A 71,771-nucleotide genomic window follows, 5' to 3' on the forward strand; every position below is an offset into this window, starting at 1 on the left:
GATCCATGGTGTGCGGGGGCAGAGCTGTGTCAGGGCTGAGAAGAGCCCATCTGCCTGCCCTGGCTCTGCCATAGCACCAGGCCTGCTTCATGGAGAGCATTTAAAGTGCAGAGCATCTCATTCTTCAAAAAAAGGCTCAGATCCCTTGGAATAGGAATCCAGGAGATGCTTTTATTGATATATGCCAAAATAACAGCATTTGATTTCACAGAAGCATTTGAAGACCAATCTACAACTATAAAGTAGCTAACACATAAAAGATGTGCTTGTGAATCCTTGAAATTAGCAAGAGAAGCAAAAGCCCTTAAGGGCTGCAGTTGTCAAGGGGATGTTATTTCACTGAGGCTGTGTGCTCCTGTGCAGGTGGAGGTGTTCCTTCAGAGGAGTGTTTCTCTTTGGGGAGGATAGCAAAGATTTGAGCGTGGGGTGTAGCTCAAAGCATCTGCCCACCAGGCAGTACTGCGTCCTGCCACCAGTGGGTTCTGCCCTATTTCTTTGTCTTGGCCTCCTAAGACAGAATACTGTCAACGTAACTTCCCGAATTGCCAGTTAATTACTGCCCCAAATTGTGAGTTGGAGGCTGCACAGCCTGCATTGGCTCCCTGGCTGACAGCCTTCCTGCAGGTGGGGAGTGGAATGCGGTGTGAGTCCTTCCTGCCCTGCAGACAGCCCCCTCCTCACAGGCACCTGTGCGTCCAGCTGTGCATCCAGCTGTGCGTCCAGCTGTGCATCCAGCTGTGCGTCTAGCTGTGCATCCAGCTGTGCATCCTCCCTGTTCTCCCGGGCAGTGCATCCCAGCGCTGCTCTCTGCCCAGCCGCAGGGTAAGGTGACGACTGAGCTGCTGCTGTTCCCGTCAGCATGTAATACGTGCTGCCAGCCAGCCCAGATTAAGACCTTATAATAAGATTTCTGCATATATGCACACCTAGCTCACTCTGCCTGATTTATTGTTAATATGATATGATGGTTTCTGACCGCATGCTACTATTTTTAGTCATTTTCTTCCTCTGAAAGCCAGTAATGCAGGAAGCTCAGCCATCTCCAGTGTACCGCTGCTTTGCAGAGGAATACTCGTTCTTTCACTTAAGATGATTTTGTGCTCGTTGTTTTCCATTTAACGATGAGCGTGTGAACCATGGTGCTGGTTGTAACCTTATCCTGAGATGTTAGAGACCAGCGATCCTGCTTGAAATCCAGGGAGAGGCTCCAGCAAGACTAATTTGTATGTGTACAGCAGCATCATGTTCCATCATTACTAACTGTTTAAAATATATCTGGCTCCTATAACTGCTGGAAAATTATCCTTTGAAAGCAAGTATGAAGGGATTGGAAAAAATAGTAATGCTGTGCTCGGCTTTGCTCTCCCAGGACAAGTGGGAGTGGGCTCTTTGTTCTTCCAGTTCACCCATTGATTTCATTGTAGTGGGGTAGAAAAGAAAGGAAGATTTTCCCTTCAACATCATTTGAATTACCTGTTCCTGAGGCCTCACTTCTTGAGCCTGTCCAGGCTCCATGGCATCCCTTCCTTCTGTTCTGGTGCAGTTTGTAAACATATGTGTGGAAAATAGATAGCTGTGTGTTACTGTCAGTTAACATCTGCAATGTTGAAGTCACCCATAAGGACCAGGGCAGCTGGGTTTCAGGTCTCTCTCAGTTCCTTAGAGAACAGTGCCTCCATGTCCCCATGCTTGCTGGGTGGCCACTCCCACGGCACCCACTTTATTTGCTTGTCTTGACTTTCTGATGCAGGGGGAGACACTGGCTGGGAGATTCTGATGGAGGAACAGCCAAGAAGCGTTTTGGAGCCAGACAGAGTGAGGAGCCGTTGGGTCCCTGTGCCCAGAGCTGGTGTTCGATCTCCGTAGGAGATGGAGCAGGATATTGCTGCAGTGCACTCACCTGAGATGCTCTTCTTCCCTGAGAACACTTAGAGTGGCATTAATTTTTAATGCTGCTGTCTCTGTTTCTTCTCCACGTGGTCGGCTCATTGCTAGTTTGCAGTTTGTTTGAGTACTTTGAGGCTGCAAGACAGACAGGACTAAGAAGAGCCTTAGTGTGGAATGTTTAATCTTCCAATCGGTTTCACTAAACTAAACCAAAGCAACGGTAGCAAATCCAGGAATCCTATTAAAGTTGACCTACATAGTGGGAATAAAATTGGTCTCCTGCTTTCTTTTGCTTCCTGTTTTACTGTTGAGAGTTCTGTGAATGTTTTCCTTAGAGTCAGTTAAAGTTTATTGCTACTCCAAGCACAATTCCTGCCTGGCTGGGTGGCACACGCCTGGGTGGGGAGCTGGGAAGAGATGGGCACCTTGTGCCAGGAGAGCTGCACAAGAGTGAAAGCCAAGCAAGTGAGAACGGAGAGGGATTTAGTGCTGGGCTGTAATTGGAAGTTTGTCAACAGAGCATTAGCATGGAGTGCTTCCAGCAAACCCTGAGAGGGGGCAGAGGGAAATACTGCTTTTCTTAGCATAGCTTCAACCAGTCCAAACCAAGTGAAATGGCTTCTTTAGGCCTGTTGCTCAGTGTGGCTGTCTTGGTTAGAACTTTTTCTTTTTTACTGATGCCCAGAGAAGACTGGCCGGGATTTTCTTGCTGTGAGGTCTCATCACTCACTGCTTCCATTCTGCACCAATTGAGGCATAACTCAACTTACAGAACTGAAAAAGTAAGACTCAAGTTTTTCTTAGCAGCTCTGGAGCTGAATGTGCCATCCTTATAGAATCACCTGTCAAAGTTGCTCTGGTTTTTACCATGTAACTCTCTACCCCTTCTCTGATGTGTGCCTGAAAAAACCTCTGGTCTGAGATCTGGGAAGTGGATTGCAAAGGAGACTGTGAGGTGTGACGGTTGTGGGTTGGTTTTCCACAAGGCTTTTATGTTTCCTGCAAAATTTAGATGCAACATCATTAATAGTGGGAACTTTCTGATGTCTGAAGGAGATTTCTGACGTAGGCACTTCTAAATGCGTGACCGTAGACACAGAATTTGGCTTTTCTGACATAAAACTAACAGGAATCCAAATTCAGCCTAGCATGATAAAGGTGTTGTTGAAGATGATGGAACCGTGTTGGTTTACATAACTTGCATTGGCCAGCAGATTATATCTTAATGATACACAAAGTACATCTTTTACTTTATTTTAGAAGATAAGTATTTCTAGCTTGAGTAAATGCTGTTTTAACTTAAAGCACATAGAAATTCTTATCTCTTGCTTTTTTTGTGTGTGTACATATATATATGTATATATACGCACACATAGTATAGGAGGAGAGAAGAGGAAAAGTCAAATACGTTTAGGTCTGTTCCTCATCCTTGCTTCCTTCTCTGGTTTTTCCCTGTACAGAAGTTCATAGAGTTTGAAGATGCACTGGAACAGCAGAAGAAAGAGCTACAAATCCAAGTGGAACACCTTGAATTTCAGACTCGACAGTTGGAGCTGAAGACCAAAAACTATGCAGATCAGAGTAAGCAAAGTTGTGCACCAGATACGATTATGTAGTTTGCTTTCCATGAGCATATACTTGCAGATATTCTTCATGTGCTGTTTTTTCTTGTTTGTTTTAATGTAGTTTGTGGAAAGCCTGAAATCTGTGGCTGTCCCTTTCTTTGGTATAAAAATCAGAGCAATCTACAGGGTGCGACATATCCACACTAGTGTAGTGCAGGTTTCATTGCTTCTCTTGCATGGAGCATGTCTAGATCTGTATGTTAGCTGATGGGTGGAATCTTTTCTTGGCAGTTTCACGGCTGGAGGAGCGTGAATCAGAAATGAAGAAAGAGTATAATGCTTTACATCAGCGTCACACAGAGGTAAGCTGTTGCCTGATTCCTTCCAAATAAACAAACTCTTAGCTTACCCATAAAACCACATCAGAGAATTGGGTTTTTCATCCTGACAGTGACTAGAGCTTCAGAAACTTGAGAGCATCAACATTATCTGAAGGGAGGGTGCAAGGAGGATGAAGCCATGCTCTTTTCAGTGGTGCCCAGTGCCAGAACAAGAATCAGAGGGTGCAAACCGGAACACGGGAGGTTCTGTCTGAACATCAGATAGCACTTTTTAAAAGAAATTTTAAGTAATTGGAAGTAAATGCTGGAAAACAATATTCAAAAAACAGAAATAACAGAATATCTCAAGTTGGAAGGGACCCATAATGATCATGGAGTCCAATGGAGTCTTTTGTTTTATTCTGTTTGCCTCACGTATTTTTTCCTCTTCTCAGATGATCCAGACCTATGTGGAACACATCGAACGATCCAAGATGCAGCAGGTTGTGGGAAATAATCAAACTGAGGGCAGTGTACCTGGGAGAAGGTAGGGCCATAACCTCTCCATATAATGTTTGCCATCCAGGAACTTATCAAATGAGTGCATATTTGCAAGAGAAAGAAACCAAAGGATCTTTCCCTGTGGGCATGGATTGTACCTGAAGCTTTTTGTAATGGGTTGAGGGTGAGTTGTGGATAAGTTCTCTAAGGTTTGACAGAGAGGAGTTTTTTGTGTTCTGTTACAAAGCTTAGACTTCATTGTGCTGCTGCAGATGGACGTCTTCTGGAAAGCAACGTTTGTGTTCTCAGGTATCATGTATAAGACTGATCCATAAAATGGATGGGGATGGAAGAGAGTGTTCATTTGTGTGTGTCTGTGTGCATGTGTGATAGCCAGCGAAACTGGAGTAGTTAAACGCATTAGCCTTTATGTAACTTCTTCCCCAGTTTCTTAAGGGAAGATTTATCTGAGTCAGTCACTCAATAGATCTACTTATGCCCATGAAAGTGCTTTGTTTTTTTCCCCTCTGTTTTCATAGCACCAAAGTGATCAGAGCCAGCCTCTGTTTAAAGGAATGGCAGTAGCAGGAAATGAAGTGCAGTATATAAAACCACTCTATTAAAACCACATATAAAAAGATAATTTCAAATGAAGAAAAGAAGAAATATTCTTCCTATTTTATAAAAATAAGGTTATTTTAGTACCTTCTGTTTAGATCCGTAACATTTAAATACTAGTGTGTCCATTAGGTTTGGGATAAAGAAAGTGGAAGGAAGTGTCAGGTCTTGAAATAAACAATATAAGCTCTCTGGAAGCTGTGGCTTCCTTTTGCTGGGTTGGAGTGCCTGGGAAGGAATTCAGATCATCAAGGTTTTGGTTGTGTATTGTAAAACAGCAGAGGAGAGAGCAAGAGAGACACAAACTGCTCCCCGATTCCTTGCAGACGTGATGTTCCTTCCCCAGCCAGTGCTTGGCCTCCTGCCCGAGCATCGTGCTGTGAGGGGAAGGTTTGGGGGTCAGCCTCTGGTTCTGTGCTGGTGCCTTACTGGTGTGAACACAGGGCTGCTGGGGGGAACGGGAGTTTTGTTCACAGCTGTTGGTAACGTAACATTGTGTTAGAAGGAAGGGAGGATGCTGAAGGAAAATGGGCTCTGTAACTGCAGAACATCCATGTTTGAGACTTCTGCTGGGCTGTGTGCCTCTGCTGTCAGATGTCTCTGTACAAGCTCTTAGGCACACCCATGGTGAAGGAGAAACAGGGTGGATTAGGTCTTTGTTCAGTCCAACTCACCTCTCCCACCTACCTGAAAGGTATGAATGTTTGTAGGAAGAACAGCTGTGCTGATGTGTGCGTTTCTGTCTTGTTGCCATCTCCATGTCTCAGCTGGGAACAGGGGGAGCTGGGAATTGCTGAGCTGGCAGGGTGCAGCATTGCAGGAAGCCAAGTGTCAGTGTGTGGTCCTGTTTCTTTTGTTCTGCAGAGAGCAGCTCAGCTCTCCTGCCATGGAGAATATCCAGCAGTGTTTCAGGGGCAGCAATATAGCAGTTTGAAGCAGTTATACCCTAAACTCCAGAGGCAGAGAGACTTATCTAGGCTTTCTCCTGCACAAACTCTGAAGGACAGCACAAATCTGTAGCGGATCTAAAAGGAACTGGAATAGGAACATTCTGATCTGGCTGAGTTCTTTCCATATAGTAAGTTCTCAGTGCTGTGTTTTCTGCAGAGCAGTAAATTGGTGTCATGTCAGAGAGTGGCTTAGAAAAATAAAACTGATTACAGAATACAGTGTAACCCTTTCCCATCTGAAGGTAATGCTTTTCTAGCAGACCAGTGGAAAAATATAGAAATCTATACAAGGAAAGAAGAGCAGAAGCTGGATGGTGGCCTCTGTAGGTGAATGGAGGCAGGCATGATGGGTATGGAAAGAGAAGATATGGGGTGAAAAGAACCAGTAGGTTGTTAGGATTGTGAGAGTGTGTGTTCCTGACAGCTCCCTCAATAGGTTGTTTCTGTTTTCCTCTGCCCCAAACCAATCCTGATCACAGCTGTAATGGTTGGAGTGTGTTAGGCTGGTTGCCCCCCCACACCCCGTTCTCTGGTATGAAGGACAAACCTTGCACTGAGGATTGTCTCTATGTTGGAGGGATGCTATTCCATGTAACGTGTTGCTAGTTCCTGGAAGAATGGGAAGAAAGAGCAGCTCGCTGTGTCTGTCACAGCCCTTGCCAGGCCTCCATCTGAATCTGTAGGAACAGCAGCTGGGAAGTGGGTCGTTTTCCTTCATTTCAAGCTTTGGGCTGTTCATGTGTGCTGTATTTGTGTATGTTTGTGCCTTTGAGGGTTGTGTGGTCCTGTGTCTGCACAGCTGCGTGTGGGTGAACACCAGCACTTGTGAGTTGGTACACTGATGTGTTTTGGGGGGGATATGGGTGTAATCTCTCAATGTCTTCCTACATGTTTGTGAGTGCATTTGGTTACCTTCACCTGTGGATGTGCTTGGGTGTGTTTTATATGGTAGACTGTGTAAATACATATTTGCATAAGGCTGTAAATGCACCAAGGGTGCTTCCTTGTCACTTGAGAGAAGATGGTGCAAGAACTGCTGGGGGGTGTGTGTGTCTGCTGCCATCTGAGGAGGGGAATGGGTACAGTGCACACCTCCAAGTAGTATGAATAAAAGTGCATGCATTCGCTGTCTCTGATAGGGCTGCATGTTTGCATGACCTTCATTCCCTAATAGTTGTTGTTGTGTTTTTTTGTTGTTTTTTTTTTGTCTTGCTTTTTGTGCAATTGCTGCTCTGTTTTGGCTGTTACGTTTGTCGCTGCAGTCATCGCCAGTCATGGAGGAAAAGGTAAATCCTACTGCTATTTGTTAATCATAGTTCTGGAGGTTGCTGTTGGGTGGTCGTGGTGTGATGCTGAAAGGTTCTGTGCTGGCCTATTTGCCCTCTTTGTGTACTGACATCTGCATTAGATTCACTCACATGGCACACTTCCCTTGGCTGGTGCAGAGGGAGCCAGCAAGCTGCTACATCAGGAAGGAGCTCATGCACCCAAAGCAGAAGGGGCAGAGGCTGGATTCCAAACTGGGATCATCCCTGTGTGATTGGACATTTGCACTTCACCTTCCAGATTACTTTAAAAAGTTGTCTTTTCTCCTTTAAATTAGAATCATCAAATCACCAAGGTTGGAAAAGATCCCCAATGATCCAAGTGTCCACCTACCACCAATATTTCCCTTCTAAACCATGCCCTGCCTACCGCATCTACACGTTTCTTGAGCACTTCCTATATGAGCACAAAATACACCTCTTTTCTAAGCAGGGCAGGAAATGCGTGTCACCAGTAACTGTCAGAATGCACATCTGACTTTGGCTGAGGCAGTGAGTTCTGCACCCTCAGCCTACAAAGAGGGCTGTTGCCACCTTGCAATGATGGCAAACCTAGTAGTTCTGTTACATTTTCTAAGCTTTAAGGTCTTACAGGAGGAGCATTCTGATCCAGGTTTTGGCTACTGCAAGCCCTTATAGAGGCTTTTGCTGTTTTCCTCACAACATGAGGTGGAACTAACCAAGTGCTCAGAGTCCCCCTGGACCAGAAGGACGTGGGTGTATGAAAGTCACTCCAAAGGGCTGTAGTCAGCACTGAAAATTTATAGCAACCCTGAGGATATTCTGAACTACTCTGGGGACTGGTAACACCAACGTCAGGACTGTGAAACTGAAGTTATCTTTCCTGCAGTTTTTCCTTGATGGGGCACAGAAAGCAGCCATTCCAAGCAGGAGCCATGCTGGCACAGCGGTGCAGTGCGCCGTGTCAGCTGGACAGTGCTCAGAATGGAAAGGCTGAGCATTGGTCTCTTCCGTTAGACATTTTGCTTTCACTTTGTAAATGAACTCTTTTCTGCCCCTGCCATGTCAGTGTGTTTGAGTCAGTCCTGGGGCAGCCTCAGATGCAGCTGCAGTTGTTTTTCACCCGTGGTCACAGATCACAGGATCACAGAACAGGTTGGGTTGAAGGGACTGCTGGAGGCTGCCGGTCCCACTGTGTGATGGTGGTAGCTGAGCTGAGTCTTGGTGAAATGATTGCTGTGTCCAGGAGCAGTGCTGTACTGGGCTGGCATGGAGCCTGATGGAGCAGGGAAGCAGATCGGTGTCTTGCAAGGAGGTGTTGACTGCTGCCCTGTTTCTGGAGTGTTCATGCTGACAAGCTACTTTCTTTTTTGAGTTTCCACCTCCACTGCTTGCTCTACATTTTCTCCCACTGGAACTTGGTCCCCAAATCTGTGCCAGCTTCCATATTGAGAATCAAATCCACAGCTTGCTGGTCACCTGCACTTGCCAGAAAGGAGAGTGATAAAGAAAAAGTAATACAGACATCTGGCTTTATGAGTGATGCATTTATTTATAAGTTTGTATAAATTCTGAATTTTGAGAAGACTGTAGTTGGATATGGAGGAGGAATCACAGAATGCAAGTATTACTTCTCTTGCTTAGTATTAGAAGTGATCCAAAACCCACTGATTTCTGCTGTTGGTGCAAACCAGGTTTGGGGTGGAATGTGCAGAAGTGGCGTGTAGGTGACTCACTTCAGCCTCTTTCTTCGTTCAATGATGCCCATTTTGTTGTGGGATTGTCTGCTGTGGCGTTTTCCCACGGTGCACCCATTTCTCAAAGGACACATTGGTTTGAATTTGCTCGGTTTCTTTGCACTTTTGCTTTTCCTTCAAACACTGCATGGGGGTGCTGATGTCAGTTGTGCCTGTCCTGGTCACTTGACCCCCTTTGACTTTCTAGGCAGATGGTTGGCTCTACCTGTAGACACTCTGGGTCTGAACAAACAGCACCATGGAGCTGTGGGTTTGGGAATCCACACAACTGCTAAGCTGGGGCAAGGAGTGCTGTTCAGTTTCTAATGACTAACATTTTGCATGAGCTAGTGTGCTGTTTCTTTTGTGTATGAAGCTCGTAAACAGCTAACAGATTGGCTTTCCCTCTCTCTCTGTTTCTCTGTTTAGCAGGAAGGAGCGTCCTAACTCTCTGAATGACGATTATGATTTTCAGCATTATTCAGTCCCGCCTTTAGGTTTTCATTGTCTTGAAGCAGTGCTTTGATGTGCTGACTTTTTTGTGAGGAAACATCAACAATACTTCTGCATACTTCCCAAATCCTTTCAAGACTATAGTTAAAGGAGAGGTCCTGCACAAGATCTGAGATGGAAGAAGTCTGTGACTGAATGCATCCAGAACTAATTTGAGATGTCCCTGGCTCATCTTTTTCACAGTCTGAGGAATCCTTTACACTGACAAAGTCAGTACCGATGGCGTGAAACTCTAAGTGACATTTGTATAATTCATCTAATTTGGTCCGCATTTCTTTTACTTGTGACACTTTATCAATTATATATTCTTTGGCAACTTCTATGTTGTTAGTTAGTTGGGCATTTTTGTTTTCAAGTGTCATATTTATAGATTTCTGTTCATCCAGTTCAGAAGCAATTTCCCGATAGTCAGCTTGACCCTGCAGAATTTGTTCACGGAGGGCATCAGCTGTTTCTTCAGAAAAAGAAAGCTGAATACGCAGGCTTGTTACCTGCTTACTGAAATCTTCTTTTTTATTTTTTTCTCTTCTGCATTGTTCTTCAAGCACAGCTAAATGATGTTCCAAGATTTCAGTTCTTTCCCTCAGTGCTAGTACTTCCTTTCGGTACGTGGAGCACTTTTGTTTCATGTGTTCAATTTTCTTTTGCTCTACAGTGTCCTTTTTCTTTCTCTCATTTACAACTACTGTAAAACAAACAAACAAACAAACAAAAAAAAGGGAAAAGGAATGTAGCTCAGATTGATTAAAATCATTATTACATAGCAGTTCACAACACCAAGTAGCAACTTCTAAGTGAAAAACTGTCATAATATGCAAGCCATGCCCTCACATCACATAGTATTTGATACTAGTGAAGGAATTAAAGTTCTCTGAACACGTAATCAGGTGCCTCAGACTTCTATACAGAATTAACAGCAAAAGGTTTTCAGTCTGGAAGAACACTTTTACCATGGCACTACTCAAACCTTCCACTCCACACCAGTAGAAAATCTAATTAGATTTAAGAAACATGGGAACGAGATAGATAATTCACAGCTATATTCTTTCTATCTTCCGTGCTTCAGCAATCCCTATAAGGCAGCCAGGAATCACTCCATCTACATCTAAATGGTAGATAAACAGTTCTCTAAGAAATTTCATTCCAACTCACAGTCCTCTTACTTTCAAAAGAAAGATAAAACCCTGGACAAGTTGATCACTTAAGTGTTGATATCTGTCTCTCTTATTCAGTTGATCTCTAAACAAAATATGAGGATTCCTACTTCTGTCCACACTTACTCTTTTGCATATAAAGTTCATTCATAAAGTTGTACAAATTTGCAGATTCAAGTTTCCATAAATATTCCATTAGCTTGGGGCTGTTTTTTTCTTTAACTGGTGAGCAATTAGCTAAAATCACATGCATTTTCTTTCTATCAAAAGCGACTTCTGCTGTAGCGCCCACGTGCAGCCTGCATTACATACAGATTCACATGTACTGCATGGAAACAGCTTCTTAACTCATCTAAGGAGTTTTATATACAGCCCTCAACTGATTTAAAAGTCATACTGAAGAAACAGCAGTGGCATATTCCACCCTAAACCAGGTTTGGGTTTTGATTGCTGCTCCCAGCATCACTAGTGAGGGGAATATGATTTATAAGTAATCTAAACACTTTATGCTGAAAACAACAAGCAAGCACTAAAGCAAGATAAATAAGACTAGGGAGAAGATGTGTAATGTTCAGTCTAGAAGCTCCTTACACAGGAAGTAGGGAAAAAGCATTATTACAGAGCATAGGAAACAAGACCTAAAAGCTCAGAGAATGGTGTAAATACCCTGAACTTGAAGCTGAGATAACCTAGCATCTCCTAAAACACTTTTGCTCGTGCTACTTATATAACTAATTCTACAAAAGAACCAGCACAACATACCTGTGCTCATTGTTCTACTGTGTATATTTAACATAGCTAAAGAATATATATTAAGCAGTTTTTGAAATTGGATGCTATTAATACTCACAAATAGAAGAAAATTTTAACATGATTGAATACTCAGTACTTCTTAACAGAAAACTTCATGCTGACATTGTGACTATCAGCTACCCATTTTAATTCCTATGTGGAGCATTGCTGGCATTAATTGTTAAATGAGAGCTTTGGTCATATGATTAGAACAAACCCACTACTATTTGGAGTATGGAGGAGTCCACATCCCTCCCTCAGTCTCTGGTAAGATGCTTATATGTGATGCCATTCAGTGGTCACATTAGGATTCAATATTTATGCCAAATAAAGGCAGCAGGGACAAATCATCCAAGAACAGCATCTCATCCAAAGAAGGCCTTGACTTTCTCCCTTGCACATATTTTGCAAGAGGAATACAAGAAAGGAAGGGACTACAGCTAAGTTTTAGATTTTCCCTTCTACATTGTATATGCCTTCCGTAATTCTAGGAACACTGATGCTCAGCTGTGCCCAGAAGTGAAGTTAAATGCATCAGAGCTTATCCAAACCATTTTGCTCAAATATTGCCCATGAGCGAGCAATTAGCAGGTCATCAACAATTTTGATAGTTGCTTCAGGAAAAACAAAACAAACAAACAAAAAAAAGCACTTGAACAGCTGATGCTACTCAGAAGATCAGCAACAGCAGTTGAAACAATCCTAAAGAAACTGCTTTAAAACTATTACCAAATCTGCAAGTGCATCAACAGATGAGGAAAAAGCAGCAAAAAGGAAAAAAATAGTGCAAAAAACTTTTATTCTTAAGCATTCAAAAATGAACAGCATAGGACCTTCTGAAAAAGGGATATTTACATAACAGTTACTTCTATTTACAGTTTAACACAGTGGCTTTTCTCCTTATACCATAAGGTACGCGCTTCACAGCCTTTTGCTTCCGATTCGGAATAGGAAGCAATTTATTGTTTTGGAAGACACCCTGTTCAACGATGGAAGAAACTGTACCTTTCTTTGGAGGTGGCTCTTCCACAGTAGGCTTATCCTCATCAGTACTGCGCTTTCTTCCCACTTCCAACTCAGTTTTCTCTTGTTTCAGTGCTTTAACTGAAAGCACTGAAAATTGGCTGCTTTCAGTTCCTTTATTAGTGTTCTCTTCTGCCGGTTCTGCTTTAATGGTAGTTAAATGGTAGGTAGTCTTTTCCTGTATTGATATAAGATCAGTTACATTGAAGCTTAACAAAAGGAGCACTTAAGTCTCAGTAATCTTCTGTAGGCAAATATTTACACAAAACCATACAGCTAAAATATTTACCCGGTGACTCTATAGACATCAGTTACAAATCTCAATAGAAGACAGAACAAGTACACCTTCAGATAATGACAAGTGCAATACTCGGTAGAGTATACAAGGGAAAGCAAGAGCCTAGCAGGTTACAAAGTAAAAGACTTGCACACAATCAAGAGTTTAGCAGTTTATCAAAGAATTTCCTGTTTCCAAGAAGTCAACAAAATTACAAACATGGTCAAAGAGCAAACGGTCAGCTCTCATACAAGTTCATCACATCACACTTCTGCTAAGCTGCTAAAATCACTTTCATCGTGACAGATATAATCCAACCTTAAAGCTTAGTCAGCTCTGTCACGCATATTTTAGATTGTGTCCTTGACCACAAGTGAAGCTTCCTTACTTACAAGATGACGATTGTTAAGCCATGCTGGCACTGCCAAGGACTGATTATTCATCTTTAGTAACTTATGAAAAGAAAAGCCTCAGAAGTGTTCAGGCCACACAATCTCACAGATAGAGTTGGAGCCTTGTTCTTGGAAGAAGTAATAGGTGAGGACATGACTACTCATCACAGTCAGCTTTAATACCATGGAAATACTAAGTTGCAGTGATGCAGACAGTCAAAGACTAAGAAGGGTCAAGTTGCTAAGCTTACAAGGTTAGAGATCTGAGTGACAGAATTAACTATAAATGTTTTCAGAGCTACTTCAGGCTACCAAACATCAAAAAATGAACAAAAACCACCAGAAGTGGTATGCACACATACTTAATCAAGCTAGTCTTCACATATTCAGTAGCTGGCAGTACATTAGTCAGGATAAAGTTTTATGGACTGCATAGAACGTGGAGATATCCTGACCATTCCTACTTGTACTTCCAACTCTACTCAACATACTTTTACTGTTGCTCTTCCTCTGATGTAGGAGTGTGAGGCAGGAGTTAGTGGAACACACTGATATTTTTGTTGTTTGTGTTAACAACAACTACCTTCAGATAAATTTGAATTGTTTACAATTTCAAGCGAGTACCAGCTACATACAGAAAATCACTTTTCCAAAAATGTGTTGATTACAAGCATAGAATTAGTGTTTTTCTTTTTTTGTATAAGGATACGGAGATGTGTAAAACTCACATAATCTTTTACTTTTTCTTCTAAATGAGATTTTAAGTCTTGTAGCTCTGTAATAATGTCATCTTTCTGCACCACGATGTCCATTAGCTCTCGAATCCTTTCATTTTGTGTATTCATTTTCTTGGAAATAAAAAATAAAAAAAAATCAGTCATCAGTTTCTAATGTAGTGTTAAGTAGCTGAATTACACAATGCATTAAAGGCAAATTCAGTTAATCTAAGCTCGGTAAGAAATCTATTAATGGAGCCTACTGGAATAGCATTTTAAGCTACCACAAGTTGGTATTAAAACAATTTTACACAACATCTTCTTGATAAAGTTACCTCAGTTGCTTCTTTAAGTTGCTCAACAGACTCATCCAATTTAATCACCTGCATTTCAAAGTCTGTAACACACAGAAAAGGTTGTATTACATAAGTAGCCAATAGATAGTTTATTAAGTAATCATTTTTTCCAGATATTCTAACGTTTAGGTAGCTTTTGAACAGATTAATTAATTTGCATGTGGTCTTCACTTATTGGGAGTGATTCAAAAGTTTTCTATATTTCTTGGAACGAAAACATTGCATCAACAAGACATAAAGAAGAGTAGAGATTACAATATAAAAGTAAAAATCAAGATATAGACATTTAACCCCATACTTACGAAAGCGTAAAGCTGCTCGTTGCAGTTTAAAGGAGGGGGAAAAAAGAAAAGAAATAACCAAAAACCGTGGAATTGCTGAACCTGAATATACACAAGGAACAAACTATCACTTATCTACAGGCTATGGTTCCAAAGGTAGAACATCTCCTCTAACTCCTACTCAAACTGGTTATTTCTATTTTAGATTAATGAACTATTTCTGTCTTCTACCTTTCACATCGCATAACTCACCTTTGTTCTTCTGCATCAGCTCTTCTTCAGTTTTAAGTAGTTTGGTGTTTCTCTCTGTTAGCTCTTCTTTGGTCTCCATCAGTTCAAAGTTAGTTTTCTCCAGCTGCTTTTCAAACCAGCCAGTATCTTCCTTCGGGTCCCCCAGGGATACAATGGAACTATGTGCTGCCTCAGCTTGCTCTTTAATTTCCATGACATCATAATGCACAGAATCAAGAATGCCCTCAGGATCAACACAGGTGTCAGGCACTATGCTATGTTCTCCACCCTGAAACGTAATTTATAATCAGTTAAAACTGGTGAATAGCTGACTACATAATAGCTGTTATTTCTACAGATAGTCTGGATAGCCACTATGAAGACAGCCATACAAGAAGTTTTTAATTTCAGCTTCAAAACCCACCTCACAAATTTACATACAACATGACAGTGATTCGTATGGGGGGAAGATAAGTGGCATTCTAGTAACAGCTAATATATTTTATAGTATTTGATGACCACACTCCCCCTTTTTTTTTTTTTTTTTTTTTTTTAAATATTACCCCAGATTGATCTCCTTCAAATTTAACGTACAAGTTTGGACTCCCCTTTTCTTTGTATACAGCGTAAATTTTCATTTTGTGTTGCAGAAACAAGGAAAACGCCCAAATTCCCAAAGCTTTCTGAAACTGTTCTTAAGGCTCAGCAACTATTCTAGCTAGATGAAGAATAGATGTATCTTGCTCATCATACAGCAACACAGCATGCACTTCTTTGTAAACAGCCTTGTGTTTCTACAAGATGTGCCCATAACATTTAAATAGTAAAAAGGAAAATATTTAAGAAAAAAAAAAGAAAAATACCAGGGTGTCATGGTTTAATAATTTCGTAATTTTGCTATCAGTATTCCACATCATAACGTCATATAAAGCATGAATACTTTTACTGCTCCTGAACACTTGCAGTATATTGTTGATATTGTCGTGTGGGGCCATACAGCAGCAGAGATTTTCAAGAAAAGAAAACAGATAATCCAAATTCTTTTGCAAGCTGGTTTTGCCATTAAGCGCAGCAAGGTGAAGGGGTCTGCACAGGAAATCCAGTTCTTAGGTGTAAAATGGCAAGATGGGCATCGACACATCCCAGCAGATGTGACTGACAAAATCACTGCTATGTCTCCTCCCACCAACAAGACAGAGACCCAATCTTTTCTGGAAGTAGTGGGCTTTTGGAGAATGCATGTCCCAAACTACAGCCACATAGTGAGCCCCCTCTATCAGGTAACACGGAAGAAGAATAATTTCTCATGGGGTCCTGAGCAGCAGCAGGCTTTTGAGCAGAGAAAACAAGAGATAGCCCGTGCCGTGGCCTTGGGGCCAGTACGGACGGGACAGGATGTAAAGAACATCCTCTACACTGCTGCTGGAGAGAAAGGTCCCACTTGGAGTTTGTGGCAAAGAGCTTTAGGAGAAACCCAAGGCCAACCCCCGGGACTTTGGAGTTGAGCATATAAAGGGTCAGAGGAGTGCTACACTCCAACTGAGAAGGAGATCTTAGCCGTGTATGAGGGGGTTTGGGCTGCTTCTGAAGTAGTTGGGACAGAGGTTCAGCTCCTTCTAGCACCTCGCTTGCCTGCGGCCCCCCTGTCACGGACACAGGTAGATTTTTGTCTAAACCGTGACAACTACCCAGAATGCAGCATAAGGGAATTTTTGCCTAGAACTCTGGAGGACTATTTGTAACTCAGAAAGGTCAGAGATAGAAAGTTCACACTGATTTCTGGGTCACCAGCCTCACCGTACATCAGCATTTTTGGTTTTTAAATGATACATAAAGTTCTCAATAGCACTGCTCTAGTCGGTAGTTCTTTCCCTTTCTGTGCAGCTTGCTCTGTGCATGGCTTGTGAACTGCTATTCAGGCCAGACAGCTGCAGCCCCAAAGACCTGCCATAAATGTACAAATTCTACCAGGATAATGTCTTGATAATATGACGAAGGATGCGGCTTTCTCGCTCTGACATGTAAAAAGTGCACTTCCACTTTCTTCAATTTTCACATCTGAAAGTTCCTTGATAAAGTAATTAGGTTTTTCTGGAAGGAAAAAAAAAAGGATGAGGGTGTAGGACAAAGGGATTTGTTACCCCAACAAGTCCCAAGCATACAGAGGTGTCCTGAATCTCCTTTGCCCTCATTTCAGAATATCACATAGAGATGCAAAGAGTCTAAGAAGACCACAGAGTCCACCCATTTACATAGGTTTGATAATTCCAGTAGATATCTGGAAAGTTCAATACCATTATACATGCGCTGGTAGGATCTCATCTGATAAACTGCATATAGTTTGGATTACACATATTCAATATAGACTAATTCAGATTGCCATCTTTTCTTGGCTCACTAACACCCAAGATCATAGAATCATAGAATGATCACAGAATCATAGAGTGGCCTGAGTAGAAAAGGACCTCAAAGATCATCTAGTTTCAAACCCCCTCCAAGGGGTCACCAACCACCAGACCAGGCTGCCCAGATCCACATCACACTGGAGAATCATTCAGTTTCCAGATTATTTTAAGGAAAAGATTTTAATCCATCATATTTTCTGAAAACTAAGAATTGATCCTGCTCAAGGAAACAGAAGAGAAAAACATCACCCACAGGCTGCAGATATTTACCTCGACTTCTCTACATGCCATCCCCAGTGTGCTTTTCAACTCACCTTGCACAGTGACCCTGGCTTTTGTTATGGAGTCCTCTGTCTCACAGGGGTACTCCCCACTGTCCTTGGCAGTAGAGTCATGGATGATCAGAATGGCCACACTTCCCTCCTGCTGCAAGTCGTACTTCTGGCTTTTTCTGATTGCTTTGCCATCCTTGTACCACCTGATGTTCAAATCCGGTTTTGACAGCTCACAGCTCAGGCTGATGTCCTGCCCTGCTGCTGCTGTCTTATCCTCCAGCTGTTTTGAAACCTCAGTAGGTTTTCCTGGAAGAAAACATTGCTTTTTGAGTAACATACACTTAGGGTAGGATGCCTCTCTCAAAATACACGCATCTACATGCTGGAGATAAGTTAGAGAGGCACTTGCAACAGAGGCCATCCTACAGCCAGCAGTAATCTGCAAAGTACAGACAATAGAATTCCAGGCAGCATTTATTTTCTCTTAAATCTACCCAATTGAGGATGATGAACCATGTCTGAAAACTGCCTCTCTCTTCTCTCCACTCATCACACTGGGAGCCTCAGATGATGCTCTCAGATGCACATGTTCTAGATAGGAATTTGTTGTACAGCTAGATGATGTGAAGGCCATCCCTTCAGCTTATACTTAGAGGATTTTTGCTCCCTCAGTTCCCTCAACAGATCATTCCTGATTTACTGTTAATGGAACAAGCTGTAGTGAGATGACCATTGCCAACACTACCCCAGTGCTTTGGGTAGTTCTCACATTTGTGTAAAATGTTTCCTCCTTTTACTTATTTTTAAGAGAAATTCTCAGTGCTTCAAGGTTCAAGTAGAAGGTTGCTATTCACTTTAACCATATTATGAGTTAGCTCTCACGACAATCTTATCAGAAGACAGTTGAAGGAATCAGACCCCAGAATCTCTCCCATCTCATTACCTTTCACAGACAGAGAGGCTTTGGAGGTTAGACCACGGGCAGTAAAAACGACTTCCTCAGTGTCAGTAGGAGTCACACTTTTGATAATGAGAGTATATTTCCGACTCACGTTAGAAGCTTTAAATCGCCCACCACTTTCCACTCTGCTTCCAGTCAGTGTCCAGTTGAACTCATCAATGCTTTCATGGGAGAGAATGCATTCAAAAGTACAATCTTCTCCCTCCTGGATTTCAGTGTTTTTCAGCCGTTTGGTAATGCCAATATTCAGCTCTGGAAGATAAGAGATAGGTTAGTATGAGGTTTATATGGAGAAAAGGCATTTGTGACATATGTGAGTAGCAGTACTGGTGTTTTAACTCAGGATTTGCAGAACATGGCTGTGTTCCTTACTGATGTATTCTCTAAGACATTCTCCACTCAGAATTACCAGAAAGCTATAAAAAAAAGAGACGTGAATCTCTTGTCTTTGCTCTGGAAGAACTACAAGGCGAGCAGCTCAGTCCATGGAGCAGAATGAAGATTCAATGAGCTACAGAGGGAAAAACCTAACAGAGAGGACAACTCTAAGATGCTGCGTGAGAAAAAGGGTTTTGCCTATGACAAGAAATTAACTGTTTCTATTAGCTCATTTGTTACCATCCTACCCCTACTGGTGTTCAAACCATTTCTCCATTTTAGGGATGTTTAGAAAGGAAATATTTCCAGGACATTCTTGATGTGTTTGGTGATTTCCATGGCAAAATGAGATACATTTACATCAAAAGCAATGGGAATTTTCCAGACATCACTGCACTAAATTGCAGTAATACACTTCTATTGTAGAAACTATTAAGGCTCAAGGGGGAATAGGTGTAAGACATAGTGACCACACTGAATGTGCTTTCAGCACTCCTTTACTTTCCACAGTACTTACCCTGAATGCCGACCTTTGACTTGGCAACATCAGTGCCAATATCACAGGTATAGAAACCTGCATCTGACATCTCGAGGTCATGGATAAGGGGACATAGGGTCTTCCCAGACTGTACCAGTTCATACTTGTTGCCAGAAGGGAGCACAACACCGTCCTTTTTCCACACTGGTTTGACCTTCTCTTTATAGAGACTTCGCATTCCAATTTAATCACACCCCGCTCCTCACCAAAAACATCATCCAAGGACTTCATGAAGACAGCAGGGTTCTCTGCAATTAAACAGGCAAAACAGAACAACATGATACAGAAGATCAGACATTTCCAGTTGCTTTCAGATTTTTAAAGAGGGATAAATAAATCTTCACCACTACTGACGACACCAAGATAGAACCTAAAGCGGTTTCATGTCTGTTGACTGAATACGCTTTATGGAATTCTGAACTAATCAGTAAGAGAATACAGGGAACAGGAGGGACAGCCTGCATTGCTTTGGGTGGGACTGATATCATATGAAGTAATTGGGATGCAGCTCTTCTAAAGCTGGAGAGCTGGCATTGCCCTCACATGGAGCAGAGCTCATACAGCAGGCCACAGGATTAAGAGGAACACTTTTGATTTTCCTGTATTATTGACTACTCTTATCTGTCTTCTATTTCACACATCAGATTTTTATACTGGGGAAAAAACTTCCACCAAATGCAAAAGTAAGGAGAAAGAGGAAATCCTTCAAACTCTGAGCGCATAGAGTAAAAGAGCTTAATTGCAGGGGAGAGCAGATTAGAATCACAGTATCCTTAGAATTGGAAGAGACCCTTAAAGGCCATCTAGCCCAGCTCCCCTGCAATAAAAAGGGACATTCACAGCTAGATCAGGTTGCTCACAGCCTGGTCATTAGTCATCCCAGAGGCAAAACACACACTGAATGATCTCTCCCTGCAGTCATAAATCCTTAATTCCATAAATCACTGGAAGAAAGCCCATCATGACTTTGGTGGCTATCTGAGCCCCAGAGAGGTGAGCTTTAGAAGCAGGACTGCTGCACAATAGAATGAACTGGAGCTCCTTAGCATCTCTTACATCCAGGAGGGGTGTGATCAGACCCACCTATCACCTTCAGGTGCGCTTTCTGACACCCTGTCTGACTTCACTGTCACTGTGCCAGCATCCTCAGGCTTAACCTGCTTCATTGTCATTGTGCAGCAATTGCCAGTGTTCTTGATGTCATTGTAATTGTTGGTGTAAAGGAGGTTGCCATTCAGGAACCATTCCACGTCCTCGTCATCATAAGACAGCTCGCAGGAGAAGACAGCAGAGCTTTCTTCTTCAATTTCCACATCCTGCAGGTGCTTCGTTACTTCTACATTGCAGGCTGTGGGGAAACAAGGTGAACTGTTACCACTGTTACTATAAATCATACTGGGATGTGGTAGAATGGTTGGACTAGATGATCTTTGTGTAATCTTCTCAGTGAAGACTATACATTTATAAAGTTAGCAGGAGAGAACGGCAGAAATCAACCTCAAGACGAGAAGTCTGAGGTGAAATAGGACATGGAAGAGGCCACCCTCCCTGCTCATATCTTCAGCTGTCAGCGTGGCCTCAGTCTCTGCAATTCCTGCCTTGCACTTGTACACACCAGCATCATCGGGCTTCAGCTTCAGAATCTTGAGCTCTGCTGAATGCTTATTCCTCTTGATCTTGTACTTCTCAGAGGGCTTGATGAGTGTGTGGCCCTTGAACCATTTCACAACCTTTGGAGAAGGCCTGAAGTCACAGGACAGGATGACAGAATGACATTCCAAAGCTGTCTTGTCCTCCAACTTCCTGGTGATTTGTATATGGTAATCTGCAAAGCAGGGGTGGAAGAGAAGAAAGGATGAGGACAATTGGAAGAAGAGGAAAGTCTCTTGCGTGTATTCCATTCCTAATAATGTCAAGTTCACAATGGTTTTTTGAACCACTCCAAAGATAAAACAAACGATTGTCTATAGGGAATGCCATTGACTACATTTCTATAAAGTAATACTGTATATTATCTACCAAATGCAAGGTCCAGCTCTTGTTCTGTGCTTATTAAATTGCTCCCAGTTGAGGCTTTTATTCAAATAAGAGTGAGTTGAAAATATAACAAGTACTTTAGGGTGTGAATGGAGACTCTTACGCTGGGGACAACAGCAGATAAAAAACCTGGAAGTTTCTTTCAGGTGAAATCAATGACAAACTGCATCAAATTTAGGTGCTACCAAACTTAACCTTGTCTAGTTCAGAAATACAATTAATTTCACCTGATTTGACTTCTTTGGTATAGCCAAGGACAAAACCTCAGCTCTGCAGATCTGAATAGTAAGCACATCACAGCTATTCAAACAGATCTTTTACTGAGATGCAGCTGTCTCATTTAGTGTCCAACGACTTTGAACTGGAAATGGAGCAGACCCTCCAGACACACACACAATATTTCAAAGACCCCAGTGAAGGAAGGCTGTACGTTAATTAATTCTTCATCTTCATGATATAAACCAAGCCAGGATATGTTACCTCTGACAAGCAGATTGGCTGTGGATTTTGATTTGCCAATTGAGAACTGAATGGTGCTTGTCATATCAGTGGTGGTTTTCGGTATGGTCAGATGGTGCCTTCTTGCTGCATAATCAAGTTTCTGCCAGCCTGTAAGACTTCCCCACGTAGATACCACTTGGGAGGTTTCACAGAAGGAATGGATATCTCGCATTCAAACTTGGCTTTTTCAGGCTCAGTCACATCCTCATCACACAGCTCCTTTATTAGACTAATGGATTGCTCTTTAAGAAGGATGGAACAAGAGAAAGCAGAGATGTAGAAGGAATGTAAAAAACCCTTACATTATCACCCTACTTACTCACATCAGCATAACTGCACATGAACACTACACCTATCAGCTCAAAATGCCTTTAAAACATCATTAAAAAATAATATGAAGAAAGGAATGTTGTTAAGAAGTCACATGAACACTACACCTATCAGCTCAAAATGCCTTAAAACATCATTAAATAATATTCTAAAGAAAGGAATGTTGTTAAGAAGTCAGACAATAAGACTGACAACCTGAAGAGAGTCCAGATCTTCTGATTCCCAGTCCAACATCCAAATCAAACCATGACCTTCCCATCCCAATATCAAACTCCTCGCATTACGAAATGGAAAAGAGGTTCAATGAAACACAGACATTGATAATTACTTTGGTTAAATACAGCAACTTAGCTCTGAACAACAAGTTTTCACCTAGTAAAGGTCTCTGTAGCTCAAATGTAATGACTCTACTTAGGAGAAATTCATTTTCCAGGATGTTCTTGCCCTTATAATGGTAACAGTGGCAAAGCTGGGGACTGAACTCTTGAGTAGTGTGCTAACTCAAATGTCTCCCTTTTCTTTATCACACTTAACATCATATATATACCCTAATATTGCATATATTAAAAAAACAAAACAAAACCAAAACCCTGTGTTCTTTTCAAACAGACAGAGAAAATGAAGAAAAAGTCAAGCTATGTTTTTTATCCCTCAACGTTCAAACACAAATCTGAAGTTTAAAAGTAGAAAATCAAACTCGTAAGAAAATAATCTGTTCTACTTAGCAAAAGTAAAACCCAAAAGACTAGCTGGATATTTTGTGGGCAGAAAGGTAGGTAGGTAGGAGTTTTTATTTCTGTCAAAGGTCCTGGTGGCGTTCAACTTTTTTGACATTCTTGCAAATGATGTTAGCTGGTCCATGCCACTTGTTCCACCCTAACCTCAGTCCCAAAAAAAAAGGGGAACTCCCTTCTGAACCTTCTTCACTTCATTTCAGATGTCCTTTCTGCTTCATCTCCAACCCACCCCCCACTCAGGAGAAAGATCTCCCTCTTACACCCTACCATCTAGCCGCATTCTGAAGTTGTCATCAGCCTTCAGCTTGTTGTCATCTTTGTACCACTGGGTCTGAACCTCATCGTGTGAAATCTCACAGACAAAAGATGCACTCCCATATTCATTCACTTCCACATCTTCCAGTGGTTTAACAATCTTGATATCTCCAGCTGTGAAATACTAGAGATATATTTGTCAGGGTATTTCCAGAACTGAGTGCAGCATCTTTTCCTTACACATATTTGCTTGGAAAATAAGTAGGATTATGTTTTATTCTAAACCATCATCCATTCCTGAGTCATTTCTCTCTTCAACACAGTCAATGCATTATTGCCCTTGAACTTAAAGATAGACTTACTAGCTACAATGGAGCTCCCTGCAAACAGTTTTCATGGAAACCAGAATCTCATTTATTCTAAAACCTTTCAAGCAAAATTAATTATAGAAAAACAATAGAACTGACTGAATCTTTAAGGTCATTTTGTTCCAGTCCCCCTGCTATAGGCAGGGACACCTCCCTCCACACCAACTCTTCTCCTCAGGGTCAAGGCTTCTCTCAAATCATTCTCCTCTAAGCCTGTGCCTGTGCTTGGGATTGCCCTGACCCAGGTGCAGGGCCTTGTACTTGGCCACACTCAAGTTCATGAGGCTGCCAAGGGCCCACCTCTCCAGCCTGTCCAGGTCCCTCTGAGTAGCATCCCTTCCCTCTAGCACATCAACAGCACCGCTCAGCTTGGTGTCATCTGCAAACTTGCTGAGGCTGCATTTGATTCCACTCTCCATGTTGCCTACAAAAATATTAAATAACACTGGTCCCAACACCACCCTCCACCTGGACACTGAGCTATTGACTGCTGCTCTCTGAGTGTGACCATCCAGACAGTTCCCTATCCTGCAACTGGTCCATCCATCAAAACCATTTTTCTCCAGTTTGGTGACCAGGATGTCATGCAGGACGGGATCAAATGCTCTGCACAAGTCCAAGTAGATGATGTCAGTTGCTCTCCCATTATCCACTGATGCTGTTACTCCATCATGAAAGGCCACCAAGTTTGTCAGGCATGGCTTGACCTTGAGGAAGCCATATTGGTTACCACCAATCTCCTCATCTTTATTTTCCAAACTATGCCAAGGAGAACTAGACAGAACTCTACAATGTCGTGTCACTACAAACCTGTCTGAACCATTGGCTTCTCTGCATGCTCATCACTAGTCTCTCCTTAGCTTGTGTGCCCACAATGTATGGGGAATGTCAGCCACAAATCTTACCTAGGGGACATCTTTGCTTCAAAGTCCCTTGAACATCACACAATCCCTTTTAACTCTCTAGGTCTGCACTTATTTATGTCAGAATCAGACCATATTTCTGTGCTGCTATTTCCCTTTCCTTCTGAAGGGCCTGGATACAACTTGGATTAACCTCAGGAGCAGAGTTCCTGCATAAAACAGCCAGTACTGAAACAGCAACCCAGCCTGGTTGCAGACTGAGAGAGAAAATGAGAGTTCACCGCCTGTGAATAATGAGACTTCTCTTATTTCCCTGGGAAGTAATGCACACTTTTTTACTTTGACAGAGCTCCTTCCCATCCTAGAAGGGAAAATATCAAGTCAAATCTACATTAGTCCTTCCATCTCTGCACTGGGCAAAGGCAGCCTTCAGATCAATGCTTAATTCACCCAATTCCCTAGAATTAATGGAACTGTACTTACTGGAACATATGCTGAAGCTTAAGCACAGTGCAGTGTTTTCAACATGTAGGAATGGCTATAGAACACGCATATATTCTGGCTGACATATGAGAGCTTAATGCACTGCAGAGGACTGTTAACAAGCCCGTTTGGACATCACCTTGAATAAATGACGTTATCCCCAAGTAAGGGAAGGAACAACTGAGCACCAGGGAGGTACACAAAGGGCCAGAGCAAATTCTCACACTGTCAGGTGCAAAGAAAACTCAGATTTCACCCTAAAACCCAGTTCACAACAAGGCTACAAAATCCTGGCTGAGAATTTCTGAATGCTCACCAGTTGTTTCCAGCTCGAAGGTCATCTTCTGGCCAGCAGCATGGCAGATGTATTCTCCAGCATCTTTCTTCTCCAGCTGCTCCACAACCAGACGCCGTGTTTTGCCCACAGATTCCATTCTGAACTTTCTGGAGGAGGCAAGCAGTCTTCCATCCTTGAACCATTTTACTCCAGTTGGATCCTGTGCTACTTCACAGCTGAGGGAGGCACTTGCTGCCAGGGCAGCACTCACCTCTTTCTGCACCTGCTCCTGGTTTATAAACACAGGTTTTGGCTCTGAGGGAAGAAAAGAAAAACAGAAGGACTGAAATGAGACCATCTTGCAGGTTTGTATGTACAGGTTGGAACAGGTTTAGGTTACCACTTGTGCCCAAACTAATAGCCTTCATAGAGAATATCAGCTCTTCTGTTGAAACAAAGTGTCAAATCTAGGCAAGAAAGAACCTAGGAACTGAAGGAACCAAGAGGGTCCTTGAACACCAGTCCCATGGTTGCAAGTCACTATGCAAACATATTTAACCCAAAAGAACATCTGACCTGCAGGCAACCAAAACCTGAGTTCCTTTTGCTTAAGACCCACTGTGAAACATCAAAACACATAAACATGTGATAGTCAAACCACTGGCTGCCTTTTCATGACCCAGAACAGTACTCCTGGCTTCCTGAACAGACTCCTCATGGCCTCTACCATTGCCACAACTGTGACTGTCAAAGGCACAAAGGAAATATGCTCACCAACGCAGTCCTTTCTTCTTTGTGTGTGATTTGCAGATATCTATCTTACTTTGAGCTCTGGCAATAGTCAGCTCTACCAGGTCTCTTACTGTGAGTAGCAGACTCACCTATCCAGATGCAGCCTCCAATATAAAGGCATAGTAAAAAGTCAGTGTACTACTAGGAGAAGTTCCTGCTTCTCCTGCCACGAAAGGCTGCACGTAGAACATGCACTCCAGCCTCACTGCATATACTTATCTTAGTCAAATGTTTCGGTGAACAAGAATTACAGTTTGGGATCTCAGGCACTGGAGAGATTTGAATAATATCTTGAATATTGCTTCCACTGTACATATATCAGTAATTATTATTCTACAGACAGACTGAAACAGGTCTTTGTGCCATACTAAATCCAAATACTTGCTACAAACCCAGGCAATCAAGTATAGGGGAAAAACCTCAGCACAGACTACTGCAACTGGATCACTGTATAATAGAAACTAGATTTTACTTTACTGTTCTCTGCTGTATTTCATACAACACCTGTCTTACCTGTGACACGAATCTTGAAGGTGAGTTTCTGGCCAGCAGCCTCGCAGCTGTACTCCCCTGCATCTTTCTTCTCCACCTGGCTCACCACCAGCCGACGCTGTTTGCCCTCTGACTCCACCTTGAACTTCTTGCTCGAGGTGATCAGTTTCCCCTCCTTGTACCACTTCACCTCCATCTTCTCCTGGGCCACCTCGCAGCTCAGCGTGGCATTTTCTGTTGGTGCAGCCTTCACCTCCTTCTGCACCTTCTCCTTGTTGATAAAAGCATCTTCTGCTTCTGGAATTGAAGGCAAATGGGCACATTTAAGACATGAATCTTTTCTACACAGCCTTCCCCAAATGCCCAAATTAGTCTTTGGACTGTACCGTTGAGGACAGCTTTCCCACTCACATTTCCTGACAGTGCTATGAACTGAATGCCAACATCTGAACTATATCAATTGCCAGTGAAGAACTTCCTCCCTGCCAGACCAAAACAGCTTAGATAGCCCTAAACTTGTTTTCATTTCCACCAGTATCATGTTCCAAAATCTTCAAAAATTAAAAAACACCCCTTTCCCCACTGTCCAGCAGCACACCAGCATACGCAGTCATTGAAAAGTCTGTTTCATACAAGGGGACAGGCATTAAATTGTCCAAACAAGCTGACAGTTGTAAGTTGCTTTGCCAGCAAAAGCCAGGTGAGGGGTCAAGGTTAAATTCTGTTTGTGATTAAGTCATAGTGAGGAAATGTATTTTTCTCACCTACTTATTTCTGAAAATAATTCTAATATCTCCTGAGTTTTCAGAGGCAGTAATAAAATGGTTTCCCCTATGGAATCATAGAACGGTTTGGGTATAGAAGGAAGCTTTAAAGATCATCCAGTCCAACCTCTTGCCGTGGTCAGGGACATCATTCACTAAATGAGGCTGCCCAGGGTCCCCATCCAGCCTGCCCTTGGACACTACAATGATGAGTCACCCACAACCTGCACTGGACAATCTGTTCCAGTGTATCACCACCCTCATCATAAAGAACTTTTCTCATGTCCAAACTGAGTCTACCCTCTTCACTTTTGAAACCATTGCCCCTTCTTATGTTGCTACAGACCCTGGTAAAAAGCCTTTTTCCACTTTCTTATCAGACTCTCTTCATAAATAGAACGCCTGTCTTCCTCCATTTTGGAATGAAAAGCACCAGCTTGAAGCCTTTCTATTTTTAAGCATTTCTTTTGTACCTGCTATAGAGAAGAAAACAAAAGACAATATGGGAAAACCTTTTTAGTTGCAGGTTTCTTTAATTTAATAGAAACCACCAATGCCGCCTTCTAGCACTGTGACCAAATGCTGTCTCTGAGACTATTTAGGAAGAAGCATTTGCAGGGGTGTGCTTGTGCCCTGAAGATATCTTTAATATTCTTTAATTTCCCCTGTAATTATTGACTTCTCATTTTGCTATCATTGCATCTACTTGAGATCCCCAGGGAAATTCCCAAATTATTTCCAGCCTGTCTTAAGCTGAGGCTACCCAAGTCCTCTGTGTTCATAGCTTCAGAAGGCAAACAGGAATGTACACAAATTAAACAGAATTTAAGCACCGTCTACATCACTGAATGCTGGGGTTAAATGTGTCAAACCACTTAACTTTCCCCTCCTTCTTTGTTGGGGGGTTCAATACAGTCGAAACAATTTCTCTCATCTGTGACATGAATCTTGAAGGTGAGTTTCTGGCCAGCAGCCTCGCAGCTGTACTCCCCTGCATCTTTCTTCTCCACCTGGCTCACCACCAGCCGACGCTGTTTGCCCTCTGACTCCACCTTGAACTTCTTGCTCGAGGTGATCAGTTTCCCCTCCTTGTACCACTTCACCTCCGTCTTCTCCTGGGCCACCTCGCAGCTCAGCGTGGCATTTTCTGTTGGTGCAGCCTTCACCTCCTTCTGCACCTTCTGCTTGTTGATAAAGGCATCCTCTGCTTCTGGAATTGAACTGGAAAACATTGGGTAAAATATACATTAGATATGAGCAACTTGTGACTAGAAGACATTAAAAGTTGCTTCTATGTTGTATTGGACCATTTCCTGGAGCAACTCTGCTTCACAGTGTTTATCACACATTATAATGCATCCTCAGCACAGTCCCTATGGTCATCCCATCCCTCTGGGTAGTCTTTACTATCAGCTTGGACTCCTAATTTTCAGATTTCTTCTAATGAAGACAATGACAGATCTTCATCTGTCTGTCTTTTTGATATTGCTCCACTCTGCACTGGATATCAGCCAAGTACAGCTCAATTATGAAGACCTCAAAATCAGGAAACCATAGAAATTTAAGAGCAGAAACCATCTTTTGACTCTACCCTTTGGTAATGATATAGCCCTTAATATGGTGAATATTTGGCCTACATTAGATTTTGTAGCTCAGTTTTATGCATAAAGCATGGTTTTGTACTCTCAGCAACCCCTGATTCTTCAGAGAACTGGCTGAGGTCATCTCCTCTTAATACCTAACACATATAGAAGAAAGTGTTTAAAGCCCACCTTACCCTTTGTGTCAACAAATGGAGTTAGCATCAGAGAGATAGCAAGTGTAATTAGTTAGGCATACACACTTCAGTTAAGGTGATTCAGTTAATCACTTTGCTAAGTGGGAACGATTGATACATTGAATCTTTTATTGATTACTTTAATGACTGTTTTATCTGGTTCTCCTTTTACCAACAACTGGTTGCTGAGAGCGTTCATGCTAGTTCCTATTTGAGGAGTGGGAGAACAGATAAACCCTAAATAAATGGGCTTCCATTTCTATTCCATGGTTTGCCCTACAAAAGGCTGTAGAAGTGCAGAATATTTCTGACGCACTTACATCATGGACTTCTCTAGTGCTAGCCAGCTTCTAATTACAGCTCAATTTTGAATAAGCTTCCTATGCTTGTTTGGGTCCCAGGAAAGATCCCACAGACCTGATGCTGATACCAAGACAGAGGCTCCAAGCATGAATGCAGGACTAGCAGGTGTGAGGGGGATTGACATTGCCTTTTATTTGCAGTGGAGACATGGAAGACCACTCATTCAGATCATTCATGCAAGCATATCCAGGCATACCCAGCTCAGGTGACCGGGAAGGCTCCTGCTCCCCAGCAGTCATGGCAAACCCTTCCATGACCTGTCCCCTATCTCCTTCCTCCCCGCTGTAACTCTGTGAAGCCTTCTGCTGCCATCCCTTTCCCTTCCTTCATGACTTTCTCCTCTGCATGCTGTCTGAATTCTGAGTGGCAGCAGCTGCCCAGGAGGGTAAGTTCAGCTCAAGTTCCTGTGCTGCTGACCGTTGCAGTACGTGCAATCCCAGGATTCACACCACAGCTCTACCACCAGCACTGCAGTCCACTGAAGGCGAGGGAGCAGGGCAGCAAGCCAATGCAAGAATGCAGTTGACACACTCTACATTTGATCTCCCTGCTTGTACTGACTGTAGAAGCATCATTCTCTCCGCCCATCTTCAACAGCCCCTGTTTTGACTGATGATTTTCAGAGAAGGTTCAAGTTGGATGTTAAGAAAAACTTCTTCTGAAGAGGAATGGTGATGTGGTGGCACAGCTTTGCAGGGAGGTGGTGGGGTCACCATCCCTGGAAGTGTTCAATAACCATGGAGATGTGGCACTGAGGGACGTGGGCAGTGTGCATGGTGGGATGGGTTGAGGCTGGATGTGGGGATCTTTGTGGTCTTTTCCAACCACAATGATTTGATGAAGATCAGAAGGGTTGCTTATTAGCAAGACAACAAACATGGCCTAGACCAACCAGGTGATGCAAAACTTCTCACAAATGCAATGGAGCTTTGGCCCACTTCAAATAAGGATTTCAGCATGAACCACAAATACTGAGATAATGAGATGGCAGAATCAGCCCTTTTTACTCTTGTTTTCTATAGGCTTCCAAGGTGTGCAGCACTTGTTTCTTTTAAGCAAGAAGGTCTAATCTGCGTCCCATAATGCTCAACACTGAGCACCTAACATTCAACATGTCCTTAAAATGGGATTGTTCTGTGCTACCAGTGGAACCCTGGGGTAGAGGAACCCTGAAAAGCTTTCTGAGTGCAATGGTAAGAGGAGAAATTAAGACTCAGAAAGCCATTGCACTTTGGGAGAAGCTAGTAAGATGAGGATTTCTGTAGTGAAAGAGCCAACCACTCCAAGAGTACTCATAATCCCTCCTGACTTTCACACCACATCATTTTGCAGTGAGGGCTGGACTTGCACGTCATGTTACGGTGGTACACATGAGAAACGGTAGCTAAGCAAGCACTCTCCACGTATGGCAGAGGAGGAGGTATTACATTACCCTGTGCAGCCATGAGCTCATCCGGTCTGAAAGAGAACAGAAAACCTTTGGTTTCTGAGGCAAACAGCTAATAATAGCCCTCAGCTAGCAAAATTCAAGTGTAAAAGCACTACATTTCTGGGTTTTCTCCCTACACCTCTGCAATAAGACGTGGGCTGGCTTTGGCTGCTGAGGATTAACTTGGTTGATTCCAGCTGTTGCCATAGTCTTTCTGTCAACGTTCATGTTTCATTTGCTCTGACAGATACCTCCCAAATCTACCCTTTCTGTAAACCACTATTTGCTGAAACTGCCAGTTTCCTGAGCCAAAAGCATGAGCGACACAACTCACGGAACAGATCCAAAGGCCCCAGAATCACATCCACGTGGTGTGGGAATAGTAAGAGCTGATGGTTTAGAGTCTACACCACAGGCAGCAGCAAAACTGTCTACTACAGGAGCAGAGATATATTGCACACCAGGGACTGAAGGAGCAGAATGCCCCAAGATGGAGAGAGCAAAGACTGTGACCTTTACAAGGGAACAGAACGCAAGCTATGCCCTGCAAGGACACCAGGTCTGTGTGAGCAGAAAGGCAGTAGACTCCCAGTACAGTTGCTCCTCCACATAGCTGATCAAATGCCAAACCTTGACCAGGATTAAGCTCCAATGTGTTCACTGCCATAAGAAAGAAGAGGAGAAAACAGATTCCCTGTCCTGATCAGCTCAGAATACAAGACAAGAACTGTAAAGTTAACAGAGAACAAGTTGACTTATGAGCAAAAACCAGTAGAGTGCAGCTACAAATAAAACAGAAGACAAACCCTCGTCATCAGCCAGCTCACTAATGGTCACTCCGAATGCAGCTGATGTGCCCATGGCTATCTGGAGTCTAAGTTAAAATTTACCGGATCTTGTGCAAAATATACTGACACCGGAGCAATCTCTACTGCAGCTGGAGTGAGAGATCTACCTCCGTGCTAAACTCTCAGACTAATGAGAAATGTACAATTAGAAAGGTATCAATGGATTCATGACTGGTCATTACATTTACAGAACATGGAACGAATGGTCGTCAACATGGGATTCAACAAACCAAAGGCAAGTGCAATGCCTCTGACTAAAAGTTCTTACTTTTACCAACAACCAAACCTTCTCAGTGCAGCCACAGTAGAGATCTGTAACTACTACTGTTGAAATATCAACTGGCAGAGCAGTGTTGCACATTGTACAAATCACAGTTGGACATCCATGGACAGCTGATGATAAAAGTAGTCCTAGGGGAAGAGCTGGATGAAACACTGTTAAAAACAAATAATCATTTTAGCTGCATGTTTGTAAGCATTTATTTTCATCCTCCCCAAAACAGTTTCATGTCAGAATAAAGAGGACACGTTCACACAGACGTTTCCACAGCCAGACTATGGAATAATCAAAGAATATCAACCAAAATGTGTTTCCTACCAGTTACATGAATCTTGAAGGTGAGTTTCTGGCCAGCAGCCTCGCAGCTGTACTCCCCTGCATCTTTCTTCTCCACCTGGCTCACCACCAGCCGACGCTGTTTGCCCTCTGACTCCACCTTGAACTTCTTGCTCGAGGTGATCAGTTTCCCCTCCTTGTACCACTTCACCTCCGTCTTCTCCTGGGCCACCTCGCAGCTCAGCGTGGCATTTTGAGTCAGTACAGCCTTCACCTCCTTTTGTACCTTGTCCTTGTTTGTAAACACGTCTTCTTTCTCTGCAGGGACATCACAACAGTCACACCATTTTGCTGTAGTCTGCTGCAGAGCTAAGTCCAGTTCCCCGTTTTCACTATACTTGCCCTTCACATTGAGCATTGTGATGCCTCATTAAGACAGGAAAATACTTTCCCCTCTATTTTGCCTTGGGAAATTATAGGCATATCAGTTCATATCATATCATATCATATCCTATCATATCACATCATATCATATCAGAAAGCTAAACATTTCGCACTCTGATAGCAGATTTGGACATGAGATTTAGAACACCTGCATGCACTGCTGAACCTCCTCCCTTCTCTTTTTTTCTTCTGATGTCTCTCTACATTTCCAGTAAATCGGAAGGGAACGGCCCTCTAGAACAGGTTGCCCAAGGAGACTGTGGATGCTCCATCCCTGCAGGCATTCAAGGCCAGGCTGGATGTGGTTCTGGGAGCCTGGGCTGCTGCTTGGCAACCCTGCACATAGGAAGAAGGGGGTTGGAACTGGATGAGCACCGTGGGGCTTTGCAACCCAGGCCATTTATGAGTCTGATTAGTGGCATTTTCCACCTAATTGTGTCATTCAAATTTTGTAACCAGATCTCTTCAAACACCTCCCCTTTTCTCACTCCTTGCATGCCTGGTGTGCTCTTGCACTGTAACCCTGCAGACACCAGCTGACTACAAGAGCTGCACAAGTTACCCTCCTTGCCTATGGTTTGTTGCAGTAATTCATTCCTGGATGGAAAAGCACATGTAGAAAAGTGTTGCTATGACACTAGATGACAAAGAAAGTCCTATAGCCAAAGTGTTTTGCACCAGAGAGGCTGTAAGTTGATCCTCCAAATGAAAAACACACAAAATGAAGCGTTCCTTTATCTCTGGGTTTCCAAGCATTTTCTCACCTCTGACTTTCACTTGGAATGTTGGTTTGTCATCTTTTGTTTCACAGCTGTAGCTCCCTTGGTCTTTCAGGGTCACATTTTTGACCATGAGCTTGCGGTGCGTCCCCTGGGAGATGATGGTTGTCCTCTGGTCCTGCTTCACCTCTGTTTGATCTTTTTTCCATACGACAGCTCCGCTTGCAGCTGACACCTCACACACCAGCTCCAGGTCTTCAGAAGGACTGACTGATATTTCTGGAGTCGTTTTGGGCTTGTTGACAAAATTAATGGCTTCATCTGAAGAAAAAAAGAGAAAGTGGTTTACATCCTGACTCAGGCTTATTCAGCACAGCATTAACATACAGTTAGAACAGATTGTAATGTCTCTGCTCATTACATCTGGGGGATCGAGTTTCACCTCTGGAGGTACTCACATACAAACGTGTGCTTGATTCTCCTGTGTAAGGAAAGAGTAAGTTCTATGCAGACAGTTCTTATTTCTTCTAATCAATTCTGTATTCTGCACATGTTCTTCTGAAGCTAAAATGAATGTAGCTAAGTAACGTGTTTTCAATACATGAACAAACCTATTCAACACCTTGTCTCTAAGCTACCAAGCAGCGTTTGATGAGCACATCAGTATTTCATGCCCTTCATTCCATCCACACAGAACCTGCCTGAGGAGCAAGCTGATGCCTGTCAGCTACAGGCAGACCTAGCTTAGTATTGCATTTCTTAGAGCAACAACTGTTGCTTTCAGTCACTGCATATACCAAGGCCAATTGCTATGCCAGGCACATTTATGGCATCAGTGAACAAATAATTCGTTAAAAATTGTAATAGACAGGAGCCATGTATTCTTTTAAAACTAGGTGACCAAAGAAGAACAGTCCCTCTAGAGTCAAGCTGTTAAGAACTAATAGCATCAATCAATATCACATAGATAGATTACAGCGAAAGGCTTTCAGTAGAGCTTCAGTTCATAAATGAAAACTGGGTTATGGAAAATAGGCTCAAGATAGAAACCAGAAAACAGATCTTAACACCAGGTTCTGTGAATGCAGTCAGCTGAATTTCACAGATCTTGAATTTCAATGACAATTTCTTGTGTTATTTTACCTTCCAGCTCCACCCTGAACAGGAACATGTCAGTGACAAGCATTACTCCTCCAGGCTTGACCTGACAGTGTTTTACTTGCACTATGAGCTAATGGCTGTGCTTACAGCACCTCAGGGAGACACCTCAGAGATCACAACGTCCTTCAGGTACAGCAGGAGACACTCAACTCTCCAAATGTGGAGTTTAATTTGTCAAAAGAGGAGACAGGATTCCCATGCTAAGAACTTAGGAACATTTCAGTCATAGGTTTAAAGATGATGTAAGTGCTGAGGCAATTCATGAACTAGAAGAATGAAGCCCAGATGTCAGGGCTCAAGTCGTGACTCCAGCCCGAGCTGGAGCTAAGGCTGTCCTGAATTCATCACAACACAGTTACATGATTTGCTTATACTGTGGATTTGCATAGGGACAACAGGAAGTTCAGAATTGCTTCAATAGAGATATGCAAACTTTGTCCTAAATACTGGAAACCCACAGGGTTGGACAAATCAAATGAATTAAGTCTGAAGTGCTTTACATGGATTGGGATCCCATGTTTGCCTCACAAACTTACCTGAGACTTTCCAATCAAAAATCAGAGTGTCATCTCCAATTGTGTAGATGTATGTTCCCTCGTCTACTTTCGTTACAACTGAAGCCACAAGCTTATGCAGTTTCCCTTTATCTTCCATTGTGAATTTCTTACTGGTCGTGATTTCTTTGCCATTTTTGTACCACTTCACCATGACATTGGCTTCAGAGGTCTCAGAAACAAATTCAGCTTGCTTTGCAGCAACGGCCCTGATTACTCCTCCAGTTGTCTCTTTGATTACGAAGTTTGCCACTGCTGAAACAAAATATGGACACACAAAATATGTATGATGGTAAAGAACTGCAGGGACATTGGTGACCATGAGGCATTCATTTATCATAAGATCAAACGTGCACGTTTAGTCCTAGTTCTAATTGCTGGATTCTAATTCAGATGCTGGCAAATTGGCAGCTTTTATAAACCACGTACCAGATTACCTTATCTCCACAAGTTGAAAGACATACACTGGACAGGGGACAGAGCCAAAGGAAGAAGCCCAAGGCTTCAAGAAAATGTCTAAAATAGGAAAACTGAGGAAAGAATTGGAACAAGCAAACTAGAAGGAAATCAATGGAGGGGGTATCTATTACTGCACTGTAACCCCCTGGCAAACAAATCGAGCCTAAAAGATGGAGATATCACTTAGGACTGAAAAGATAAACAGAATTCCTTTATGGAAATTAATTGGAGCGCAAAAGTTAGATGATAAAACTGGCCCCTATTAACACACAGTGGAATAATTGACTTAAAAGATTCATGTGCATACACTACTCTAGGGCTTTGTTGTTTCTCCATGGACCAACAAGGGTGACAAGCCAGCAGAATATGATGAAGAGCCTCATGCAAACTCAGTGTAAAAAAAAAAAAGGCAATTGTTGCTGGGAAGAAGGTGCATTTGCATTTGTGTCATCTGCAGAGGGTACTGCAGAAATGGAAAGTCTTCCACTGGAGCAAACAAAGGGCTCTCATTTATTGCAATCAAGGCCATGCGTGTGGATCTCAGAGATCAGACCTACACCCAGCAGCAAAACAGAGACCTGCGTGGGAAAGTTCAGTTTCTCTCTCCATCTGTGTCAGAAAAAGCCCACCATGGAATGACAGCTAAGTAAACATCCCTGTGACTCTTCACAGGTCTCTTCTACGTTTGGGATCACTGCTACAAAAAGAGCTGTTGACATCATCTCTCGTGGCCACCCTGAGAGAAGAGCAGGAAGGCTGGGATGCTCTTTTTCCTATCTTTCCCTTGACTGCCTCTATATCTTAGGGACGAATCACAGGACAGAACACAGAAATCAAATGGCTCTACAAAGCAGATTGGCCAGTTCAAGTCAAAACAGCCACTGAAAACACCCCAGATGCTGTCTGACAACAGCTGGACTGTTGGGGAGTCAGGTGAATGCAGTCTGCTGGCCCTGGGCAAAAGGAGGACAGCCCAGACTGTCACATACCTTTCACTGAAAGCTGATAGAGCATTTTATACCCCTCACAGATGCACTGACAACTTCCAGCATCATCCATTGAGACGCTGTGAATTTTCAGGGTGTGTTTCTTCCCCACAATGTGCAGTTCATATTTTTCACTGGCCTTGAGCTCCTTCTCATCCTTCATCCACTCCACAGTAGCACCTGTGTCTGAAAGCTCAGCCTGCAGTTTGGCTTCCTCACGCAGCCAAGCGCAGATCTTTTCTACATCTTTGCTCTTATTGGTAAATCTCACTGCAGCAACTGTCAGGAGCAAAGGCCTCGTTATTTCAATTGATATCAGGCTAACGTGGTCAATGTTTGCTGCAAGATCTCTGAAAAAGTATCACCTTCTGTTCCTGCACTCATCATTGTGTCAGTGCTGATCAATTCAAGATATTTCATTTGGTCTTCTTGCCGGATTTACTAAGTAAAAATCAACCAAACATCTCCTTCTACTGATTAATAATGCTCTAAACATGCTTCTGCAGAGGTTTCCACCCAATGACAAACAGCTCCTCCCATCATGAATGTTTATTTGTTCTATTTGGTCACGCAAATCTGATTGATAGAGATAATATTGGAATGATTGCTCCCCTACTTCTAAACTATTCCAGTGCAATCAGAAAGGCTGTCTGAACCTGGAGCTGAAAGTACTGCTCTATGGTGATGCAGTGGTAAACCTGGTGACTGAATGCACTGGCCAAGAGCTGTGAACTGCAGACATTCATCAGCTGGCATGAAGCAATCTGGTTCAGATACCAAGCAGCTGGGTAGATTGGCTTACCCTACACTCAGTGCTATCATGTTTAGGTCATTACCAGGACTCACGTCAGTCCATGTGATGCAATTTCAGGTATTTGGTACAGTCAGTGAATACCTACAGCCCCACTTCTAATCATCAGATCACAGCAACTATGCCTTGACTGTAAGAGGGAAGGAGAAGGATCAAAGCAAATACCTCTCACTCTCATCTTGCTGCTGACATCAACATTTTTGGCAACAAATTTCACTTCTGCTCCATCATCGTTCTTGGTGACGTTCTTTATCATTAGGCTGTGAGTAGTTTGGGTTCTCTTGATGATGCAGGTCTCGCTTTCCTGTAAGACTTTACCATTGAGGCATCAAGTGCCGCAACACGTTGTTGTAAGGTCAATAGTAAACATGGCATCCCCTCCAGGTACAGCTTCACCAGTTGTTAGGGGGGATTTCACAGCCAGGACTGGGTCTGAGGAAGAACAACGTTTGTCTTAATGCTCTTTAGATGCAAGTCTGGTATCTCATTTAGAGATGGAAGATTAAATCATAGGGACATTTCTACTTCTCCCTTTGCATGAGTGCTGGAAGAAGCACTTCTATGCTTAAGATCTGCTACAGAAAGTTCTGCCTCTTGCACATGTGACATATCAAAAGATAAGGATATTCATCTCTCTGTCACAGAAACATAACTCGTATCACTTTAGTGGTATCTGGAGGTTGATAGGAGATAGGAGAACTGGGAATAAAGGAAAGACTTTGGTGTGTTAATGCACTACTGTCCTTAAAGTCAAAGGAAACATCTTTAGGGAACCAACACAGCTGCTCAGCACACACTGACCCATTTCCATTGGGGTTTTTGTGCTTACCAAGGTGCACGCTCCCTGGGAATTCCAGAGACGGGCTCTGTCCATGCGCATTGACTGCAGACACTCGGAACTGATCATCAGCCTCTTCAGACAGATTGCTCACCGTGAACTCTGGGACGGGGACGTGAGACTCGTGGCACCTCACCCAGGTGAAGCCAGTTAGTTTATTGGGTTCCACAATGTAGCCATTGATTGGAATGGGGCGGTGCATCTTCAGAGGGGACCATGCCAGCGTCACTGAGGTTTCTGTTTTATTTTTCACCACGGGGTCAACTGGGGGCTGGGTGGGAGTTTTTCTGGGAGATGAACAGAAATAAATACAGAAATATTAGCATAAGGTCATTTAGGCTGGAAAAGACCTTCAAGATAAGCAGACTCAACTTGCAGCATGACCTACTGAGTCCCACCATTATCTACTGTGCTTCCTGAGGACATACATGACAAGCTTATCCCTGCAGGTATTTGCATAGTGAATATATTCACCCTCTGGTTGCTTTGGAACATTTTAGAGGTTAAAATCCCATCAGACTTTTTCACTGTGTGCAGCCACTGATACAGGCAGGAGGCTGGGAATTACCTGATGGGCTCTAGTTACAGACTACTGACACAGTAAAGGATTGATTTCATTTCATTTTGGCCATCAGAAAGTTTGGTGGCTGGTTTAAGTCACCCATCTAGACTCCAATTATAATCATATGGAGAACAGCACATTTAGAAGAACTCATCTCATCTTAATAAACCTGAATGAAATCACAGAATCATAGGATCACGGGAGGGCTTGGGTTGGAATAAATCTTCAAGATCATTAAGTGCTAGATGCCAAAGGTCCCACTAACATAGCATGAAGCCGAAAGCTAGACGCTGGAATCAGATCTCCTGACCTTATCATCAGAAACTGTGATGTCATATTTTGCTCAGAGGTGCCTGCTTGTAGGAGGGACAGCTTCCGAGCTTTTTCTGCTCCAGGAACCAGCTCCAGCTTCAGAATTTAAACAGCAGTCAGAAATTAAACTGAGCTTTGTCACCTCCATCAAATAGAAGGAGTGGTAGGGCGGTACAGCTTTCCAAATAACTTAGAAACTGTCACAACAATCAGATGCCTACCTTTTCTTTCTGAACTTGTTAATACATAGAGCTTAATAGCATCAGAATGCCCCAAGCACTTCAGACAACAGGACAGCTGTAAACCCTTCTTTAAGGATTCCTTTGTTTAACCACTGAGTAACTGTAATTCAGTGGTGCTGGTGGGAGAATGGAAGTCCTAATCTTCCCAGATGGTGAATAGAGTTGATGTTCACATGCAGACTGGTGCTGCAGCAGAGCCAGAAACCACTCATTTGGGACACAGAGCACCAAGAAAATAACAGGAATAGCTTCATAAAATCAGGCAGCTTCACCCAAATTTCATGTCAGGTCCATTATTCTTCCTATTTTCAGGAAGAAAGGTTTTCCCTTTTTCTTGTAGTTTTCGTTTCATGCAAGCAGCTTTGTAGCTTACAAATTGTTTTCTAATCACCTCCTGGTGTGGACAAATCACACAGGTTTGACTCCATGTTTTACATAGTTAGCATTTTATATTTGTTCCAGTATGGAACTGTACAGTCATAGAATGGCCTGGTTTGAAAAGGATCTCAAAGATCATCCAGTTCCAACCCCCTGCTATGTGCAGGGTCGCCAACCACCAGACCAGGCTGCCCAGAGCCACATCCAGCCTTTCCTCACAGGAGAGCTGCTCCAGCCCTCTGATCATCACAGTGGCCCTCCTCTGGACCCACCCCAACAGCTCCACATCCTTCCCCGGCCTGGACACAGTGCTGCAAATGGGGCCTCACAAGAGCTGAGCAGGAGGGGACAATCCCCCTCTGCCCCCCCACAGCCCCACACCCCCCTGTCCTCCCCGCACTCCCCATCAGCCCATCCCACCTCAGTGCTGCCTCTGTCTCTTCTCTCCTCTCCCCATCCCAGCGCCGGCCTCCCCCGGCCTCCCATTGGGCAGCGGCAGCTCCGCCGGCTCCGATTGGCTGAGCCGCAGTGCGCGGGAGTGGCCATTGTGGGGGGGGCAGAGGGGGATGTGGGGCTGCAATGTGTCAGCGTCAGGAGCACAGGTGAAGGCAGCTGAGCTGTGTGAGCAGTTGTGTTTGAGTCTGGCTGCAGCTCTCTTAGACCCCACTGAAGGGCTGAGTGCCACTGGCAAAGGATCTCAGTGTGGAGATTGCTTCTACTAGACGTAGTTCTGTAAGACTGTTCTATAGAGCTGTGGAGGGGCTGTAAAGGGAGTTGAGGGGGACTCTAGGGGGGATATGGGGCTGTGGTGGGCCATAGGAGGACTAGGGGCTCTAGGGGGCTCTGAGGGTGTGTAGGGGTTGTGGGGAGCTATTGGAGGATATGGGCAGGTCTGGGGCTTTAAGGGGTGGTGTATGGAGAGATAGATGGTTGTGGGGGCCTTAGGGTGATATGGGGCTACTGGGGGCTGTTGGGGGCAAATATGGGAAGGAATATGGAGGAGTACTGCTGCCCTGCAGCCAACAATAGCCTGAATGAGATCCTGGAGTCCCAGACGCTGGAGGATGAGCTGGGAAAGAGCAGAGGCTCCCCACAGAAGGGCAAATCACATCTGATAACGTGAGTGTGGAGCACAGCCAGCCCCTTCCTCACATGTGTGGGGCTTCCATGTTCCTCTGTGCCCATTGCAATGTGCCACCCCAATCCTGCTGCCCAGCCAGGAGTGGATGGGATGAGCAGGTTGGGATGCACAGAGCAGTGCTCAGACATTGCTGGGACATTTGTGCACTGCTGTTGAGCTTCCCTTTGTGCAGCAGGGGAGAGGATGGAGGTTTACAGGTGGATGGTTGTTCTTTCTATGGCATTGCACAGGTGGTAGAACCTTGTCCACTCCCAAACTTATTCCAGGGCATGCGGGAATTTGTGCAGTTGTAGTTCCTGAATTGTGCTATTTAAAACCCTCCTGTAAATGGGGATGTTTTGTAATGCCTGCTGGGGCTGCAGGCAGCATTGCCTTCCTCCTTAGGGGGCAGGTTTAATCACAAAGCTCCCTATTTCCTCTCACAAACGTCCTACAAACCATGTCTGGGCAGTGCTGTCTCGGCCTGGATCTCAGCTCCTGAGACTGTCAGATGTGAAGCAGCAGCAGCTGGGACAGGGCTGGCTCTGTGTGCCCTCTGTGGGTCTGTGGGCATAGAGTGGGGCAGAGGGATGACTGTGAGAGGGAGGAATTGCCCAGCCACTAGAAAGAGGAAATCAGCTGAAAAGGGGAGATTTGAGAAGCACTGAGGCTGTGGCTGCTTTGACAGTAAGAAGAAACCAAGCTGTCACTGTGCAGATGGGAACTCCAGTAGGAGAGCTGTGGTGGCTTTACAGATGGCAGACAGCAGCTGGAGTGTAGAGCCAAGGGTAGGGGGGGGATCTTCCTCTTAGCAATGCCATGCAAAGAATGATGCAGACTCCTGCAGGGTCGGCTTTGCTGTGTGACCCTGGGTGGAAGCAGCTGGAAGGTCTCAGCCCTCTGCGTTATCCCAGGAGCTGGGGCAGTGCTCGGTCTCATCCCACCTCTGCTAATAGCAAATGCAGAATCCCTTATCTGAGTGCCCTTTTCTCTCATGGAGAGTCACCGACCCTGGGAAGTTCAAGAAAAGTTTGGATGTTGTGTTGAGGGATATGATTTAACTGGGAAGTATTGGTGATGGTTGGACTGGATGATCTTATAGGTCTTTTCCAACCTTGATAATTCTATGGAGTTGTAGCAGATTGTGGGGGTGTAGGTGTGGTATATATATGTACATCTATGGGAATATACGTATGAAAAAGATAGATCCATGCACATAGCAGGGGGTTGGAACTGGATGATCTTTGAGATCCTTTTCAAACCAGGCCATTCTATGGCTGTACAGTTCCATACTGGAACAAATATAAAATGCTAACTATGTAAAACATGGAGTCAAACCTGTGTGATTTGTCCACACCAGGAGGTGATTAGAAAACAATTTGTAAGCTACAAAGCTGCTTGCATGAAACGAAAACTACAAGAAAAAGGGAAAACCTTTCTTCCTGAAAATAGGAAGAATAATGGACCTGACATGAAATTTGGGTGAAGCTGCCTGATTTTATGAAGCTATTCCTGTTATTTTCTTGGTGCTCTGTGTCCCAAATGAGTGGTTTCTGGCTCTGCTGCAGCACCAGTCTGCATGTGAACATCAACTCTATTCACCATCTGGGAAGATTAGGACTTCCATTCTCCCACCAGCACCACTGAATTACAGTTACTCAGTGGTTAAACAAAGGAATCCTTAAAGAAGGGTTTACAGCTGTCCTGTTGTCTGAAGTGCTTGGGGCATTCTGATGCTATTAAGCTCTATGTATTAACAAGTTCAGAAAGAAAAGGTAGGCATCTGATTGTTGTGACAGTTTCTAAGTTATTTGGAAAGCTGTACCGCCCTACCACTCCTTCTATTTGATGGAGGTGACAAAGCTCAGTTTAATTTCTGACTGCTGTTTAAATTCTGAAGCTGGAGCTGGTTCCTGGAGCAGAAAAAGCTCGGAAGCTGTCCCTCCTACAAGCAGGCACCTCTGAGCAAAATATGACATCACAGTTTCTGATGATAAGGTCAGGAGATCTGATTCCAGCGTCTAGCTTTCGGCTTCATGCTATGTTAGTGGGACCTTTGGCATCTAGCACTTAATGATCTTGAAGATTTATTCCAACCCAAGCCCTCCCGTGATCCTATGATTCTGTGATTTCATTCAGGTTTATTAAGATGAGATGAGTTCTTCTAAATGTGCTGTTCTCCATATGATTATAATTGGAGTCTAGATGGGTGACTTAAACCAGCCACCAAACTTTCTGATGGCCAAAATGAAATGAAATCAATCCTTTACTGTGTCAGTAGTCTGTAACTAGAGCCCATCAGGTAATTCCCAGCCTCCTGCCTGTATCAGTGGCTGCACACAGTGAAAAAGTCTGATGGGATTTTAACCTCTAAAATGTTCCAAAGCAACCAGAGGGTGAATATATTCACTATGCAAATACCTGCAGGGATAAGCTTGTCATGTATGTCCTCAGGAAGCACAGTAGATAATGGTGGGACTCAGTAGGTCATGCTGCAAGTTGAGTCTGCTTATCTTGAAGGTCTTTTCCAGCCTAAATGACCTTATGCTAATATTTCTGTATTTATTTCTGTTCATCTCCCAGAAAAACTCCCACCCAGCCCCCAGTTGACCCCGTGGTGAAAAATAAAACAGAAACCTCAGTGACGCTGGCATGGTCCCCTCTGAAGATGCACCGCCCCATTCCAATCAATGGCTACATTGTGGAACCCAATAAACTAACTGGCTTCACCTGGGTGAGGTGCCACGAGTCTCACGTCCCCGTCCCAGAGTTCACGGTGAGCAATCTGTCTGAAGAGGCTGATGATCAGTTCCGAGTGTCTGCAGTCAATGCGCATGGACAGAGCCCGTCTCTGGAATTCCCAGGGAGCGTGCACCTTGGTAAGCACAAAAACCCCAATGGAAATGGGTCAGTGTGAGCTGAGGAGCTGTGTTGGTTCCCTAAAGATGTTTCCTTTGACTTTAAGGATAGCAGTGCATTAACACACCAAAGGCTTTCCTTTATTCCTAATTCTCCTATCTCATATCAACCTCCAGCTACCACTAAAGTGATACGAGTTATGTTTCTGTGACAGAGACATGAATATCCTTATCTTTTGATATGTCACATGTGCAAGAGGCAGAACTTTCTGTAGCAGATCTTAAGCATAGAAGTGCTTCTTCCAGCACTCATGCAAAGGGAGAAGTAGAAATGTCCCTATGATTTAATCTTCCATCTCTAAATGAGATACCAGACTTGCATCTAAAGAGCATTAAGACATCCATGTTGTTCTTCCTCAGGACCAATCCCCCCTAACAACTGGTGAAGCTGTACCTGGAGTGGATGCCATGTTTACTATTGACCTTACAACAACGTGTTGCGGCACTTGATGCCTCAATGGTAAAGTCTTACAGGAAAGCGAGACCTGCATCATCAAGAGAACCCAAACTACTCACAGCCTAATGATAAAGAACGTCACCAAGAACGATGATGGAGCAGAAGTGAAATTTGTTGCCAAAAATGTTGATGTCAGCAGCAAGATGAGAGTGAGAGGTATTTGCTTTGATCCTTCTCCTTTCCTCTTACAGTCAAGGCAGAGTTGCTGTGATCTGATGATTAGAACTGGGGCTGCAGGCATTCGCTGACTGTACCAAATACCTGAAACTGCATCCCATGGACTGACGTGAGTCCTGGTAATGACCTAAACATGATAGCACTGAGTGTAGGGTAAGCCAGTCTACCCAGCTGCTTGGTATCTGAACCAGATTGCTTCATGCCAGCTGATGAATGTCTGCAGTTCACAGCTCTTGGCCAGTGCATTCAGTCACCAGGTTTACCACTGCATCACCATAGAGCAGTACTTTCAGCTCCAGGTTCAGACAGCCTTTCTGATTGCACTGGAATAGTTTAGAAGTAGGGGAGCAATCATTCCAATAATAACTCTTTCAATCAGATTTGCGTGACCAAATAGAACAAATAAACATTCATGATTGGAGGAGCTGTTTGTCATTGGGTGGAAACCTCTGCAGAAGCATGTTTAGAGCATTATTAATCGGTAGAAGGAGATGTTTGGTTGATTTTTACTTAGTAAATCCGGCAAGAAGACCAAATGAAATATCTTGAATTGCTCAGCACTGACACAATGATGAGTGCAGGAACAGAAGGTGATACTTTTTCAGAGATCTTGCAGCAAACATTGACCACGTTAGCCTGATATCAATTGAAATAACGAGGCCTTTGCTCCTGACAGTTGCTGCAGTGAGATTTACCAATAAGAGCAAAGATGTAGAAAAGATCTGCGCTTGGCTGCGTGAGGAAGCCAAACTGCAGGCTGAGCTTTCAGACACAGGTGCTACTGTGGAGTGGATGAAGGATGAGAAGGAGCTCAAGGCCAGTGAAAAATATGAACTGCACATTGTGGGGAAGAAACACACCCTGAAAATTCACAGCGTCTCAATGGATGATGCTGGAAGTTGTCAGTGCATCTGTGAGGGGGATAAAATGCTCTATCAGCTTTCAGTGAAAGGTATGTGACAGTCTGGGCTGTCCTCCTTTTGCCCAGGGCCAGCAGACTGCATTCACCTGACTCCCCAACAGTCCAGCTGTTGTCAGACAGCATCTGGGGTGTTTTCAGTGGCTGTTTTGACTTGAACTGGCCAATCTGCTTTGTAGAGCCATTTGATTTCTGTGTTCTGTCCTGTGATTCGTCCCTAAGATATAGAGGCAGTCAAGGGAAAGATAGGAAAAAGAGCATCCCAGCCTTCCTGCTCTTCTCTCAGGGTGGCCACGAGAGATGATGTCAACAGCTCTTTTTGTAGCAGTGATCCCAAACGTAGAAGAGACCTGTGAAGAGTCACAGGGATGTTTACTTAGCTGTCATTCCATGGTGGGCTTTTTCTGACACAGATGGAGAGAGAAACTGAACTTTCCCACACAGGTCTCTGTTTTGCTGCAGGGTGTAGGTCTGATCTCTGAGATCCACACGCATGGCCTTGATTGCAATAAATGAGAGCCCTTTGTTTGCTCCAGTGGAAGACTTTCCATTTCTGCAGTACCCTCTGCAGATGACACAAATGCAAATGCACCTTCTTCCCAGCAACAATTGCCTTTTTTTTTTTTACACTGAGTTTGCATGAGGCTCTTCATCATATTCTGCTGGCTTGTCACCCTTGTTGGTCCATGGAGAAACAACAAAGCCCTAGAGTAGTGTATGCACATGAATCTTTTAAGTCAATTATTCCACTGTGTGTTAATAGGGGCCAGTTTTATCATCTAACTTTTGCGCTCCAATTAATTTCCATAAAGGAATTCTGTTTATCTTTTCAGTCCTAAGTGATATCTCCATCTTTTAGGCTCGATTTGTTTGCCAGGGGGTTACAGTGCAGTAATAGATACCCCCTCCATTGATTTCCTTCTAGTTTGCTTGTTCCAATTCTTTCCTCAGTTTTCCTATTTTAGACATTTTCTTGAAGCCTTGGGCTTCTTCCTTTGGCTCTGTCCCCTGTCCAGTGTATGTCTTTCAACTTGTGGAGATAAGGTAATCTGGTACGTGGTTTATAAAAGCTGCCAATTTGCCAGCATCTGAATTAGAATCCAGCAATTAGAACTAGGACTAAACGTGCACGTTTGATCTTATGATAAATGAATGCCTCATGGTCACCAATGTCCCTGCAGTTCTTTACCATCATACATATTTTGTGTGTCCATATTTTGTTTCAGCAGTGGCAAACTTCGTAATCAAAGAGACAACTGGAGGAGTAATCAGGGCCGTTGCTGCAAAGCAAGCTGAATTTGTTTCTGAGACCTCTGAAGCCAATGTCATGGTGAAGTGGTACAAAAATGGCAAAGAAATCACGACCAGTAAGAAATTCACAATGGAAGATAAAGGGAAACTGCATAAGCTTGTGGCTTCAGTTGTAACGAAAGTAGACGAGGGAACATACATCTACACAATTGGAGATGACACTCTGATTTTTGATTGGAAAGTCTCAGGTAAGTTTGTGAGGCAAACATGGGATCCCAATCCATGTAAAGCACTTCAGACTTAATTCATTTGATTTGTCCAACCCTGTGGGTTTCCAGTATTTAGGACAAAGTTTGCATATCTCTATTGAAGCAATTCTGAACTTCCTGTTGTCCCTATGCAAATCCACAGTATAAGCAAATCATGTAACTGTGTTGTGATGAATTCAGGACAGCCTTAGCTCCAGCTCGGGCTGGAGTCACGACTTGAGCCCTGACATCTGGGCTTCATTCTTCTAGTTCATGAATTGCCTCAGCACTTACATCATCTTTAAACCTATGACTGAAATGTTCCTAAGTTATTAGCATGGGAATCCTGTCTCCTCTTTTGACAAATTAAACTCCACATTTGGAGAGTTGAGTGTCTCCTGCTGTACCCGAAGGACGTTGTGATCTCTGAGGTGTCTCCCTGAGGTGCTGTAAGCACAGCCATTAGCTCATAGTGCAAGTAAAACACTGTCAGGTCAAGCCTGGAGGAGTAATGCTTGTCACTGACATGTTCCTGTTCAGGGTGGAGCTGGAAGGTAAAATAACACAAGAAATTGTCATTGAAATTCAAGATCTGTGAAATTCAGCTGACTGCATTCACAGAACCTGGTGTTAAGATCTGTTTTCTGGTTTCTATCTTGAGCCTATTTTCCATAACCCAGTTTTCATTTATGAACTGAAGCTCTACTGAAAGCCTTTCGCTGTAATCTATCTATGTGATATTGATTGATGCTATTAGTTCTTAACAGCTTGACTCTAGAGGGACTGTTCTTCTTTGGTCACCTAGTTTTAAAAGAATACATGGCTCCTGTCTATTACAATTTTTAACGAATTATTTGTTCACTGATGCCATAAATGTGCCTGGCATAGCAATTGGCCTTGGTATATGCAGTGACTGAAAGCAACAGTTGTTGCTCTAAGAAATGCAATACTAAGCTAGGTCTGCCTGTAGCTGACAGGCATCAGCTTGCTCCTCAGGCAGGTTCTGTGTGGATGGAATGAAGGGCATGAAATACTGATGTGCTCATCAAACGCTGCTTGGTAGCTTAGAGACAAGGTGTTGAATAGGTTTGTTCATGTATTGAAAACACGTTACTTAGCTACATTCATTTTAGCTTCAGAAGAACATGTGCAGAATACAGAATTGATTAGAAGAAATAAGAACTGTCTGCATAGAACTTACTCTTTCCTTACACAGGAGAATCAAGCACACGTTTGTATGTGAGTACCTCCAGAGGTGAAACTCGATCCCCCAGATGTAATGAGCAGAGACATTACAATCTGTTCTAACTGTATGTTAATGCTGTGCTGAATAAGCCTGAGTCAGGATGTAAACCACTTTCTCTTTTTTTCTTCAGATGAAGCCATTAATTTTGTCAACAAGCCCAAAACGACTCCAGAAATATCAGTCAGTCCTTCTGAAGACCTGGAGCTGGTGTGTGAGGTGTCAGCTGCAAGCGGAGCTGTCGTATGGAAAAAAGATCAAACAGAGGTGAAGCAGGACCAGAGGACAACCATCATCTCCCAGGGGACGCACCGCAAGCTCATGGTCAAAAATGTGACCCTGAAAGACCAAGGGAGCTACAGCTGTGAAACAAAAGATGACAAACCAACATTCCAAGTGAAAGTCAGAGGTGAGAAAATGCTTGGAAACCCAGAGATAAAGGAACGCTTCATTTTGTGTGTTTTTCATTTGGAGGATCAACTTACAGCCTCTCTGGTGCAAAACACTTTGGCTATAGGACTTTCTTTGTCATCTAGTGTCATAGCAACACTTTTCTACATGTGCTTTTCCATCCAGGAATGAATTACTGCAACAAACCATAGGCAAGGAGGGTAACTTGTGCAGCTCTTGTAGTCAGCTGGTGTCTGCAGGGTTACAGTGCAAGAGCACACCAGGCATGCAAGGAGTGAGAAAAGGGGAGGTGTTTGAAGAGATCTGGTTACAAAATTTGAATGACACAATTAGGTGGAAAATGCCACTAATCAGACTCATAAATGGCCTGGGTTGCAAAGCCCCACGGTGCTCATCCAGTTCCAACCCCCTTCTTCCTATGTGCAGGGTTGCCAAGCAGCAGCCCAGGCTCCCAGAACCACATCCAGCCTGGCCTTGAATGCCTGCAGGGATGGAGCATCCACAGTCTCCTTGGGCAACCTGTTCTAGAGGGCCGTTCCCTTCCGATTTACTGGAAATGTAGAGAGACATCAGAAGAAAAAAAGAGAAGGGAGGAGGTTCAGCAGTGCATGCAGGTGTTCTAAATCTCATGTCCAAATCTGCTATCAGAGTGCGAAATGTTTAGCTTTCTGATATGATATGATGTGATATGATAGGATATGATATGATATGATATGAACTGATATGCCTATAATTTCCCAAGGCAAAATAGAGGGGAAAGTATTTTCCTGTCTTAATGAGGCATCACAATGCTCAATGTGAAGGGCAAGTATAGTGAAAACGGGGAACTGGACTTAGCTCTGCAGCAGACTACAGCAAAATGGTGTGACTGTTGTGATGTCCCTGCAGAGAAAGAAGACGTGTTTACAAACAAGGACAAGGTACAAAAGGAGGTGAAGGCTGTACTGACTCAAAATGCCACGCTGAGCTGCGAGGTGGCCCAGGAGAAGACGGAGGTGAAGTGGTACAAGGAGGGGAAACTGATCACCTCGAGCAAGAAGTTCAAGGTGGAGTCAGAGGGCAAACAGCGTCGGCTGGTGGTGAGCCAGGTGGAGAAGAAAGATGCAGGGGAGTACAGCTGCGAGGCTGCTGGCCAGAAACTCACCTTCAAGATTCATGTAACTGGTAGGAAACACATTTTGGTTGATATTCTTTGATTATTCCATAGTCTGGCTGTGGAAACGTCTGTGTGAACGTGTCCTCTTTATTCTGACATGAAACTGTTTTGGGGAGGATGAAAATAAATGCTTACAAACATGCAGCTAAAATGATTATTTGTTTTTAACAGTGTTTCATCCAGCTCTTCCCCTAGGACTACTTTTATCATCAGCTGTCCATGGATGTCCAACTGTGATTTGTACAATGTGCAACACTGCTCTGCCAGTTGATATTTCAACAGTAGTAGTTACAGATCTCTACTGTGGCTGCACTGAGAAGGTTTGGTTGTTGGTAAAAGTAAGAACTTTTAGTCAGAGGCATTGCACTTGCCTTTGGTTTGTTGAATCCCATGTTGACGACCATTCGTTCCATGTTCTGTAAATGTAATGACCAGTCATGAATCCATTGATACCTTTCTAATTGTACATTTCTCATTAGTCTGAGAGTTTAGCACGGAGGTAGATCTCTCACTCCAGCTGCAGTAGAGATTGCTCTGGTGTCAGTATATTTTGCACAAGATCCGGTAAATTTTAACTTAGACTCCAGATAGCCATGGGCACATCAGCTGCATTCGGAGTGACCATTAGTGAGCTGGCTGATGACGAGGGTTTGTCTTCTGTTTTATTTGTAGCTGCACTCTACAGGTTTTTGCTCATAAGTCAGCTTGTTCTCTGTTAACTTTACAGTTCTCGTCTTGTATTCTGAGCTGATCAGGACAGGGAATCTGTTTTCTCCTCTTCTTTCCTATGGCAGTGAACACATTGGAGCTTAATCCTGGTCAAGGTTTGGCATTTGATCAGCTATGTGGAGGAGCAACTGTACTGGGAGTCTACTGCCTTTCTGCTCACACAGACCTGGTGTCCTTGCAGGGCATAGCTTGCGTTCTGTTCCCTTGTAAAGGTCACAGTCTTTGCTCTCTCCATCTTGGGGCATTCTGCTCCTTCAGTCCCTGGTGTGCAATATATCTCTGCTCCTGTAGTAGACAGTTTTGCTGCTGCCTGTGGTGTAGACTCTAAACCATCAGCTCTTACTATTCCCACACCACGTGGATGTGATTCTGGGGCCTTTGGATCCATTCCGTGAGTTGTGTCGCTCATGCTTTTGGCTCAGGAAACTGGCAGTTTCAGCAAATAGTGGTTTACAGAAAGGGTAGATTTGGGAGGTATCTGTCAGAGCAAATGAAACATGAACGTTGACAGAAAGACTATGGCAACAGCTGGAATCAACCAAGTTAATCCTCAGCAGCCAAAGCCAGCCCACGTCTTATTGCAGAGGTGTAGGGAGAAAACCCAGAAATGTAGTGCTTTTACACTTGAATTTTGCTAGCTGAGGGCTATTATTAGCTGTTTGCCTCAGAAACCAAAGGTTTTCTGTTCTCTTTCAGACCGGATGAGCTCATGGCTGCACAGGGTAATGTAATACCTCCTCCTCTGCCATACGTGGAGAGTGCTTGCCTAGCTACTGTTGCTGTATTTCTTATGTATTTCTCACTGTAACATGATGTGCAAGTCCAGCCCTCACTGCAAAATGATCTGGTGTGAAAGTCAGGAGGGATTATGAGTACTCTTGGAGTGGTTGGCTCTTTCACTACAGAAATCCTCATCTTACTAGCTTCTCCCAAAGTGCAATGGCTTTCTGAGTCTTAATTTCTCCTCTTACCATTGCACTCAGAAAGCTTTTCAGGGTTCCTCTACCCCAGGGTTCCACTGGTAGCACAGAACAATCCCATTTTAAGGACATGTTGAATGTTAGGCGCTCAGTGTTGAGCATTACGGGATGCAGATTAGACCTTCTTGCTTAAAAGAAACAAGTGCTGCACACCTTGGAAACCTATAGAAAACTAGAGTAAAAAGGGCTGATTCTGCCATCTCATTATCTCAGTATTTGTGGTGCATGCTGAAATCCTTATTTGAAGTGGGCCAAAGCTCCATTGCATTTGTGAGAAGTTTTGCATCACCTGGTTGGTCTAGGCCATGTTTGTTGTCTTGCTAATAAGCAACCCTTCTGATCTTCATCAAATCATTGTGGTTGGAAAAGACCACAAAAATCCCCACATCCAGCCTCACCCCATCCCACCATGCACACTGCCCACGTCCCTCAGTGCCACATCTCCATGGTTATTGAACACTTCCAGGGATGGTGACCCCACCACCTCCCTGCAAAGCTGTGCCACCACATCACCATTCCTCTTCAGAAGAAGTTTTTCTTAACATCCAACTTGAACCTTCTCTGAAAATCATCAGTCAAAACAGGGGCTGTTGAAGATGGGCGGAGAGAATGATGCTTCTACAGTCAGTACAAGCAGGGAGATCAAATGTAGAGTGTGTCAACTGCATTCTTGCATTGGCTTGCTGCCCTGCTCCCTCGCCTTCAGTGGACTGCAGTGCTGGTGGTAGAGCTGTGGTGTGAATCCTGGGATTGCACGTACTGCAACAGTCAGCAGCACAGGAACTTGAGCTGAACTTACCCTCCTGGGCAGCTGCTGCCACTCAGAATTCAGACAGCATGCAGAGGAGAAAGTCATGAAGGAAGGGAAAGGGATGGCAGCAGAAGGCTTCACAGAGTGACAGCGGGGAGGAAGGAGATAGGGGACAGGTCCTGGAAGGGTTTGCTGCAGCGACTCGGCACGGACTCAGATGTGAACGATCCAAATCGTTTATTACAAGTTCTCACATCCCTTATATACCTTCACAAGTTGTTATTTTCTAACTTTCCCATCCGCCCTTACAACTTTCCCAAACATCTTACATGTCAACAAAGCATTCTACAAAACACTTTTCAACTGTCCATGCAGGCACATAACCAATCAGAGCTTTGAGACTCTTCTTCTCCTTGCAGAGGTGTCCTTGGTTCTCATGCTGTTTATCTTGCTCCACAGCTGCTGCTCTGAACAGCTTTTCTTGTATTCCCACAATTCCCCCTTTTTTGTTTATTGACAAGCTACTACCATACTATAATATAATAACACTAATTATATTAATAACATAATCATTATAACTCAATCAAGGCCTCGATTGACAATATTCTGAAAATGAAAAAGGAGATAAGGCAAATGACAAAATATATGGTTAAATCCACTAAAATATCAGACGCATTGTGCCTGCGGCCTAAATTCCTACAACCTGGAAAAGAACCCCTGAGAATCCAATTCTGTGTAAATTTGAAATAGGTTAGAAAAGACTTCAATTTCGTGTTATCCATTTTAGACCATCCCGTTAGCATGAAGCAAATACTCCCTAAGCTAGCACATTATTACTTATTGTCCCTGGAGAGGCAGAAAACTGCAGAAAAGGAGAGAGAAGGATCATGTTGGCGGTGGATGCGATAGGCAGCGCCAGCAGGGCGTCCCCTGCTTCAAGGTGCACTTTCCCTTTCTCATCCACCACGGATTCTCTCTTGCTCTTTTCCTACTCAGGGTCTGAATGGTATTTTCCATTTGTACACTGCATCCGCATGGCCAGTGCATGGTACAGAGTCCAAGTGGAACACCTGCTTACAAAACAGAATAAATTGCCGAGGTTAGCTTTTTTTTGCAAGCACCTTTGTTTCAATTGATGCATGGTCATATTTTGAAAATCCCAATTAGTGAGATGAAAAAGAGTTAATAACTGTTATGTTTAAGAATCATCCGTTTGTCCAGGATTCTTTTCCAGGGTCTTATTTTTACAAACTAAGAAGAGGCTAGTTGATAGGCTAATAAAATCATAACTGAACATTACTAATACACTAGAAGAGCTATTCCCATAATTTCCAGCATTGGTAACATCAAATCCTATTTAACTTATATTCTATCTACTGCCAAAATAGGAAAGACACACAATAATCTAAATAATGCTTAATAATTCTAATTCTTAAATTTATACCAGTAATGTGGAAGAGTTACCTACTATGTCTTACCATTACTAAAATTATTATTTGCAATACAACAAATTACAAAGCAATATCAATGAAGTAAGAGGCGTATAATCACAATCATTATTAAGGCTGGGTGTTATTTTCTGCCTTGAGATGAGGCCGAACATATCTTGCCGGAACCCATGTAGGGCCAGTCCTTGTAGAAACACAAGCATATCCACGACCCCAGGTTATCAATGGTAAGGGACCTTCCCAGTGCCCTGTGGCCATATTTCGAATGTTAACCATTGGCCGTTCCTTGAGCACTGGGGAACCCCCAAAATGACGATCCACACGAGTTGTATTTGTATGATCACGATTCAAAAAATTCAGCACAAACAAAGCCTTACATAATCTTTCTTGTGGTGTGTCTCCCGTATTCCCCCTTTTTTGTTTATTAAGAACAGATTTCAGTGTTTGATGAGTACGCTCAATGATAGCTTGTCCAGTGGGAGAATGAGGGATGCCTGTAATATGTCTAACTCCCCATTCTTGAAGGAAAGTTTGAGTGGCCTTAGAAGTATAAGCGGGCCCATTATCTGTTTTTATCGTATGAGGGATTCCCATAGCAGCATAAGCAGATAACCAGTGTTTACGGGCGTCACGACTGCGTTCACCTGTATGTGCTGTGGCAAATATGTAAGAAGAATGAGTATCTATCGTTACATGTACGTATTTTAGACGGCCGAATTCAGGAACGTGAGTGACATCTGTCTGCCAGAGTTGAAGAGGGGCTGTTCCACGTGGATTTGTCCCAATTTGAGGCAAAGGGGCAATTGCCTGGCAGTCTGGGCATGTTAAAATAATGTTACGGGCTTGATCTACTGTCAGTTGGAATTGTTTTTGTAAGGCTCTCCTGTTCTGATGGAAAAATTGATGGGAGAGTCGTGCTTGCTGAAATAATTGAGGAGTAGCAAAAGCGACTGTGGCTTGATCAGCCTTACGGTTGCCCTCAGTTAAAGGACCAGGCAATGTAGTATGCGATCGAATGTGCATAATAAAATAAGGAAGAGTACGGTGAGAAACATAATGCAAGACTCGTTTGAGCTGTACAAACAAAACCGGATTATTAACTTCCTTAAGAAAGGACCCTTCAATCCGCTGAATGATACCTGTAACATACAAAGAGTCAGTTATTATATTAAGCTTTTGGTCTGAAAAAATTTGGAAAGCTCGAGCTACTGCAGCGAGTTCTACAACTTGAGGTGATCCATCAACAACATGTACGTCTGACTGCCATTGTGTAGCAGTCGCACGCCAGAGAACCACTGCTTGGTGTGTCTTGCCAGAGCCATCTGTAAATACAGTAACAGCATTAGGTATTGGAACATGTGAAAGTAAAGTATTAGTAGCAATGGGGATATCAGCCAAATTATGTAGTAACTGATGTTTGGGAGGATGAGTGGACAATTGTCCGGTATAGTCTGCCATAGCAGTCTGAAAAGGAAGTGACTGCGCAAGCATCCAATCTAAATCTTTTTTAGTAGCAGGTACGTATATGCACTCAGGGTCAAGAGCTCGTAGAATTTGTAGACGATGACGACCTCGCTGTATTAGCATAGCAAACATTTCCACTCGTGATGTAATAGTTTTTGAAAATGTATGAGGTAAAAATACCCATTCGAGAATAATGAGAGGATCCTTTTTTGAGGTATCCCATTGACATAACAAGCTATATGGCTGATAGAAGTTGGATATTATTATGAGATGTACTGGAAGTGATAAACAAACACGATGGCTGTATCGATTTTGCACTGATGTTATTACAGAGTCTAAGCATTGTTGTGCTTCTGGTGTTAATTGTCTTTTAGAAGTTAGATCTGGGTCTCCTTTCAGTAGTTTGAATAAAGGATGCAGCTCTTGAGTAGTAATTCCCAAAAGTGGCCGCAACCAATTGATGGTTCCTAATAACTTTTGCAGATCGTTTAATGTCCGTACGTGAGGTACTATTTTGAGGATTTGTGGCTGAATAGTGTGAGATGCAATTTTCCATCCTAAATATTTCCATGGAGAACTAAGTTGCACTTTTTCTTCTGCTATTTGTAAGCCAATAGATTGGACTGCCTCCCGGACGAGCAGTAAAGCGTCCTTTAGACCCTCTTCTTGTTCTGCTGCTATTAAAATATCATCCATGTAATGATAAATAAGGACATGAGGTCTAGCCTTTCGTACTGGTTGTAATGCATTTGCTACAGTCAATTGACATATCGTTGGACTATTAAGCATTCCTTGTGGTAACACTGTCCAATGATACCGCTGAACAGGGCTTTGTAGGTTGATAGAGGGCACTGAGAAAGCAAATCGTGGTGCATCTTTTGGATGAAGCTGAATGGTAAAAAAACAGTCTTTCAAATCAATGACTGCTATAGGCCAATCCGCAGGTAACATTGAGGGTGAAGGAAGGCCAGGCTGCAACGCTCCCATAGGCTCAATTACTGCATTGACAGCATGCAAGTCCTGTAAAAGTCTCCATTTTCCACTCTTCTTGAGGATAACAAAAACCGGAGTATTCCAAGGGCTGGTAGTAGGCACTATGTGACCAGCAGCTAGCTGTTCTTGAACTAACTCATGTAAGTGCAGCAACTTTTCTCTTTTTAAGGGCCACTGATCTACCCAAATAGGTTGTTCTGTTTTCCAAGCTAAGGGTATAGGTTGCTGCCGATCAATGGCCCTTACTGAAAATTTGTCTGCAAAATCATACCCCACTGACTTAAGAGATCACGACCCCACAAAGTACAGGGAATTGGTAAAATGTAAGGAGCAGCGTGAGCAATGCGACCATCAGGCCCTTCAAAAGATAAAATTCGGGCACTTTGTTTTGGCTGCTGTAGGCCCCCAACCCCCACAATAGCAGAATTAGGGTCTCTTAGTGGCCACTCAGAGGGCCAATCACTGGACTTAATGATGGTAACATCAGCTCCAGTATCCACTAGTCCTAATAACTGCCTGCCATTTACTAAGCATGGTAATAATGGTTTGTCTTTTGACAGTTGTGTGGTCCATAGCACAACAGGTTTATCTGTGCTCCCAAATCCACCGGTTCGATCTCTAATACCAGGTTTGGTCATAGAATGAAAAGGGACTAATTGTGCTATTTTTTGGCCTTTTGGAATAAAACAGGGGGGTGAGGGTGTCCATGCCATTATCTTAATTTCCCCGGTATGGTCAGCATCTATAACTCCAGGTAAAACAAAAAGTCCCATCCTTGTAACAGAAGAACGTCCTAACAAGAGGGCGCTATGCCCGTCCCCAAGGGGACCCATTACCCCTGTTGGAATGAGAGTCACGGTGCTATCAGTCAGCGTCACTGACTGGGCAGTGGACAAATCCACTCCTGCGCTGCCAACGGTGGCTGGTCTGAGTGAGCTGGCCAGACAGCGTCTGGCTGAGTCGGGACCGTATTTGCTGTCATAGCGCGCGGTCTCGCGCTCCTCTTGCCGTTTCCCGGCAGATCGCAGGGCTGTGCAGCAACAGGAAGTTTGGATCGGCAGTCTCTAGCCCAGTGTAGCCCCTTCCTGCACCGTGGACAGGGTCGAGTTGGAACAGCAGAAGCATTTTTATTTACTCGCTTGGGCTTTTTACAGTCCCGTTGGACATGACCTGGTTCTCCACAATTGTAACACTTTACTTTTTGAGCTGTCCCTGCATCAAGTTGGGTGGCCAATGAATCTGCTAGCAGGGCCATTTTATGACTTTCTGTGCCTACATCTTGACAGGCTTTAATCAAGTCAGTAATTGATGGGTCTGCATTCCTTAGGGACTTTAAAACCTTTCGACAGTCTGCATTTGCGTTTTCTACTGCTAATTGCTTAAGCAAGACATTTCGGGCAGCTTCATTTTCTACTTGTCTCTCTAATGAATTTTGTAAACGGTCAAGAAATTTAATGTAAGGCTCAGTAGCCTCTTGCCTAATTGAAGTAAATGAAGCATCGGGTGAATTAATATCAGGAACCCGACGGACAGCATGCAACACCAAAGTCTTAACTTGTTCCAGGCATTGCCTGTCCAGCTGTGCCTGTGCCTGAGGTGTTGCCCGGACCCCCTCCCCCATGAGTTCCTCTAGGCCAATGTGATTTAGATGGTTCAAATTATTCAAGGCCTGGACAGCAGCCTGATCCCGGTATTCAGTCATGAACACGGTGTATTGCATGGGAGAGAGGATCATTCGTAACACACTTTTCCAGTCATGAGGGGTCATAACATAACTATCACCAATTGCAACCAAAAGATTATATGTAAAGGTAGACTGAACTCCGTATGTTCTCACTGACTTCCTTAGCTCTTTCACTGCCTCATAAGGCAGGGGTTCCCAACGGGGGACCTGATTCAGCTGATACAACACAGGAAAGGCTTGCAATGTGTCAGCATCACCCCTTAATATTGCTTCTTTTCTGCACTGCTCTAAGACACCACAGTACGCTGTAGGGAAATTTGTCGTTTCTGCTTCCTTCAAAGTATCATCAGGAGGAAATGCGTCCGATTCTCTTTCTGGATCTTCTGGACCGGGGTCACAACGATCCGCTGGTTTCGATCCGTCCGTGCCTTTAACCACGTTACACGCCGGCTGCACAGACGCAGCAGCGCATGACGTGGGGGGGGAGGAGGGCAGAAGCGGCGCGACGAACGTCGTAGGCGGAGCGAAGGGCGAGGGCGCCGTAGAGGGCGGCAACGCGGCGAACGTCGGGGGAGGAGCGAACGGCGGGAGCGCGAAGGGGGGCGGCCGCGGCCCCTCGTCTCCCCGAATCGGGGAGGGGTCGGAGCCGCCAGTCGGATCCGGGCACGGGCCGCTTCCCGCAGCGAGAGGCAGCGGCGGGGTTGGGACGGAGGGCGGCAGGGAATGGTCGGAATAAATTCTTTCCCGTCGTGATTGCTTAATCCCTTCCATTATCCGGCTCCAAACGGGCAACAGCTTAGCAGCCTTTCTGTCTTTAGCGAGAGAAGCCTCGTAGAGTTTTGAGCCGATTTTGTCCCAAAGTTCTCCATCTAGAGAGAACTCAGTTTTTGGAAATTCAGGGACGTTTTTGCTTATCCATTTAAGAAGAGTAGCTAATGCTTTAGTAGACACAGTCTTATCCTGATACGGTAACACTGACCGCAATACTTCGAGATTTACTTTCTGCTCCTTCGGTAGTGAGCTCCCCATAGTTCCCGACTGCTCACCTTCTGTCCTGCAGAACGGTGCGGGTGCGCGCGAAACAGTCTCTCCGAAGTTCAGTCGGGCGACGCTGCCGGACCGGGCTCGCTCAGCCGCGGGTTGATTTGCCCCACGTTGTGGGCGCCATTTGCAGCGACTCGGCACGGACTCAGATGTGAACGATCCAAATCGTTTATTACAAGTTCTCACATCCCTTATATACCTTCACAAGTTGTTATTTTCTAACTTTCCCATCCGCCCTTACAACTTTCCCAAACATCTTACATGTCAACAAAGCATTCTACAAAACACTTTTCAACTGTCCATGCAGGCACATAACCAATCAGAGCTTTGAGACTCTTCTTCTCCTTGCAGAGGTGTCCTTGGTTCTCATGCTGTTTATCTTGCTCCACAGCTGCTGCTCTGAACAGCTTTTCTTGTATTCCCACAGTTTGCCATGACTGCTGGGGAGTAGGAGCCTTCCCGGTCACCTGAGCTGGGTATGCCTGAATATGCTTGCATGAATGATCTGAATGAGTGGTCTTCCATGTCTCCACTGCAAATAAAAGGCAATGTCAATCCCCCTCACACCTGCTAGTCCTGCATTCATGCTTGGAGCCTCTGTCTTGGTATCAGCATCAGGACCCTGGGATCTTTCCTGGGACCCAAACAAGCATAGGAAGCTTATTCAAAATTGCTCTGCTGTTAGAAGCTGGCTAGCACCAGAGAAGTCCATGATGTAAGTGCGTCAGAAATATTCTGCACTTCTACAGCCTTTTGTAGGGCAAACCATGGAATAGAAATGGAAGCCCATTTATTTAGGGTTTATCTGTTCTCCCACTCCTCAAATAGGAACTAGCATGAACGCTCTCAGCAACCAGTTGTTGGTAAAAGGAGAATCAGATAAAAAAGTCATTAAAGTAATCAATAAAAGATTCAATGTATCAATCGATCCTACTTAGCAAGGTGATTAACTGAATCACCTTAACTGAAGTGTGTATGCCTAACTAATTACACTTGCTATCTTTCTGATGCTAACTCCATTTGTTGACACAAAGGGTAAGGTGGGCTTTAAACACTTTCTTCTTTATGTGTTAGTTATTAAGAGGAGATGACCTCAGCCAGTTCTCTGAAGAATCAGGGGTTGCTGAGAGTAGAAAACCATGCTTTATGCATATAACTGAGCTACAAAATCTAATGTAGGCCAAATATTCACCATATTAAGGGCTATATCATTACCATAGGGTAGACTCAAAAGATGGTTTTCTGCTCTTAAATTTCTATGGTTTCCTGATCTTGAGGTCCTCACTTCATAATTGAGCTGTATTTGGCTGATCTCCAGTGCAGAGTGGAGCAATATCAAAAAGACAGACAGATGAAGAGCTGTCATTGTCTTCATTAGAAGAAATCTGAAAATTAGGAGTTCCAGCTGATAGTAAAGACTACTCAGAGGGATGGGATGACCATATGGACTGTGCTGAGATGCATTATAATGTGTGATAAACACTGTAAAGCAGTGTTGCTCCAGGAAATGGTCCAATACAACATAGAAGCAACTTTTAATGTCTTCCAGTCACAAGTTGTTCATATCTAATGTATATTTTACCCAATGTTTTCCAGTTCCAGAAGCAGAGGATGCCTTTATCAACAAGCAGAAGGTGCAGAAGGAGGTGAAGGCTGCACCAACAGAAAATGCCACGCTGAGCTGCGAGGTGGCCCAGGAGAAGACGGAGGTGAAGTGGTACAAGGAGGGGAAACTGATCACCTCGAGCAAGAAGTTCAGGGTGGAGTCAGAGGGCAAACAGCGTCGGCTGGTGGTGAGCCAGGTGCAGAAGAAAGGTGCAGGAGAGTACAGCTGCGAGGCTGCTGGCCAGAGACTCACCTTCAAGATTCATGTCACAGGTAAGACAGGTGTTGTCTGAAATACAGCAGAGAACAGTAAAGTAAAATCTAGTTTCCATTATACAGTGATCCAGGTGCAGTAGTCTGTGCTGAGGTTTTTTTCCCTATACTTGATTGCCTGGGTTTGTAGAAAGTATTTGGTTTTAGTATGGCACAAAGACCTGTTTCAGTCTGTAGAATAATAATTACTGATATATGTACAATGGAAGCAATATTCAAGATATTATTCAAATCTCTCCAGTGCCTGAGATCCCAAACTGTAATTCTTGTTCACCGAAACATTTGACTAAGATAAGTATGTGCAGTGAGGCTGGAGTGCATGTTCTACGTGCAGCCTTTCGTGGCAGGAGAAGCAGGAACTTCTCCTAGTAGTACACTGCCTTTTTACTATGCCTTTATGTTGGAGGCTGCATCTGGATAGGTGAGTCTGCTACTCACAGTAAGAGACCTGGTAGAGCTGACTATTGCCAGAGCTCAAAGTAAGATAGATATCTGCAAATCACACACAAAGAAGAAAGGACTGCGTTGGTGAGCATATTTCCTTTGTGCCTTTGACAGTCACAGTTGTGGCAATGGTAGAGGCCATGAGGAGTCTGTTCAGGAAGCCAGGAGTACTGTTCTGGGTCATGAAAAGGCAGCCAGTGGTTTGACTATCGCATGTTTATGTGTTTTGATGTTTCACAGTGGGTCTTAAGTTAAAGGAGCTCAGGTTTTGGTTGCCTGCAGGACAGATGTTCTTTTGGGTTCAATATGTTTGCATAGTGACTTGCAACCATGGGACTGGTGTTCAAGGACCCTCTTGGTTCCTTCAGTTCCTAGGTTCTTTCTTGCCTAGATTTGACACTTTGTTTCAACAGAAGAGCTGATATTCTCTAGTGAAGGCTATTAGTTTGGGCACAAGTGGTAACCTAAACCTGTTCCAACCTGTACATACAAACCTGCAAGTTGGTCTCATTTCAGTCCCTCAGTCAATACTTTTTCTTTTCTTCCCTCAGAGCCAAAACCTGTGTTTATAAACCAGGAGCAGGTGCAGAAAGAGGTGAGTGCTGCCCTGGCAGCAAGTGCCTCCCTCAGCTGTGAAGTAGCACAGGATACAACCGAAGTAAAATGGTTCAAGGATGGAAGACTGCTTGCCTCCTCCAGAAAGTTCAGAATGGAATCTGTGGGCAAAACACGGCGTCTGGTTGTGGAGCAGCTGGAGAAGAAAGATGCTGGAGAATACATCTGCTAGGCTGCTGGCCAGAAGATGACCTTCAAGTTGGAAACAACTGGTGAGCATTCCCTTTGGGAGCACTAAGCAGCTGTTTATGTGGCTTAGAGGAAGACTGTCTGTCTTCTACCCTGTGGGCATGGAACAGCCACAGTTCCCCCTGGAACAATATCAATGACCCACACCACTAATTGGATTCTCCTTTTTAATGTAGTGGTAGCGAGCTGAAAACCTGGCTGTGGAATACTTCTGACTAAGGAACTTCTATTTTAATTTCTAGGTGCACTGAATTACCCTCTTAGAGTATCTTTCTGAATATATAAGCAACCACGGGTGACTGTTGTCATCAATTTATAAGCAATGAGCCGATAATGTTCCAATTAGAAACTTTTATTAATTGTAGCGGGTAAAACAAAAAGGCAATTCAGCGCTGGGCGACAGGGGAATCCTCGTTCCTCCAACTGCCGCACCTTCCCGTCCCTTGCAACTTCTTTTGTAAGGTCCATCCCGAGTGTATTGTCCTTTAATTGGTCGGTCGTGATCGTGCCACTTGGTGTGTCGTTCCTTGGTTGGTCCTTCCGTGAAACTTTGTATCCATCGGGGCGCGCTTTGCCTGTAACTATGCAGAGTACACAATCTACCCATAAAATTAGAGTGTTCTGCAACCCTTGTGGCCTCCATATTCCACCATCACATCCCGGTCCTAATGAACAAGCACTCCACCACAATGCTACCACATCCCGGTCTTAATGAGCAAACATTTTATCACAGTCCCCCCTTTTCTTTTATTGTACTATTTTGTTTTGCTCATTAAACCGTTTTAGTTCTTGTCGACTCCTGGGCTCTTTTTCTTTGTTCTGTTTTCTTAGTTCAGCCATTGTATCTATTGCTACCCCCGTTTGATCAGCGTAGGTGCAACATTGTTCTTTAAGAGCCACACATTGTCCCCCTTGCTGCAATAGGAGAAGATCCAACCCCCTTCTATTTTGTAACACTACTTCTGATGGGACCACTTAAATGGCTCATGTGTCTGTACCTCTGTACCCCAACCCTCATTAATGAGACTTAATATTATTATCAATTGAGCTAGTTTTTAGATAGGCAGTTTTCCCACTGCAGTAGTGCGTCTTTAATTGTTCGGGGGAGTTATTTCCAGTCTTGGGGTATCTTCTGGATTCTAAATCTTTGGATTCATTCATAATGGAGCAGACCCCTCCACATGTTTTATCTCCTCTGCCTCGCCCATCGACTCGGTTGCCTCGAGCCATGGGGTGTATAATCTTCTCGGCAGCAAGAGTATTCTTCAGGAGGGGCTGGTTTTGCTTCCCTTTTAAGTGGGTCTTTGGGGTACTGCACCCTATTCTTTTTCCCACTGGTTATACACTTAAGTGATGCTGGTAAGCATCTAAATTCACCCCCAGGTTTACCCCCTTCTATTAAAATTTCCACGGCCACTCTGAAGGCTAATAACCAATTTGTGTATCCCTGTTTCCGCAGTGGGTCCACTACCTTTCTAAAACATATCCCAACAGTTGCATTCACAATAGTCAAAATATTCCCTTCTACATTAAATTCTATACTGATACGTTTATACAATCATTGTTAATTCATGTTCTCATTTTCCTTGACGGAGGGTTTCGTGACAGTTTTACTTTCAAATCACCCGCTGGACTAGTGACTCTCCATTCGTGATTTTGTACTGGACCCTTAACACGACTAGCATGTGTCCATCCTTTTTCAGCAGTTCTGATGGCAGTATTGGTAGTCAATAATACCAGATAGGGACCTTCCCAGCGAGGCTGCAGTGTGGTTTCTCTCCAGGTCTTTATCAGAACCCAATCTCCAGGCTTTATTCGATGGAGGGTAATGTCCAGAGGGGGTCTTTGAGTCAATTGTCCCTTTTTCCACAATTCCTGTTTATACTTCATTAATTCCGTGATATAAGCTTGAATGTTCTTATCTAACACCCCCGGGTGATCTTTAGGGGTTCCTGCATCATATGGCATTCCGTATAACATTTCGAAGGGAGATATTCCTATGTCAGCCCGGGGCTGGGCCCTAAGGTTTAAGAGGGCAAGGGGAATGCATTTTATCCATGAGAGCTTAGTTTCTAGTGTTAATTTGGCCAATTGCTTTTTTAGTTCCCCATTCATTCTCTCTACTCGCCCTGAACTCTGTGGGTGCCAGGGAGTATGTTCTTCCCATTTTATTCCCAAGGCTTCAGCTATATTTCTAGTGATTCTTGATGTAAAGTGTGGTCCTTGATCTGAATCTATTACTTCTGTTACCCCATACCTAGGGATGATTTGCTCGAGTAATATTTTTGTTACTACCTGAGCTGTTGCTTTAGTTGTGGGGAATGCCTCTACATAATGTGTGAGGTGGTCTATTATGACTAATACATATTTATATCTTCCTACTTTAGGAAATTCGGTAAAGTCAATTTGGACTCTAGAAAATGGCCTAGTGGCCAAGGGTCTTCCCCCCATAGGCAGTTTTCTTTGTACGGCTCTGTTTATCTTTAAGCACGTAATACATCCTTGAGTAATATGTCTAGCTAAATTATGTAGGCCTATACACATGTACTTAGTGGCAAAATGATCTATTAAAGCTTGGCTTCCCCAGTGGGTCCGTTCGTGCAACTGGGTCAGCACCTGAGATGCTATTGACTTAGGCAGTACCTCTCTCCCGTCAGCTAGATACCACCTCCCTTCTGTGTTTTTAGTTATTCCCATTTGATTCAGTTTTTGTTCTTCCTTCGGTGTAAACGAAGGGGCCTCATCATGTGTCAATTCTTCCTGCCTCTCCTGCCTCAGGACCAATTCCCTCAGGGCAGCTTGCTTAGCTTCTAGGTCTGCTGCATTATTTCCTCTAGTCTTGTAATCGGTCCCCTGTTGGTGTCCTCTAAGGTGTACCACCGCTATCTTCTTTGGTTTTCGTAGGGCCACTAAGAGTTGCTTTATTAATTCTTGATGTATTAAGTCCTTTCCTTGGGAATTTATCAATCCCCTTTCTTCCCAAATCTTCCCAAAGGTATGTATTACCCCATAACTATATTTGGAATCGGTATAGATAGTGCCCTCTTTTCCCTGTAATCTTTTTAGTGCCTGTAAAACAGCATACAGCTCGCAAGCTTGAGCTGACCAAGTGTTACTCAAGGGTCCTGATTCCAATACCCGGAGGGTCTTTCCATCTACTATTGCATAACCTGATCTTCTCTTTCCCTCCACTACTCTAGAGGATCCATCCACAAATAATTTTTCCCCTTCTCTTAATTCTTCTTCTTCTAAATCTGGTCTGATTTTTGTTTGTTCTTCTATCGTATGTAAACAGTTATGAATGAGTCCCACATTTTCGGGTTTTCCATATAAGAATTCTGCAGGATTCTGGAGACTTGTGGTCTCCAGGGTTAAGTTAGGGGCTTCCAGTAAGATACCCTCATACTTTAGAAGACGAGAATCAGATATCCATTTTTCAGCTTTTTGTTGGAGCACATTTCTAATATTGTGGGGAGATAGTACCTTTATATTGCTGTTAAAAGTAATTTTCCTGGCTTCTTCTACCAATAACGCACACCCAACAATTGCTTGTAAGCAAGTGGGCCATCCTCGGCTCACAGGGTCTAATAATTTTGACAAATATCCAACGGGTTTCTTCTTCCCTGCCCAATCCTGTGTTAAAACCCCATACGCTGTACCACTGTCTATGTTAACGAATAAATAAAAGGGTCTTTTTAAGTCAGGCAGGCTCAAGACAGGGGCATTGATGAGATCCTCCTTCAGCTTTTGTAGATTCTCTTCATCTTGTCTATCCCACTTTATTAATCCATCGGTACTGAGCTTTTGATATAGAAACTTTACTTTACTGCTATAATTTTCAATCCATTGTCTACAATATCCCACTAATCCCAGCAATTGTCTTATTTGTCTCTTATTGTTTGGCGACTTCAGGGACAATATTCCTTGTATCCTTTCAGGATCTATCTTCTTTTCTCCTTTACTCAGGTAATGCCCTAGATATCTAACCTCCTCTTCCACAAATTGCAATTTCCTTTTTGATACTTTAAGTCCTTTCAGTCCCAAAAAGTTCAGCAATTTAATACTTTCTTTCCGAACCTTTCCCTCATCCTCTCCAGCAATTAATAGATCATCTACATACTGTATTAATTTGGTATCAGGATCTAGCTGATACTCTTGCAGGATCTGTTCTAGGGCTTGCCCAAACAAATTAGGGGATTCTGTGAAGCCTTGGGGGAGTACAGTCCACCTTAATTGCTGTTTTCTGTTAGTATCTGGGTCTTCCCACTCAAATGCAAAAAAATCGCGGCATGTCTCATCTAAAGGGCAAGCCCAAAAAGCATCTTTTAAGTCTATGACACTATACCACAAGTTGTCGGGCCCTAATTTACTTAGCAATGTATAGGGATTAGCTACAACTGGGAACCTAGATACAGTGCGCTTGTTAATTTCCCTCAGATCATGAACCAACCGATATGTTCCATCAGGTTTCTTTACCGGTAATATAGGGGTATTAAATGGGGACATACAGGGTTCCAGTAATCCTTTGCTCACTAATCTATCTATTTCTGGTTTGAGACCCCTCCTTCCTTCCAGGGAAATAGGATATTGTTTTATTTTTCCTATTACTTTGGTAGTTTCCCGGGAAGGTTTGCATCCGAGGGGGATCTGTTGTATAGTAGACCTTTCTGCTCCTGAATCTACTAGAAACTCTACCTCCTCAGCTTGGGGACCAATTTTCAATTTTATCAAGGGCTCCTGTTGTTTCTGGGTCCCCAATATATAGAGCCCCTGACACCCCTAGTCTTCTTGGAAGGACTTTTCATCTCTCATTCTAACCCTGCAGTCCCTCTTCATGTGTCCCTTTTTCCTGCAATAATAGCATATTCTCTCCTCCTCCCTGTTTTCAGGCTTCCTAAATTTTTGCTGTCCTGGAATTCGATTTTGCGTCCATCCCCCCATTTTCCTTTCCAATTCCCTACTTTCTCTGACCGCTGCTACCATCATCCTAACCTGCCTATTATGTCTTTCTTCCTCCCTTCTTACATATACCTTCTGAGCTTCCCTCAAAAGTTCATCAAGCCCCCGATCCTGCCAATTTTCTATCTTTTCTAGTTTCTTGCGGATATCTTCCCAAGCCTTAGCTACGAACTGTGTTTTGAGCAGAGCCTGGCCTATCGGTGTATCGGGATCCAATCCTGAATATAGTTGTAAATTCTTGCGTAACCTTTCTAGCCATTCAGTGGGTGTTTCCTCCTTCTTTTGTCTTTCATTAAAAGCTTTATTTATATTCTGACCTCTTGGGACTGCCTCCCTAATGCCCTGGATAATGATAGTTCGCAGGTCCTGCATGTGAGTCCTATGATGTTGATTTTGATGGTCCCATTGCGGATTCTGTAAGGGCCATTTAATATCCGCAGCGGGCCCGTGGGCATGTTGAGCATCCCAAATGCGCATCCCTGCACGCCTAATCATACCTCTCTCTTCTGCTGTGAACAGTATACTTAGAATAGATTGTAGTTCCTCCCAGGTATAAACATTTGGCCCTAAGAACTGATCTACTCTGTCTGCCACCCCCAGGGGATCTTCTAGTATATTACCCATTTCCTTCTTAAAATCTCTAACATCCCCTGAATTTAAGGGCACTGATATAAACCCCATCTGAGGTTGTGGACCTCCCATGGGCATTTCTCTTAAAGGGTAGAGGTTATTTTGTCGTGCCTTTGCCCGTGTGACAGGCCCTCCCCCTTCTATCTTTTGTACTTCCGCCTCTCTCGAATCCATCTGCCCATGATCCAACTGAGGAGGAGAAGGTAGGGGAATTGCTGGTGGTAAAGCATATGGTGGGGGTCCCACTAAGGCCTCCTCTTCCCTTCGAGGTTTACGTTTTTCGACATCTTTTTCTTTTCGTGTCAAATTAAAAATGGGGACTCCTAAACCCTCTGGGCGAGTGACCCATACTGCTGCATAGTCACTTTCTTCTTGATTGAAAGGGGTTTTGGAGTTTACCCAAAAATTTAATTGCTGTTGTACCCAATCTTCATTAGAACCATACTTAGGCCACCATACTGCCGGGCCAATTTGTTGTCCGCTCCAAATTTCTATACAATAATAAATCATCTTTGCCTTATCTTTATTTCTTGTTCCTGGATAGTGCGTCCAGGCAATTAGCATGAACCCTAGAGGTGAGTCCTTAGGAATGGATGGTCGTTTAGAAGGGGTGGGTGGTTTAGTTTTACACTGCCCCATCTCGTTCTTTACTTCTTGCTCTCTTGTTTTATTCAACGTCTGTAGCTCCCCCTAGTGCCCGTAGCTCTAGGGGAACACCTAAATAATAATCATCCCTAGTGCCCGTAGCTCTAGGGGAACACCTAAATAATAATAATCATCCCTAGTGCCCGTAGCTCTAGGGGAACACCTAAATAATAATAATCATCCCTAGTGCCCGTAGCTCTAGGGGAACACCTAAATAATAATCATCCCTAGTGCCCGTAGCTCTAGGGGAATACCAAAGAATAACCCTCCATAGAGCCCGTAGCCCTAGGGGTTGTGGTGGTGAAAGGGTCCCGCTTATACCCTGTACCCACCCTTCGGCGTGCCCTCACTCAGTGTTGCATTCACTCGCTTCCCCCAGGTCGTGGCCCACGCCCTCGCGGGCAATGGGAACCACACTACTGTGGGGTCCACACTCGCTCGGGTTAGTGCCGGCTGCCGGCCCCCCTTCACAAGCACACAACACTCGCCACACGCCGGATTCCCAACCCAGACCGGACTATACTCACCTGTCCTGCGTCTTCGTCCGGACTTTCGTGCACGAAATTTAAAGGGTTAACCGGTTTTTCCTTGCCTTTGTGTTTTAAATTTCGGATCGTCGGCGGGAGTAGGGCGGGAGGATAGGAGCTGAGGCCGCCTATTTAGGCGGGGCGCCCCCTCAGGCTCATTCCTACGCCAGTATTCCCGTCCGAGTCACGGCGCCAAATTGTCATCAATTTATAAGCAATGAGCCGATAATGTTCCAATTAGAAACTTTTATTAATTGTAGCGGGTAAAACAAAAAGGCAATTCAGCGCTGGGCGACAGGGGAATCCTCGTTCCTCCAACTGCCGCACCTTCCCGTCCCTTGCAACTTCTTTTGTAAGGTCCATCCCGAGTGTATTGTCCTTTAATTGGTCGGTCGTGATCGTGCCACTTGGTGTGTCGTTCCTTGGTTGGTCCTTCCGTGAAACTTTGTATCCATCGGGGTGCGCTTTGCCTGTAACTATGCAGAGTACACAATCTACCCATAAAATTAGAGTGTTCTGCAACCCTTGTGGCCTCCATATTCCACCATCACATCCCGGTCCTAATGAACAAGCACTCCACCACAATGCTACCACATCCCGGTCTTAATGAGCAAACATTTTATCACAACTATGATCCTGATTTATATCTAGGTTCAGGATTACTGTTTCAGTTAGGTTAGATGAATAGCTCCAGAGAAGATAGGGAAATACAGCAGTTAACTGATACCACGTGTCAGAAGAATGCAGCTCAGTGCTGGGCAGTTTGCTGCTTCATTCCCTCTTACAAGTTGCACCCAAGGCTGGAAAAGACCACTGAGATAGCTGAGTCCAACCCCAGCCCACCCTCACTGGACTTACTAACCACGTCCCCAGTGCCACATACCCGTGGCTCTTGAGAACCTCCAGTGACTGCGGTATATCAGCGTGGTTGCTTCAGTTGTGGGAGTTTTCAGACACTGGCTGTTGTTCTAGCGAGACAAAAAACCAAAACTGATGGAACAATGTCTATACAGGAAGCAACTGGCTGTCCTGATGGCTGCCAACAGTTTTGCACAAGGTGTGTCATGCAAGCTTGCATGAGTCTGGTTTAAAAACTTGCTGTTCTGATGGAAGGAGAGGATGTTGGTACCGGATAACTGCGGGATTTGTGCTCTCCCGACATCCAGTTGCAATCACAGCTTATTGTTGCTATAGAAAACAGCTTCTCTATAGACAAACTAAGTTAGTTCCAATAAGTGGCTGAAGCCCTAAGTGATCCAAGGTGAAGCATGATCCAAACTGGAATTTAGCTAATTGTAGTAGGGAATCCAAGATGAGTTATTTAAAATATGAGTCCTCCATCTAAAACAGCATTGAACTCTTACCCTGGTTGATGATAGAAGTGAGAGTTGAACAGCAGAAGTCTGAAGTTATGCTCCATATTTCTCATCACTGAAAAGAATATTTGAATATATGAATTCCTTTGGCTATGTTAGAGCTCATAATGCGGTCAGCTGATGTTCTTTAAATGCTTGGAGTCTAGCAATGTGGGGAAGTGGACTGCTATTTGCTGTTGAGCTTTAGGCTGAGAAGCCTGATTTTAGAGGACCATAGACTTCCCCTTTCCCTTCCCCTCTCCTCCCCTTCTCCCTGGACTGATCCCGCATGGTTTGAGAATGAGTTCAGAGCAAGGTAAATGAGGAATAGCCATGTGAAAACCTGTTGTTTTAGTGCACTATAAAAGACACTTAGTCAAAAGACAAGTGTGTGTTCCAAGCTTAAGATTACAGGAGATCCTAGAAACAACTCAGCTGCTCAAACCTGTAGTCTGGCTGAATATTTTATTGTCAGTTCTGGTCAGGACACCTTCCGAGGTGCTTGAGTAAGACAAATAAAAGGTCATGGGTAACTTGGTCCTTCTTGTGATATACTTCTAGGCTTTCATCAGGGAAAAGCTTAATTAGTCCAAATCATTCATCGGGGAGGCTCACTGTGACAGGTATTGGTTGGTGCAAGGTGTCATTATCTGCTCCTGTCCCAGATTACTTTAACAGCAGAACCAGCTTCCCTTCCAGCTGCAAAGAATGTTTTGCACTGGGCCATTACCACCAGAGTATCCCTCAAATATCAAGAGGATTGCTGGAACGTTATTGTCCCTAGCACAAGTAATGATAATGTGCTCAAAACAATAGTTTTTTTTGTTGTTAATTACAAGTTCTAGTAAGCATGGAGAGTAGGCACTGCCTTTCATTATTCCTTACGCCAGATGCTCCTAGAGACCTCATTCCCAACTAAATCCACATCCTTCTTTCTCCTTCTCAGAATTGCCTGTGAAAATCAGCAAACCATTAGCGTCACTCAGAAGGACAAGGTCACATTTGAGTGTGAGCTGTCCAGGCCCAAGGTGGACGTCAAGTGGTTCAAGGTATGGCATGTAATGGTATTTTCCTTTCTGACTTCTCTGGAAATGAATGAGAGCCTTTAATTTCACTTCCAAGGGATGCGAGTCTGAGCTTTTGCTTGATAGCTTTTGCACTGCTCTCTTTTCTTAGTGCTCTTTTACTTGCCCAGATCAGCACTCTTTGTTATTATGTCCTGAGTTCATTTATCAAGTAGAAATGGAAGTTTGCTTTGGGTTTCTTGTGAACTCCTGAGGTCTTGCTGCACAAAATATTGTTGGTTGGAGTACAGTCTTGAGCTTCAAGTCTAACACAGAAATTCTCAGCCGGGATTTTGTAGCCTTGTTGTGAACTGGGTTTTAGGGTGAAATCTGAGTTTTCTTTGCACCTGACAGTGTGAGAATTTGCTCTGGCACTTTGTGTACCTCCCCGGTGCTCAGCTGTTCCTTCCCTTACTTGGGGATAACATCATTTATTCAAGGTGATGTCCAAACAGGCTTGTTAACAGTCCTCCGCAGTGCTTTAAGCTGTCATAGGTCAGCCAGAATTTATGCATGTTCTATAGCCATTCCTACATGTTGAAAACACTGCACTGTGCTTAAGCTTCAGCATATGTGCCAGTAAGCACAGTTCCATTAATTCTAGGGGAGTGGGTGAATTAAGCATAGATCTGAAGGCTCCCTTTGCTCAGTGCAGAGATGGAAGGACTAATGGAGATCTGACTTGATATTTTCCCTTCTAGGATGGGAAGGAGCTCTGTCAAAGTAAAAAAGTGGGCATTACTTCCCAGGGAAATAAGAGAAGTCTCATTATTCACAAGTGTGAATATGAAGATCAGGGAACATCCACATGCTGAGCAGCCTAAGACAAGACATCAGCTACCCTAAAGGTTCATTTTATGTTTAACTGAAAGAGCAAATAAATCCTATTGTGGTATTTTGCACCACAGGAAGAAATGCTTCATGGGCAGTTTGGGCACTTCTTGGTTAGTCCTTTTGGATACCTTTCTCTTTCTTCTTT

At 43.7% G+C, this 71,771-nt stretch overlaps 2 protein-coding genes and 1 long non-coding RNA gene across 4 annotated transcripts; all 3 read right to left on the minus strand.

Moving 5' to 3' along the window:
* Nucleotides 1-8,659: 8,659 nt before the first annotated feature.
* LOC146751680 (uncharacterized) lies at nucleotides 8,660-12,945 on the minus strand. The gene is made up of 2 exons (XR_014941268.1): nucleotides 12,328-12,945; nucleotides 8,660-10,061 (listed from the first exon to the last, which is right to left on the minus strand). It is a non-coding gene; the product is annotated as an uncharacterized LOC146751680 (long non-coding RNA).
* A 5,276-nt stretch (nucleotides 12,946-18,221) lies between these two features.
* LOC146751681 (obscurin-like) lies at nucleotides 18,222-21,098 on the minus strand. The gene is made up of 3 exons (XM_085533870.1): nucleotides 20,239-21,098; nucleotides 19,135-19,403; nucleotides 18,222-18,491 (listed from the first exon to the last, which is right to left on the minus strand). Exons 1-2 carry the CDS (start codon nucleotides 20,547-20,549, stop codon nucleotides 19,370-19,372), a joined length of 345 nt encoding a protein of 114 aa, XP_085389996.1. The 5' UTR covers nucleotides 20,550-21,098; the 3' UTR covers nucleotides 18,222-18,491; nucleotides 19,135-19,369.
* A 575-nt stretch (nucleotides 21,099-21,673) lies between these two features.
* On the minus strand, nucleotides 21,674-25,193 carry LOC146751682 (obscurin-like protein 1). Of its 2 annotated transcripts, none has more exons than XM_085533875.1 (2): nucleotides 25,046-25,193; nucleotides 21,674-21,935 (listed from the first exon to the last, which is right to left on the minus strand). In XM_085533875.1, exons 1-2 carry the CDS (start codon nucleotides 25,161-25,163, stop codon nucleotides 21,760-21,762), a joined length of 294 nt encoding a protein of 97 aa, XP_085390001.1. In that variant the 5' UTR covers nucleotides 25,164-25,193; the 3' UTR covers nucleotides 21,674-21,759. The 2 variants fall into 2 exon arrangements, 1 of the variants encoding a protein (XP_085390001.1); XR_014941270.1 differs by lacking the exon at nucleotides 21,674-21,935 and adding an exon at nucleotides 23,067-23,199.
* Nucleotides 25,194-71,771: the final 46,578 nt, after the last annotated feature.

The sequence above is a fragment of the Coturnix japonica genome, unplaced genomic scaffold (assembly GCF_054131305.1).
Source record: "Coturnix japonica strain WE unplaced genomic scaffold, WE-NBRP24 Scf065, whole genome shotgun sequence".
NCBI classification, from domain to species: domain Eukaryota; kingdom Metazoa; phylum Chordata; class Aves; order Galliformes; family Phasianidae; genus Coturnix; species Coturnix japonica.

Excerpts from the sequence above, each read along its gene's own strand:
- LOC146751681 (XM_085533870.1), bottom strand. The coding sequence starts at position 20,549 with ATGATTTATAGTAACAGTGGTAACAGTTCACCTTGTTTCCCCACAGCC. Across the intron at positions 19,404-20,238 it reads AGCGCACCTGAAGGTGATAG|AGAACCCTGCTGTCTTCATG; the intron begins GTGGGTCTGATC and ends GTTTAATTGCAG.
- LOC146751682 (XM_085533875.1), bottom strand. The coding sequence starts at position 25,163 with ATGGAATCTGTGGGCAAAACACGGCGTCTGGTTGTGGAGCAGCTGGAG. Across the intron at positions 21,936-25,045 it reads CTTCGAGCTGGAAACAACTG|AGCAATCCATTAGTCTAATA; the intron begins GTGAGCATTCAG and ends TCCTTCTTAAAG.